The sequence below is a fragment of the Euwallacea similis genome, chromosome 26, assembly GCF_039881205.1.
Source record: "Euwallacea similis isolate ESF13 chromosome 26, ESF131.1, whole genome shotgun sequence".
Taxonomy (NCBI): Eukaryota; Metazoa; Arthropoda; class Insecta; order Coleoptera; family Curculionidae; genus Euwallacea; species Euwallacea similis.
In genome coordinates this window covers 2,387,967-2,460,055 of record NC_089634.1, presented here as the reverse complement: position 1 = coordinate 2,460,055, position 72,089 = coordinate 2,387,967, and the positions used below count along the sequence as shown (strand labels likewise).

Genomic DNA, 72,089 nt, shown 5'->3' with positions numbered 1-72,089 from the left:
GTTTTGGACTGGATATTCCAACACCAACTAGGCTTCCTAACCCTTAAAAAAAAGTACCCGTTGTAATATATCAAATGAAAGGTAATTCAATAAAGGATATAACGGTATACTTAGAACTAAAATTGGATCTACAGTTTCATTAAAAATTAAAATTATTAGATAAAAAATAAAGTAACACATTACTACATCAAACAAAATTGAAATTGGAATGGGCTCCAGTAACAATTTGACAATGATTCAGTCGTTCCTCAAAATTTGCAATTATCTAGCGTTACTTCTGTTGTGAATTCTAATTATGTTTGAATTCTAAGACATAAATCATTTAAATTTTGTGGTCTATTTTTGTAAACAGAATTTTTTAAATGACCCGACAAAAAAAAACAAGGGACATAAGATCTGGAGATCGTGACGGCCATTCTATTGCACTTCTTCCACCGATCCATCTACGGAAAATCTCATCAAGATACTCTCTCTCAGCTATAGTATAATGCCGTGATGCATTATCTTGTTGGAACCAAATATTATTGGCTACTTGTTCCCCATTTTCTCCAGGAAAAATTGCGGCGTTTGATGAAATTATTGTATAACGTTTTGCAATAAGAATAAGTATGATATGTTGTTTAAGTTCTCCTCTGATTGATGAAATGAAAATGAATCAATGAACTGGTCGCCGATTATATTCATTCATACATCGAGTTTTTGCTGATGTTCTATATACAGCATCTGTATCCATTGAGACTTTTCTGTAGACCAGTAGCAACAATTATGTCGATAAATAGATCTATTTAAGCAAAAAGCAAACGAAAATAAAATTCTAGATAAGAACTTATTATCCTGAATGCCTTTTTTTGCATCAATTCATAAAATTCCATCCTGTGATCAAAATCTTTAGGAGTTAATTCTTGGGTAAGGGAAAATTTCTATGGATAATTTTTTTTTCGTTTTAAAAGATTGCTTACTGATTTTGCAGATATGTACATCAAATTTATCGACAAGCTTGCTGGTAGATTATATGGGGTTTCATCGTTAGATAAAAGAATGTTTAGTGCTTTATTGCTTTCAGTTGCTGTTCGAGGTTTTCCACATTTTGGAGTAACTTTCACACTTCCAATTTGTTGAATTTTTTTATTAATCCGACAAACTACATTTTCATCAATAGGTTGGTCTGGATATTTCTCGTTAAATATGAGACACACCTCTTCGTAAGTTTTTTTGTGATCTCCATATTCCAAAAAGATTACAATTTCAATTCTTTACTTCTCAGATAAACAATCCATTTTTTTGATATTGTAACTGTGGTAGGTGCTTAATAACTGAATTCAACTACTCATGAATTTTATGAAAATCAAAATATTTTGTATCTAAGAATTATTTACATTAAAGACGATTTGGAATTTCTACATCTTATTGTCATTTTTTCACTCTCTTTCAAAGTGGAATAAGAATGGGTTGTCTATATAGAGTGTTCCACGAATATAGATCTCTACCCGTATCTTGAAAACCATGACTTGAAAATGTTGAACTATGAAGATCATATTAAAGTAGAGATGATCTATTGATTAAAAATATTTTCATGAAAACACCACTTCCGGCTATACCGGAAATAAATGTTAACTCGCTTATTTTAAATGCCACACCATGTAGTATATTATATCAAATTTAAATTTTGCGGAACATTATGAACATTTTTCGTGTATAATATTCTATACCTAAATTTTGTGCTTTTCCAGATATTTAAAATTTTCCACAAAAAAAATTACAATTGCAGCCATTAATGTATTTTCTAATAATTCACAAATGGTTAAATATTTTGCAAACAAATTTTGCACTGTTGCACAAAACGCTTTACTGCCTTTGGATCAGTGAGTTAAATCATACTTTTTCATACAGGGCGTGCAAAAAGTTAGCCCAAAATTGTCATTCAAAAAATTGTAAAAAACTCTAATTTTTTAAATAGGAACTCCCTATTTTTTCAACGAATACATATTTAATACCAAAAATAAGTACTATTTGTAATTCAATTATGTATACCTAAATCTAACTGTTTCCATTTTATTTAAAAAAAAACACTTTTCAATGTTCAATATTCAATTGACTTTGATTAAATCACGTCAAAAATTATTAAGTTCACCCTGCTCCTCAAAATTTAAATATGGCGGCACCCGTAAATTCTACAAACGAAGATTTTATCAATATATTTATTATTTATCGTGAATGTAATAAAGCATTAACAAGAATATGTCATACATTTGATATTCGATATTCAGAAAAAACAAAATAATCACGAAAAGGCCTCAAACGCATAACGGGTTATTTTAAAACTAGCGAATCTGTTAATACATCTTATAGAAGAAACAAGTCTATTGTTGACGACGAAATAATTGAAACGGATAGTTAAATAAAGCTTAATTTTAGATAATTATAAGTAATAATAAGGGGGCTTCTATTTAAAACATGAAAGTTTTAACTATTTTAAGCTATCTTTTTGCAGACTCTGCATGAAAAAGCATGTTTTAACTCACTAATCCAAGGACAATAAAGCATTTTGTACAATAAAGTAAAATTTCATTGGAAAATACATTAATAGCTACAACTGTTATTTTTTTTGAAAAGTTCGAAATATTTCAAAAACCGTAAAATTTAAGTATAGAACATTATACATGAAAAATGTTTATAATGTTCCGCAGAACAAAATTTGATATAATTTACAGGGTGTTCTATTTAAAATAAGCGAGTTAACATTAATTTCCCGTATAATCGGAAGTGGTAGTTTCATAAAAATATTTTTAATCAATAGATCACTTCCGCTTTAATGGAATACCCAAATTTTCACTTTTTTCTAGTCATAATCTTCAAGATACGGATAGAGGTCCATATTTGTGGAACATCCTGTATAAGAAACAAAAATTAAAACTTTAAATCTTTTTAGGATGTGGACACTGTCCTATTTTTTTTAAGGAAGCTGTAGATCCCATTTTAGTTCCGAGTATACCGTTGAATTCCTTATTCAACTACCTTTCATTTGATATATGATACTACAATGGGTATCTTTCCACTTGAAAATAAATAGTTAGTAGGACTAGTTGGATAGGGGTGAAAAATTTTAACATGGATAAAGATGCATTAAATGTCTTTTTTTATAAAATTAAACGTATTTAAGCATGTTTTTAAAATACCAGGTTTATGAAACTTATAAATGTGTTACTATACTTTTTACAAGCGCTGTATTTAAGCAGGAATCCCGTCAATGATTTGACTGATCAGAAATATGCACTTCAAAAACATTATACATAAACAAAATTTCCGATAAAGGTATTCTCCGAGAGCCCCAACATAATGACGCATTTTGTAAGATACATTGGATAACCCGGTCTCAAACCGAGACAACGCTGTTATAAACAATATTATTGTAACCAAAACAAAACCTTCGGCATGTTTTCTGCCCATTGCCTTGCGCTCGATGACTATTAAATTATAACATAGCAAATCCTCACACATTCGATGAAAATGGTCCTGTTTAAAAAATATATCAAGAATTGCACGACTTGTGCAAGGTGTCTCTGAACATATTGCCATAAATTCAACCACATATTCTAGGTTCAAAATATGTCGAAAACTTCATATAAACATATATCGATAGGCATTTCGTTTTCGCTATACAGGGTGTAAAAGATTTGTTTCTGAGGACCTGGTTTTTTATTAACATTTTCGAAACATTGTCGAGATAAATTAATGAAATTTTGTATTATCATAACTTTTTATGCTCTTTTTGAGTCTCTATAAAGAAATTACCACATTTTTCCAGGAACAAGTAATACAGAGGACAGTGCTTAAAAAGTACCTAAACTTTTTTATATTTATCTTTATTGAATATTTTATAGGAAAAACATTAAAGTTAAAGATTTTTACATAAAAAAGGTACTATTGTCGAAAATCGAAATTTCCAAAAATTTTCAAGAAAATTAAAATTTGACAAATCAATAGATACTAAGTTTTATTAAATAAATATCATATTTAAAACTCTTTTTTATTCATTTTCTTTTAAAAAAAAATTAATCAAACACTGTTTCAGTGACAATGAAACATCACCAGACTTAATTTATGTTTATAAATAAGTCTGTCATAACGGTAATGTCAAAAATATTTTTTGTTTAATTTAAACGCCAACTGGATTTTAAATCTTACATTTATTTAATAAAACATAGTATCCACTGATTTGTCTAATCTCAATTTTCTCGAAAACTGTTGAAGATTTCTACTTTGAACAACAGTGCCTTTTTTATGTAAAAATTGTCAAATTTAATATTTTTCCTATATAATCATCAATAAAGTTAAGTACAAAAAAATTTAGGTACTTTTTAAACACTACCTTCTGTATTACCCGCCTCTGCGAAAATGTGGCAATTTCTTCATAGAAACTAAAAAAGAACACAAAAAGTTATAATAAAGTGAAAAATTTCATTAATTCATCTTGAAATGCTTTGAAAATGTTAATAAAAAACCATACTCACAAACCAACCTTTCACACCCTGTATATCGAAAACGAAGTGCCTTTTGATATATCTTTATATGAAGTTTTCGCTATATATTGAGACGTAGAATACGTGGTTGAATTTATGGCATTATGTTCAGAGATACCTTGTATATTAGATAAATCACATACAGGCCCTCGACATGAGAAACCAGGTCGCCGCATTACATCGTCATCTGGCCAATCATGCTGGCCCATTAAAGAAGTCAAATGGTTGCACTGATTCGAGTAATCAATGATGGATTGAAAATAATACCAATTACAGCCGATTCCAAGAAAAACGTCTAAATATTCTATGAATGGCCTGTTACCAGTTTTGGAGGAATTCAGAAAATCTATATTGTGGTATTATAACTGCTGCTTTTATTTCCATAAATTTTTTGGGGAACGAGTAGTGCTCGAGCTTCCCTTTGCTTAGACGCAAATTTAAAACTATGGGGTAAATCTTCCTATATACGATATTAGCACGGCAACATGAATATGCGAATAATTATTCAAAGTCCTATTGCTGGAGATGGAATCGAAATTGTTCATATGCAGCCAATAAATTTATTATTATGCGTTTTTTTTAATTTAATTGGTAATAAACATGAATGCAAAAAAAAGATATACCAGTTCTTTTTCAGTTTTAAAAATGTTATTTTCTTTGGTAAAACCTAATAAAGAAAGATTCTTGATGTTATGGTGAAGGAAAAATTACGTGTTAATTAGGTAAAATATAGGTTATAAATCAAAGTTAATGCTTGGGGTAATAACTGCTCATAAAGATCGATTGAGCCGATAAAGTGGATATAAGTGGCATCGTGAGGCACGTGAAATATCACAAAATTCCAGGTTCCGTTCAGGACGTTGTAGATTGATTCATGGAACGGAATTCATCCTCAAAACGAAAATTTAAAACAATATAAATGTCCATATAAAAAAGATCAAAAGATGCTTTATAAGCATACAACTCACCAATATGTCTAAAACGCTCTAGAGAGCTTTTTAACCAGATCTTCAAAATTGAGCGTTCGGCGAGCAGAGACCAAAGCCGGATTGACCCTAGTCCGCCATATTTAATAAAAAATGTTTACGTGGCTGAACGTTGCTACAGCGACGAGAGGCCATCCAAACACAGAAGAAAAATTATTTGAATTTATTGAAACTGGACTTGGGGACAACACAGAATGGGCAGTTAAATATGTTAAAGTAGCCTAAAAGTTCCATCCTTTATTTTCTAAAAAAAGATATCTCGTAATACAATTTAGATAGTGTTTTTACAGTGTTTAACAAATATTTAGCTTCTGAAAGAGGTAAGTAATATAACGTTAACTTTACAGTTAATATTACAAAAAGTAGTAAGGGATTTATTTTCCCCTATCTATGCAGTGGCACTTACCACTTACTTATCACAAACAAGTTCGTGCCACAAGCTCATAATGTGAAGCACAACATGTGATATATCAACTTTTCATAATTGAGTTATTCACTTCAAATTTTATTGTAAACTCCCGTGCTGAACATCTATCAGTGCAAACTCAGCAAGTGCATAAAACCTCACAGTACACAGGCTAACTTCTTACATCTTATAAGCAACACAATTTAATCTGATAATCAAGAAACTAAAAGGTTTCAGTACATATTACAGAAATATTAACATGCACGAAATATATATATTACTTTTTTCTACACTCAATTCAAATAAGTATATATAAGCAAACATTTTTTCGTCATCCTAAAGGTCTTCTTAATTTTAGGGTTATTTTTAGTAGCATTAGAAAACTTGATATTATGTTGAATTTTGTGGAGAAAATTTGACAAATAAAAATATTGTAATATGTAAAGGAGAACCCTACCCATGTTAACTGTCTCAATTTTTCTTAAACTAATGCCATATTGATCATTTTTATTCATGTTTATTCCTATTTATCTATCTACATAGTTTCTGATTTTATAATGTGATGATTGAATTGAAATTTTTCACTATGTAGTAAATACCCAAGCAAGTTGCATCTTCAAATAAACATTTAAAATTTCAGTTTAGCCCTTTTCAAAATCTACCATCAAGATGGCACATGGTCCCGATTGGTCAGATAGTGAAGATAGCCTTCTTGCTGATGATGAAGATTATATGAATTTTAAGATGAAAGTAAGTTGTTCATTAAGGTGTAAATATAAAGGTGTGTGCCAAGCTGTCTTTTATATCTGCAAAAGATCTGATAAAAGTTTTGCCACAAAGCAATGGCAGACACCAGTGTCTGTTTTGAAATAATATGTTAAATTTACTGTATTTTTGAATCTGTTGTCACTTGAATTTAATCATGTTCAGTCTGGCAATCAAATAAATAAGGCCTTCTCACAAACTGTCATTTTATCTTACTTTTGTTACAGATCAAATATAGCCAAAATCATGCTTGTATTAATGACACCACAATCTCAAATCAACTGGAAAAAGAGAATGAGAAGATCAGTTTTCTTAATGCTATAACTGCTGGTGACATCGAGAATGTTAAAGAGTTAATATCGAAAGGTAAATAAGACAAAATGAGGAGAGGTTTTTGAAAGATTAAAAAAGTAAAGGATATTTTTTTAATCGTTGGTTTGGATACTTCTCCGATAGGTATTGACCTCCACATGGTTATACGGGAAAATTGGACCGCCATCATGTTATCAGTCTCGTTAGGTAATCCACTAATCACTAAATTGCTTCTTGAGAACGGCGCGAACGTACACCAGGACAGGGGTTTGCACAAATTTCATCAGTTACATTTGGATTTATAATATGTTGAATCCTTTGAATCCACAGATGGTATAACTCCTTTAATGATGGCATGCACTTGCCCAAGTTACACAGCTCCTAATAAAAACTCGTTAGAAGTTGTGAAATTATTAGTTGAAAAGGGAGCAGTTGTAACGGTGGTCAATAGGAAGAAGATGGATGCGTTGATGTATGCTGCCAGCAATGGTAATAGAACGGAGCTTTACTTAAGAAATTACGTATATTTTTAAAATTTGTTCAGTTTAGTATGTTTTTTTTTATATTATATTATTCTTATTTAGGCAATTTGCTGGTGGTAGAGTACCTGTTACCTAAAGCTAATAAAGAAGCTGTTGATAACCAACGTTGGAATGTAAGTACTTATTTCAGTCTTGGCTTTAAATGTTTTTAATTTTAAGATATCTAAAGCATTATTCAATAATTGAATAATTGAACTCGTATCCTATTTGAATGAAGGTTGTTGTTAGAAATTGAAATCTAATAAATCGTATGAAAATTGAAGTATTTCCTCTCCTGGTTGATGTATTTTTCACCATGCAAATTTTAGGCGTTAACATGGGCAGTAAGCAACAATCAATCAGAAGTAGTAAAATTTCTCTATGACAATGGATTTTCTTATAATTTGTTGGACGTCCGAGGTAACACTGCGTTAGACATAGCCAAGGATAATTGTCTAGATGATATCGTTAATATATTTCCAAAGAAAGAAACTGATTTGGTAGAGGAGATATTAAGTCGATGCCATTTAAATTTTGAGAAGAACTTTACAGGATTAAAACAAGGCGAAAAGTGCGTATTTTCGAATAATGACTGCCACGTTTCCATCTGTGGTGTTTGGTTTCCAGTTGATTTGATATTGAAATATTACATGCACTTTATTTGCTGATTATGAAAATGTGAACATTTAACGGAAATTTTGAAGTAATTTAAACAATTACAAGTCAGATGGGAACTTATAGTACTTAGTAAAAATAAGGTTTCCAAGACCTTTGCTGTGTCCTAATTTCATTAAAGTGTCGAAATCCCGGGACTGGAAATCTTAATTCAAGTATTTGATAAATTACACCTGCCCTCTAAATTTTTGGAAAAAGGTACATGACTTCTGTATATCTTTTTTTCTTTTTCCGAAAAATTACGGGTTTTTTATTTCAGAAAAAATTCGCAAGTTTTATGATTTTAGGCCAATATTTTTCGAGGACTTATGTAACTTTTTATTCTCCGTAAAGTGCAGCCACCTTATACCCCTCTTTTTGGATAAAAAACTAACTTTAGACCAGTTCCTATCGTCTGACGAATACGATTTAAAAAATCTAGGTGTTCTCATGCCCTACCAAAGGAATAGGATCCTATCTGGATTGCATCGATTTCACAAACAACCTTATCTTCCTAAGTCTCTGCACATCCGTCTAAAAAGTAAATCATACAGGTACTGTCACAAATTATTCTCATTTTATACGTAAATTTGAAATAATAAATATTACATATTATTTTAGTAATGTGGATATTGCTACCCAAGTATTATCAGCCATAAAACAAATTATCTCAATGGAGACTTGTCTGAAATATTTAATGAAACATTTAAGCAAAGACAAGCTGAGTAGTGAAGACCAAAAAATTATGGAAAGTTCTGTTACTGAAATCAAATTTAAAATTCATCAAATGAAACCTGTGATTAAAAAGCTGCGAGATCGGCTGCAGCAGGTAAACCAGGTTCTTATTTTATATGAAACAACCAGCAATTATAGGTGTAAAATTGTATTTTAGTGTGATAAATCAGTAGTTCCTGTAGACCTAATAAAAAAAGATTCAATTAGAGATGTCAATATCAAAAAGAATTTCGCCTTAAAGAAACTGTGCCTTGGTTTTAGCTTGGGTGTAGTGTGGGTTCTATTAATTTGTAAGTTGAAGAGTTGAACATTGTTGTTTTGTATTTTGAATAATAAAAGCAATCACAGCAAGTAGATAATGTTCTTTATTTTTTTATAAAGAGATCGTTAATGGCTAGAAGTGACAAACGTTTAGAATGTTCTTAGTTCGTTTTCACCCGTTGCCATTTATAGCGAAGTTATTTTATTTCCCAATTTCAAGAATTGATGTTTTTCAATTAAATTCGAGTTAAAGTCGACTTTTTGAGGTGGCTGATACCATTTTCTAGCAACCCATAAACATGGACTATTTAAAATTTTAGTTTAAGACAGAGACAAGTGTGTAACAACCAGAAATCCATTACGTCAAGAAAGTTTCAATTGGCAGAAAAGTAATGTTTTAATGATACAAAACAAGCTGCATAATGTTAGTTCCAATACCTAATCTGTAAAATAAGCTTATTACCATCTAGATATTAAGAAATTGTTGAACAACTGCAAATTTGATAGCTATTCTGATTCACCATAATATCAAGAACTTTTTCCAAATTTATATTTTTATTAAACTTTATTAAATTAATTTTTTTTTAATAAAAAATTAACTGACATCTCGTTTTTCTTAAAATTTTAAAGAAACCACAGAAAATAGTCCGCTAGTTACAGTATTTCGATCATCTACAAAACTTCAATGAATTGCTCCACAGTATTGTTTCATTTGATATTTATTTCCATAACAACTGTAAATTAAACAACAATGGGGATTATAACGATATTGTGGCTGATTAACCCCTAGGTAAATAATAAACAATGTATGTGTGTTTATTAACCTGTTAGAGAATGTATTTTACAATACACAAAATTTGAATTAAGTTTATTTCTCGGATTCCCGGATGAACTCACTTTCAGTTCTTCTTGAAATTCTAATTCTTCTATTTTAAATTAATTTTCAATCCTATAGGTCAACGATACATCAATGTGAACGTCTTAAATTTTCCCTTCGATGCTTCCTTTCAACTGTATTTGTGTCTACCTCTCCAGTGAAAGTAAATTTAGACTAAAACAAGTAGAAAATGAATTGTGGTTATCTGATAGTTTGTAGTACTTACTACTAATTTTTTTTAACTTAAAGGCCCTACTAGAATTTTGTCCTCATTTCAACCTCACTGTTACGTTTTCATCAAGAAGAGTTGCTGTTAGGTCTTGAAATTGTTCATCAGTCAACTCAAGACTGCCATGTTCTCCATCCGTTCCTAACTAAAATCAATAATATTGAACGGCAGGACAATTTCAAATAGCCAATAAAATTACGTCAATAGTTTCGTGTCTTAATTTCTCGAGATCTAGCTCAACCTCAGCCTTACGTATCTTCACATTTTCCAAAAGATCATCTATAAAGTCCTTAATGATATCCAAAGAGTTGATGGTGCTGGTGCTAAAAGATTTTGATATAAATCCAAGAAAGAAAAAATGATCTACTTACTCCTCATTTTCGAAAAATTTGTTTAAGGCGTCAATAAATTTCTGCAAATCCTCGTGACAAGTCTTCAGCCTCGAAACAAGAGGATTAGGTTTAGATATCGCAGATCTACATATCAAAACCAGAGTGGCGAAATAAACCAAAAAGAACTTCATAATATTTATGATGATTATCTTTGAGATAATCAATGCAACCACGTAAAGATTGTCGTACTTATTACCTCAGATAATTGCATTAAGTACTCATTGGCATACTCCAAATATCATTTTTGTCAAATACATTTGTCAGGTATATAAGAATATTACTCTATTGACTCAGAGTTTTTCTTACCTTTAGTTGCAAACATTCATTAAAAGAGGAGTTTATTTATTTTTTTTTGTATTTCTTGCTTTATTCATTAATAATCATATCTAGTGCATATTCCTAGGATGTATAGGTGAGGTAAAAATATCAGCGATGTAACAAGAGACTGTAAGGGACCTATCAAGATTAAATATCTTTGATTCTTGAAAAATCTATTGACATGTATACATGATTTTAAGCAAAAAAGTTCATATAAACGTGTGCCCGTAAATGTTTCGCAACTTAATTATAGTGTTTAAGTTTTAAAAATTTAGGTGTTTTTTCATATTTAGCCAGAACTTATAGAACATTTTCACGCAACTAGTTATGGAAAATATTGCTTTTCAAAACTAGTTATGAAAAGTATTATTTTTTACACCTGGTTGTAAAAAGTACAACACTTTTAATACAAGGTTTTTGTTTGATTGACAAAAATATAGTACTAAATTTTGCAAAATTTGACGGGATCATTAAACGGACAACAAACATCACAGAGAAAATCCACCATAGAGTCGCTACAAAGATATTCAGTCATCACTTTTATTATAGTCAAGAAGTTGAGACAATGCGACAAAGGTAAAATGATTAGAACTTAGAGTTCGACGTTGGTTCTCAATAAAAATTGAATTCCCCTTTTAGGTACAAAAGAAAGTCGGCACATAGTCGCGCCCACGTTGCTTTCCGACATCAACTTGGCTGAAGCAAGGTCGGCCTCACGTTGAAATACTGTTTGAGGTAAGTAGAGTAATTTTTAAATTTATAGTGCAAACATAGTCGATGGAAAAATTTTGCAACTAACACATGCATTAATAAACTATTAATAAATTCAATTTAACACCTTTGCCACGTTCAAATGTTAAACAATCTCGGTTATTAGTCGCCGTTATTAACAGACTTGTTTGTGAAATAACAATTTTACTATTAGAAGCAAAGTATTTTAAGTTTTAGAGAAAATGTTAGCGGTTTAGGTGATTAGAACCATTTTCTCTTGCTAATATGGTGTGAAATGGTTTAGAAAGATTGGAATTAAGAAAAAGACAGAAAAAAAAACTTATTCTTATCATATTAAATCGAGCAACTTTGACTTAATTTAACTGACTTCGTGTCTCTTAATAATATCTAATAATATCTTATAATAATTAACCGATATCCCAATTGTGGGGCTCGAAACATGGGCATTCTGTATACCTGGATAATTCTCTATTACTTGCATTTCCGTACCTTTTTACGTGACAGTATGCTGAAGGAGTTGATTCCAATACGGTCAAATAGTTATGTAAGTTCGATTGCATGTTGATTTTCTACTTGAATTAATCTCAAAGTCTCGAGATATCATCACACAATGAAAAAATATTTATTTGAATATTTAAAACTGCTATGTCATTTGTGATTCTTCAAATATGAGGTAATATGCTAACTCACAGTGATACGCACAAAAATTGCTGGTTTGTGAACAAAAGATAAACCAATGGCAAAATAACTATAATATTTGTACAGGATTGCTCATTAGTGTGTCAAAATCCGATATCTCAGTAAATATGTGTTTAGAAAGAAATGTTTCGTACAAAATTTTTGATCATTAAGAGATGCGTATTTTAAAATTATTTTAAAATTTACAAGGTCTGTCATAAAAGTGTAGTAAAAGCGAAAAAAAAAATTAATGGAACTCCCCAATTTTTTTGCATTTTCGATCTGTCGCCAAATTTTAAGATAAATTTAAGTATAAGGTCTTATGTCAAAAATTTACCGTTTTCGAGTTATTCAGAAAAATCCAAAAATTTTTATAGTTGCAAGGTTTCACAGAAATCGGTGCTGTACCCTAACTGCTGCGAATTTTGAAATCGGCCTTATTATACATATAAGAGGACCTAATAAGCTACATGTTTTAATAAAAAAAAAAACATTTCCATAACTTTCGAAATAGGTCTCCTAGGTTGCATGACTTCAAACTTTAATAACTTACTTATTTCAAATGGAATGCCCCAATTTTTTCGACGGTATTGTGTTTAAAATCCAAAAATGCGTAAAACTACGGAAAATGATTTCATATTTATGTAATTGAGGTATTTACAAGATCGTAAATTGTCCTCCATTTCGATCACAACACGGTTGCAGTCTTGCCAGAAAAGACCTATTCACTTATTAATTAAAAAAATAATATCAACAAAAAATACATTAGAATTAATGTGCGATTTCGAAAATACAATAATAATACAGCTATCGATAATCATGAAAAATGTCAAAATACCACTGGACGTCACCGGACATCGCGTAACATTTGCCTATGGTGACGTCAGCAATGAATTTTTAAAACATTTAGAAGCCAAAAAGGGGTACTTTTCGGGAACTTAAAAACAACTGTGTTTAGGGATAGGGTAATGTTAACAAAAGTTGTAGATTTTTAAATTCTGGACACTATGCCGTCGAAAAAACTGGGGTATTCTATTTGAAACAAGCAAGTTATTGAGTTTGAATTCATATGAATTCGGAGGTCTATTTAAGGGCTATGAAAAACTTTTTTTTAATAAAAACGCGTTAAAATGTAGCTTATTAGGATCTCTTGAAGTCTAACAAGACCGACTCCGAAATTCGCGACAGTTAGGCTACAATACCTATTTCCGTGAGACTTTGCAACTAGCAAAATTTTTAGATTTTCCTAAATAACTCGGAAACGGTAAATTTTTGACCTAAGGCCTTGAACATAAATTGACCTTAAAATTTGACGATAAATCCGAATGGGGGAAAAAAATTGTACGATTCCATTTAAAAAACATAATTTGATCCTACGACACTTTTATAACGGATCCTGTGCATTTGAAAATAATTTTAAAATACGCACCTCTTAATGACCAAAAACTTTGATAAAAAAACATTTCCTTTTAAAACTCATATTTACTGAGATTTCGTGCTTCGACGAACTAATGAGGAACCCTGTATAAGCCCATGCCCTATGACCACATGATATAAATATAAATATTCGATTTTCCTGTCATGTGTCACGCCATCTATTGCATCACCGACAAAATCATGATAATCTGCAGCGCTCTCTGCAGGTCGTTCGATTGAAGTCGTTGGTCTTTCTATGTTCGTCAGCAGATGATGGCATAGCATTTTCTGTTTATGATTGGATGCTGTTATCAGGGTGAGATATCAGAAATTTTAAAACTGAATTTGTTAGGGTTTTTCAGACTAGATCTTCAATCCAGATAATATCTTCTTGTGTCTGTTAGTGACTTAGTGAACGACAAAACAAAAGCATCGAGTGTCCTTCTGGAAAAGAGAGTTTCCCAATAGACTTGATTTCTTTCCGACCTATAATTAAATACTATTTAATACTATGACACATCCCTAGGTTCTGAAAAGTTGAATTTGCGAACTTTAACGAAAGGCCGGCATCTGTTAAGGACCCTTTGCGGCCGCCGTCCGCTAAGAAACATTATACGTGCCACATGTCCAGTAGGTGGCTTATTACAATATGAGTTTTTTGCGGACGAGGCGACGTCAAAAGCTGAGTCTCAAAAGTATCAACGAATATTGTAACAATACCTAATTTACTGAGGATTTATGTTCTTGAGCAAATAATATTGCTTGAAAATATAGTCATCGTAACATCTTACATTTGTCACCCAGTCACATTCAACCGCAATCACGGATTTATTTGAACTTACCAGTATCAAATGCATTTGCTTTTTATTTTATGAAGATTTGGCTACTGACATGCAAAAAATAACAATATTACATTGTTTCTTATTATCTTATGAATTAATTAGTGTCCCGAATGGTCATAGTAGACAAAAATATGTAATTTGAGTGATGTAGTAGTTGTGTAAACAACTACAATTTTTCTTATAACAGATTTTTAATAAGATTTCGATAAGTTTACTCAGCAGCAACATTACAATATCAAGTACTGCAATGTGCAATTTACCGGTCACTGATCAGGACTGTGTACCACAGGATAAGCAAGTCTGCCCAGACAATATGAAATGTTTTTTTTTGGAATTTACCAGTTTTACATGAAAAATTTCATTAGCTGAGTACTTTTATTTAAAAAAAATCAGCAAATTCGTTGTCTCTTCCTTCACAGTGCATCACACTAAAATTCTCTAAAAGTAATAATCAACGCGCGAGCTCTGATTTCGAATCTTTGATGTCACGAGCAAAGATTCGAAATTAGCCCAAGCAAGGATTTTGCATTAGTAACAAGAACAAACTTACCATTCTCTAGGAAATTACGGTACTTTTTTATTATCCAAATGTAAGACCTCAATAAATTTAACAGCATCCTCTCGTCCATAACCCTGAAAGCTTATTTTTAGCTTTTTAGGTTTCAAATATAGGAAATTTATTTCTTTAAGGGATTGCGATACATTGAAAGTAGCTAATGTGTACAAATGTTTTTGCTATAGATGAAAATTCGAAAGCCTGACATTTTGGTTCGTTAAGAGCTTTATGTAAACAATATAAAGATATGTACATCTAATCCTGTACTAACATTATAAAGATTTAAAAAAGGAACACAACAATGTCTCTTCGCAACTTCCAAAAATATGTCAAGAATCGCTTGGCAGATGATAGAGTGAAACAAATCGAAAAAAATGAACAAACTGCCTGACTATTTTGAAAATATAAATGAAGAGTAAGGAAAATATTTACAATTTACATGATGTAGCACAAGCATTTAACGAAACCTTTTTAGATTCCACTAAAAACTTGCAAACTAACAACCAGCCCCTTAAAATGTTCAACTATTAAGAAGGAAAATAATTTAGGAAGTTTCTAAGAAAAACTCCGCCGAGATAACATGCTCTCTTTTAAAACATATTATGGATTACATTGCAGAACCTCTACTTCATTTAATTAATTTAATCTTTATGGAAGGTGCATTTACCTGCAAACACAATTATTATTCTAATTAATAAAAGTGATAATAGGCAAGATGATTTTGAATCATAGAGGAACAGCTTTACTTTTGGTTTTCGCAAAAGTTTTTTAAAGGGCACTTTATAAACGATTAATTACAAATCTGAAAGGCATAAGCTTTTTCAGTCCAAGTCAGTTTGGCTGTAGAAGTAGTATTTTGACCTAAGGAAAGCATTTGAACTGGTTGATCATGGACTATTATTGGATAAGTTGATTGTTTATGGTATTCGTGGCCTACACTTCATTGGGTGAAGAATTTCTATCTAGTAGAACTCGAAAAGTCCTTTTAGGACATAATGGTTGCTAGGTCCTTTGCTCTTTATTATTTTTACCAATAACCTTTATCTTGATACTTCAATCAATTCGTGTATTTCTTTGTATGCTGATAATGTTGCAGTGGCCTGATTGTTCATGATTTCAATTGTCCTGGAGAAAGTGTAGATGCATCGGTGTGTAGGATTGAGCATTTCTACTGCATCTCAGATAATGTTGTTAAATTGAGCAAAGACTAGCCTAGTTGATTTCAGTTTTAGAGATCCCAATAAATGTTTATTGATAAGTTTTAACAGAAAAATCTTGGACCAAAAACCTGTGCCTAAGTTTCTTGGAGTCCGTATCGACTTATCTGGTCGGATCACGTTGATGGGGATTTAAAGAGATTAAGTCTTTCACAATGGGTTAAGGCAGCTGCTGACTCCAGTAGATATCACTCTTCTGAGGCTGTATTATTTTTCTTATGCTCAGTCATGTCTAGAATATGCGGACTTGGCTTGGGGTAATAGTTCGAGAGTATTTGAAGTTTTCTTATAACAGGAAAAAATTATAAGAACCGTTCTTGTATTTCTGCTGTCAACTATTTTCTAATTTGAATATTCCAACTTTTTCCCTCGATATATATACAGGGTATTTCAAATTCCATTCTCACCATTGGGATCTCGGAAACTAAAGGAGATACGAAGAAGTTTAAATAGGGGTAAAGTTGCGCAATCTAGCCCTTGATTGAATACCATTTTCAAAATTTTAATTTTCCGAGTACTTTCGAAGATACCCGAGAAAAACTAAAAATTGGAGAATCCATTTTTATTTTTTTTTAGTGTTATTTGAAAAGGAAGATTAAATCCGTGAGCACATTTTCATTACCACTTTTTCTCAGCTATACAATAACATAATCAGATTTGCCATCCGACGTTTCGTCTTTCGGCTACCATTATCAATTTTATTTTTCCTTATGGGCGCCATATTGGATTTTTCCACAGAAAAATAGTGCGTTTCATTCTGATTTCATTGATATGCAACTTCTTATATTTTACTTTTTAAAAATATTACATAGTTGACCTTGACTCCATCGAAAGACTTTCTTTTGTTCGCGCTATATGATAGAACTCCTCAAACGAGTTTAGAGCGTGTGCAGATTTCCAATGGAAATAAGCTTTAGAAATGAAGAGAAACTAGATATGTTAAGACTTTATTACAAATTTGATAGAAACAGTACGAAAACAGCTTAAATGTATTTTGAGTTATATCTGGAAAGATAACAGCCACATAAAACATTATTTAATTAATTAAAAACAATAATTAATTATTTATTTATTATTTTTATTTAAATAATCTGCGGTATCATTTTGGCCACGCAATTCGAAGACACCCTGTATATTTTTTCTCGATATTATCAGTATTTGTCAATATCATTTTCGTGAACTGTGTAATGATGAAGCATACTAATAAAATTCACTCAGAGATCTCACTTTTTGTTTCATACAATGGCAAAAACCAGACCGTCTGACCTCGTTCCCCTACTAATTGAGCTATTCCGAAACATATGTTCAACACTATATAATAAATAGCAAAATGTATACATATAAAAAATTGTTTGGAAAGTAAATATATACATCTTAAACGGTTCCTTCTAACAGCTTTTCATTAATTATTAGTCATTCCGACTAATTAACACGACAAAAAACTAATTCCTCGATACTGAATCTATATACCTAAATTGGGCTTCGAGCGTGACTTGTGTCTCTTTCAAGCCACAATCGTCTTTACCTGCTCAACTCAACAATAATCAATTAAATTTAATACTTGAACTTAATTCCCCGATTATTGAATCAGGCAGCTGTCAAAAAGAAGCTCAAATACCATTCCGGACGATCCCATTATAAGTTGCCGCCCACAATTCTGGATGTATTTAAATAATTAGCGACGTTTTGACACTAATGCGCAACAAAAGAACAGCTTAAATCTGATAAGCAACCACCATAAACCCATTAACAATATCTCTGTTTAAAATCTTAAAAGGGGTACTCAAGTGGTATAATAGGGAACCACTAAAAGCTAACCCGAAATTCTAAAGAAGTGAATATTAAAATGCAACCCATTTTTATATAAGTCTTTGAAAAGAATGCAGTTCAACAAAATTTAAGTGGTGTTAATTTACTTTATACAGGGTTTCCTTAAATGGTCTGCCTAATACTCTAGCACAGATTTGTGAGGACGAAATACAGTGATTTAGCCCACCGTGATTTAATTTAAAACATGACGTTTTTCGAAAGTTCATTTTCATTCCAAATTGTTTTCATATTATTTCTGACGGTATTTGAACCAAATTTCGTTTTTGGTCGTTTTTTGGGGAGACATCGGCAATTTGCTGATATTTTATATGTAAATTGTGAAGGATGCCGTCGCCTCGTCGCCATATCGGCTCCTAAAGATGCGTAGCTTCTCTTACTAGGATGTGCAAAATAATAGCAGCGCTAAGAGCAGTTTTATTAAGTTTATTAACTTACATTTTAGTAGTTTATTAACTTAGGTAATGCTTTTTGGGAATCATAGATGTCAGGCCTTTTCACGATACTGTATCAGGTCTTGAGTGAGAACAATTACAGACGCTTTATATTGAAACTTTTTTGGGATTCTCCTATTTATGCGAATTTCATATTTATAGACCTGTGCAAAAAATAGCAGTGTCGACTTTAGTACGCTTTGAAATACTACATAATTTCAATCTATAGTTAATTAAACGTTGTAGAATTTTCATTTAAGGTAAATATAACTTCAGTAGTAAGGTTGAACTGTACATTGGTTTTTAGTCAAAATACTATGGATAGAAAAGCTCATTGTATGCCAGAAATGCGAAATAGGATTTTAGCACTTAGGAATAAAGGGAAAAGTTATAAAGTTATTCAAAATGTATTGAAATGTTCCGCTAAAATGATCAGCAATGTCATAAAATTTGTAAAAAAACTGGAAACGCGTGGTAGAAAAAAAAATCCACGTCAATAGATGATAGAACGAATGCAGAGAGTATCTTCTTTCTTAATATTTAAACAAACAAAAACGCAAATTGGAGTTAACATGAGCACTTCTACAGTACGAAGGCGATTGACTGAAGCAAATTTACATGGGAGATGCCCAAGGAAAGTTCCTAAACTAACTGACAGACAGATCTCCAATTGCTTAAAATTTGCTAGAGAGCATGCCCTTTGGCCCCCGCCTAGATGTAAGAATATTCTTTGATCAGACGAATAAAAAATTGTTCTTTTTGGTTCTTCTGGACAGAGACAATATTTTAGAAAACCGCTACAATCTGAATAAAACCCAAAATATACCCCGAAAACTATAAAACATGGTACAGTCCTCCATAATGGCATGGTGTTGTTTTTCATATTACGGTATACACCGTATTGAGCGGATCATGAACTAAGTTGTTTGTGTTGATATCCTGGAAAATGTAATGCGTCCTTATGCCGACGACAATATACGCATTAGATGAATATTTGTGTAGGATAATGATCCTAAACACAAGGGCACACAAGGGCAAGGGCATATTTTGTCGACAATTGGGTTCAGGTTTTGAAGTGGCTTACTCAATCTCCGGACTTCAGTGCTATTGATCATTTATGGATAGATGTTAAAAAAGGAGTTTCTGTAGCAAAAAACCAACCAATAATGAAGATTTGTGAAAAATTGTCCAGGATACTTGAAATGCAACTCCAATTGATTGGCGACGACACTTAGTCGACTCAATGTCGCAGAGATGTCTGGCTGTTATTATCCAAAAGCGGTACAATACAAAATATTAATACTGGTTTACTTAAGTAAGTTGTTTTTTCTTTATTTTAATACTTTTCTTTTTATTCTTTCTAACTTTTAAGAAAGAATGCTACTTTTTGCAACATTTATATTTGACAGAAGAATGAAAATATTTTTTTTATTTGATTAAGGTTTTTTTATAAGTTGTTTTGCTTTTTCTTACGTAATTAGTGAAGTTTTATGTTTGTTAGGAAAAACAATAAATTGTTGAAATTTGTTCAAAACTAAAGGATTTTTCTAAAAAGTACCTACACACTGTTACTATTTTGAACACGTATGTATATACACGTTAGAATTGAGCACTTTTTTATTCTCTTCATGAAAATAGTTTTTTATGATTTTTGACGTTCAGTTTTAAATATACTCACACCAACTTATTTTTTTCTAAATACGGACCTAGATTTTTTTATTTGTGAATAGCCAAAATTGTTTTTGCCGTTGCCACAACATAAAAAAAAGTAGGCAGACTCGCGAAAACTGCATTCTCCTATCGTCATTAATAAGTAAGATGCAAAATGGGATACCCTGTACAATTATGAGGACTCCAAAACTTCACTATTTTCTAATTACTTTGAAACAATTAATCCCCCAGTTCTACTCTGTATACATTTTTCCGTCGATCCCCGGTCATAAACTTAATGTCACCTATATTTATGAGTATTTATATTACTACAACGAGGCAGATCCCCATTATCGTCAAACACGCTATGGAAAAACCAGTGCAGAGTTATTAATTATAAATGGACATCCGTTTTAATTTTTTTATTGGCCAAGATAGAAAAAATGTAAGAAATACAAGTTGTAGATAATTATATACATTTTTACAAAAGCTTAATAAGAAATCATTGAGCTTCCACTTTTCGACTTAACTAAAATTAGGTTTTTTTTAAGTTGGGCACCCTGTATATTCTTATTTTTATAGCTGATCTTTTCTATTCCGATTTTAAAATGATGAAGTTTAATGATATTTTTTGTAATAGTTTTCACGCTAACGAATAAATTTTATTCTATAAGAATAATGTGAACCCGAGACTGAATGTAACAACTGCGGATTGGTACTGATAATATCAACTTGATTGTATACCATTCCGGTAGGACATCATCCTATATAATAATCCCTGTCAATCTGGGTGTTTTCACAAACATCGCCAATTTACAAGGATTAACCTGCTTCTGTTAAAGAAATTAACGGCATCCTTGTTAACTTAAATAAATTCTTCATCGTCAACATGTCCATCCAATCTCAAATAAGTCGACAAACTGCAATCACCACGTTAATGGCCCCGCTTTATCGAATTTGTCACTTCAAAAAGAATAATCTTTCAAAATTATTTGTATACGAAGTAACTTTATTACGTTAAACGAGTTTCATTCATATCTCTCCGCTAAAAAGTAAAAGGGCTTTTTAAACGATGTGTCGCTTGAATGGAAATCCCCTCAGTTGGGGCCCTAATAGTGCTTGCGTTACATATTATATATAATAGACGTTCGAAACATTTGTGCCCCCGGCAACTTCATAATGACTTTTTGAACACAATTAGGTTTGTTTTATGCTCTTTATTGAATTCGACATGGCAACATTTGTTGTGGGACGCAAAATGATTTTTATTAAGTTATGTGAGACTTTAGGGTTTATTATTCTGTGAGTAAGCGGAAAAATGGCATTTGTTTTTCGAGGACAGACTTTATTCACCATAAACGGGGACACGTTTTATTGTTTAGTGTTTGTGACGGTACTCACATTGTGTTCTAATTTGTTCATTATGCTGGCATAGTAAAGGAACATTTCTGACACCACAAAATATTATTTTTCATTTCAATCTTGGCATGTTTTAAATTCTCCTTGATGGGACAGATTTGCTTTCAGCCGCATATTAATTCCAACCTGTCAACCATACATATATCACAAATACTGTATTATGCATACTGCAGCGTGCATAAAACGTCGATTATGATGCATGCGCAATAAAAACCAATTTTATCTTTTGGACTTTTGGACTTGATTGGGGCCCGTAGCGAAACTGTGATATGGCATCGTCGGCTAATGAAATGGGTTTTTAACGGCAAGAGGTCATGTTTTGATTTTTGAAAAAATGTCAATCATAAATTGCGGAATTATACTTTGTGGCTAAATTCAAGTTAGGAAGTGGAAATTCTCGGAATCAAGCCGTGCAAAGAGAGAAAGAGAAAGGGAAGGGTTTAGAAATTTATAACCGAACAAAAGAGAGATACATACAAATCAGGCTAATTCGGGGGATTTCTAGGTCTCACATATGAATGACCCAACTTAGCCTGCAACACAACGCCGAATCCAACTTGAAGATTATAAATTGATCTGTCAGGCTGTGCTACGAATACAGCATCGACGTTCGCAGCTAGCACCGAAGCCAAATCCAATGTCAAGTTTGTAAATCCAGCTAACTCGTTACCTATATTTCACAACTGTTCCGCCGGAGAGCGCATTGATTTTGGATCGGTTAGGCTCATATAATACGTTATAAAATCTTTAGACCTTAACTTAATTTTTCTTAAGAATCGATATAGTGTTAATTTTAATTATATTTAGTCGCGCTTAAAAAGTATTAATCTAAAGCCTCTAAGATCTAAAGTATCAAAAGGTTCCTGCGTCTACTAAGGCTAAAATTATATTGAATTGATTTTCCCATATACGATTATTAGAGGCAACCACACTCCCAATTCCTGTTCTATTGTTACATTTTCATACACCGGTCTCTTTGAAAAGACACTCGTACTACTACGTATAGAAGAGATGTTTCCTCGATGAAACTGTAGCAAAAACGTTCAACAGAAGAGCGGATTTTAAATGGCCCCCCGTGGCCAACAAACGACTCAATCCGATTGTTTACGCCTTGTAACGACGCTGTTTAAACCATTATTATAGAGTAGGTAACAATGCCTTTTTTACTCTTGTGTATGTGACAGCATCGAGTAACCGCAAAGCTAGTTAATCCGACTAATGATGTCTCTTATAACGCCTTTAGACATAGGCGTAGGGAAGTAATTTTTTACTACACAACACTGAAATTGGGCGTTTCTCATTTCATTAACTGTAAGGGCTCTGGAAAATACACTTGTCCCGTCAGCGTATGAAAAACTATTGCCTCAACGTTCGAGAGAAATATATGGAAACAAAGAAAATGAGTACTAGCGGTTTGCATGACAAAATCAAAGTGAACTACAATATTGTATGAATGATATCCTGTCTATCCATCTGAGAGGAAATTTTCTGCTTTATAGAGTGAACTTCTACTAGAAATATTACCATATTTTTAAAACTGCAGGATTTTATTCCAAAGTTGTTTCGCATATCAAAAAAATTAACTTCTGCAAGGAGCAAGAAACTCAATTCTCTGGATTGCTGATAATTTCCAGAGTCTATTCATAGGAATAGCAGCCAATCATTTACCTATGAGCTAAAAATGTTGAATTAAAAAAACAAAATTTAGGAATTAGGGCACTTTGTCCAGACTGGGTATTTTCCTATAATTTCTAAATACACACAGCACTTCGTTTGGTAACTCGAGTTTTTAACTTTTTACTCTAATTTCCAAGTTAACTAACTCGCACGTGCGGTAACCGGTAGATGACCCTGCATTTCTTCTCTCTTCTATATATTTGCTGACAACCGAAGGGCACACTCAGTAGGTTTTATAGTGTGAAGTCTTTGTTTCGCACTACCTAAATCACATTTTAGCTAATTGAATAAAATATTCCAAAGGCACGTCACTGACCCACCATCTAATTTACTTGATCCAGACCCCATATTTATGAGGTTCAAGATTATTAACAACTCGACGCCTCTACCACAAAGAATACCCGTAGCCCCATGGGGGGCTCATGCACGAAGAAGAAGTTTAGCCGCTTTCAATGATGGTGTGTTCAAAAAAGTATCAAAAATACTTTACGGTAAATAAAGAACGGCACACAATGGCGGCTTGTCAAAGACATAGATATTTGTTGTCGATTTTTGGTGGAGCCACTCATGAATCTGTGAAAGCGGAAGGCATTTTTTGTGGGTACTTCCCGTGTTAAGTTGTTGAGAAGAATTTTTTTTTAGATAGATTGTCGAGGAGTCCTTAAGATAAAATAATTTCGATTCAATTCAGTTTTATTAAGATCAGAATCATTAAGATAAAAAAATTATAGGAGAATGATTTTCTGTGGAATCAGTTTAGTCGCTTTTATTATGCTTAATTAGCTCAACTTCACCTAATTAGCATACATTATGCTCTGTGATAGCCCCTCAAAATAGGTACAGGACGATATTACAAAATACCAAATATATTATAAACATCACAAATGCATTATTGATGGATTAACCCGTAAATCATCCGTAGTTAAGTAAAATAGAAAAAATCCAGTAGCCCAAATGGCATGAAGACCTCCAAATCGTGTCAACCAACAACAATAAATAATAGGAATAATCCTAAAATCCATTTCAAAATTCTCAAGAATACAAAACACATAATCTCCTGTTTAGTAAACATATACATTCATAAAGATACATTATGCCCATGAGGACAGATCAAGCAGACAATAGTCGACTCACCTTTGTAATACCATTTTCTCTTGTCCTTAACTTTAAAAGAGCACCAGTCTAATACTTAACAACTGCTTCTGGGTCTATTATGTTTTGTCGGTATATTGCGTTACAAGAATCCGTATTTAGATACTTTACCTCTAAGATCAAAGACTGCCTTATCAACTAGCTTATCTTTCGTGAAACTTTGCAAAAGGAGATTATCTTGCACACTTTTCAAGAGAATAATATTATTGTGACCAGTAGGAATTTGTTATAGATGGAGGCAAACTTGCGGTATCTCAGTTCTTTGATTTTAAGAGGCTCATGCCAACAATGAGTGGGTTCTTAACTCGATTTTGCACTCGAGATGGTAATCTGTGGTGGTACTAATCACTAATACATTTTCTGTTCGATCAGAGAGGAATATCCTTATTTTATTTTGTCGGAAGGAAATGTATTGTTTTCTATAAATCCTTGCGACAGAACAATAATAGACAGGTAAGTGAGATATTGAAATTTGCCAGGGTATGGTAAGTGATACTTTACCGCACGCTACATAATGTAATTATATTGCTTAACAGTGCTCAGGGGACACGCCGTTAAGATAACCATGAGAACCACGCCACGAGGTTTGTGTTATATGTGTTCATTTAGGATTTCGGAGTAAAAACAAAACAAATGTGATCTCTAGAGATTGGCGTATTTATTAGGATGTGAATATGTTTATGATTTAAAGGCTAGTACAGTTTTTACTGTCTTAATGTTTCCAAACTAAATAAGTCGTAGAAAAAGCACCGTGCATTATACGAAACCAGGGCATGTTGCTTTTCTCGATGAATTTACTGTCCGCTTTTGCAGTTCCGTCGCAGACTTTCGTCTTGCTTGTAACATGTCGCGTATTATTCTCGTAACGTAATGTACTAGTACTGTACTTTTACTCTATCGTTGGTCAAAAAAAAGTTACTGCAACACTCGAATTGTGCGCGAACATTTTTCGAGAGGGACGAAATTTTGTGCTCAAATTACATACCTGATGTTTTTTACAACATTTCCGACAAATACTATAAAGAAATTGATGAAGAAAAAGTTGAATACATATAGAAACCTTAAATATAAAATTTTTGTGAGATATACAAAGAATACTTTCAATCATGGTGTGTATATTATTTTATTTGCAACTGCATTTCCATGACAATTTCACTAACTTTTGAAAAACCGTCCTAGCTTACGGTATTTCCCGAAAACGCGCGATTCGACTCAACTATTTATGAACTCCCTCGTAAGTTTACTCGGTCATAAACTGATAGGTCTCATAAAGTCTTGCATCACTTACTTATTATTTTAATAACTATTTCGTATCATATCTAACCTAAAAAAAACAGTTTACAGAACTCGGACTTAAATCGGTCTTTCTTGGACAACATATATTAGTTGAGATTGAAGAAGCTATAAGAAATCGAAGAAGATCCTCAGTAGTAGATGATGCGTGGTGGTGCACCATGGTACCCCACCGCACTCTAGTTTAGATGAGCGTGAATTTCTTAAAAATTACCTTCACCGTTGAGTCACCGTGGAGAGGAAAAGCAGGACTACGGGCATGGCCTCTAGATCACCCGGTATAAATCCATTAGATTATTTTTTGTGGGGTTACTTAAAGTCATTAGTTCATAAAACGATAGTTCGTAATGAAGAAGATCTAATAAACAGGATGTTTGGGTCGTCTATCAGGATTAAATATAATATACGCCAGATCTAATCGAAAGAGTTCGCCAACTAATGATAAGACGAATTATTATAAATATTGTTATTTTCTTATTAGTAATACTATGTAATTTTATTATTTTGATGGATCAGTTGATTGAAAATTGTCATTTTTAGTATAAAACTCAAACTTCAAACCTCTTTTCTCCCAGAACGACTGCTTTTAGCGAGAAATTCTAAGAGGACCATTTATGGGTATGTCTAAATTCCTTACGGGTTTGTCAAAGGGGGTATCTATCTAATATTGGATTGCCTGGTTTCACCGAACTGTTAACTGACGTAACACATCTATTACGTATCCAAGAATTTTATTGACTATGATCGCTTAAGCGACTACCTATTTATATCGCTGCTACAATTTATAAAATGCGCTGTTTTAGTAAATTAGAGATTCTGATCTCGCAGGTAAATTTCAACCTAATTTGAATTTCTAATAAGCTGAAATATCCCCTGAAACTAATTAATCCGTCTTATCTCCACTTACTTCCTTATATCCTTTTAATAAACGTGATATTTTTCTAATTTCATTCAACTCATAATCAAAGAAGTGGGTAGCGATAGCAGTTTATTCAGCCTAATTTCTTTAGTGTTGACACCAATTTAAAGCTTTTTTACACCATGAAATTTTCGACGTCAGGCTTATTACAGTTGGCGGGCCTTTGCGTTGATTTCTCATTACCATCTATCTCCCTAGTTTTCGGAGTCCATGTTGGATAGAGCTGAGTCGCCATTGGGTGGAGCGGGGACGACTCCACCCTCGAGAACGCCCATCACTAGCAAAAAGGCAGCCCATTTAGATTAGTTGGTTCAAAACGGGCGATGGAGTCAGATCGGTGTGACGACACTTCTAGTCTTCTGAATTACGGGTTGGAGGTTAAACCATTGAAAATGGTCGTTGGAACTAATTCCGGGCCCAGGCATACCATTGACAATATTTTGGGACTACCTAGAAAAGACGATTCGCACCCGGACAAAGGTTTACTGAATAACGACGAAAGTGCAGGTAAGTAAGTGCGCAAAATCGATGGGGGACCATCGTTTTGTTTCTTTACGCCTCGCGGGATTCTGGATAGGGAAGATGTGCCATTGATCTCTGGATTTATCCCAATAGATTACTAACGCTTTTAAGATTTAGCAATTTGTTAGTAACTAGCTTTTAACTCTTTAAGTTCCTGCAGTATAGTGAAGTATCTAAGTGGGTTTCGAATTTAATCCAAAATCACAGTTAATAATACAATTGACTTCTTGAATCATCCCAATAGACTACTAGCGGTTTTGAGCTTTAACAATTTGTTATTATCTAGCCTTCAACCCTTTAAGTTCCTGCAGTATAGGGAAGTATCTATATAGGTTTCAAATTGAATCCACAATCAAAGTTAGGTTCATTTAAGCGTCTCTATATTAAGAGAAATATTTGTGTTTCCACTTCAAAGACTAAGCATCGATTACGCAATAGTGTAGCATAGAAGAGAGATCATGTCACGTTTCCAGATATTCAGGGATGGTACTCTCTAGGCGTATTTAGACTTTTTAGACCCAGACAGAAGGAAAGGAGTACCTACTTATTATTATATGACCATGTGAAGTAAACAGCTATGTATTATAACAAATCTTAGATTTTCTAAACGATCTTAAAGTACAACGTAGATCTGCAGCCTAGCATTCCTAGTTTCAGCCATGATTGTGATTACAACAAATTGCCAGACAAAACCAAATGGGTTAATTTGCTCTTGTCTTTTGCCAGTCCGCTCCAACGAAAGTTTAACGTTTCCGTGATAACGGTAACGGTAATTATGAGTTTCCGGACACACATATATAACTTAAAAGTCTGTAATATGTATTCAAAAGTATCTCGTATAGATATATTATATCATTAACGCACTGCAAAGCCTTTTTTCCTGTTGGTTTGGCTAAAGAGCACTGACACTGGACGGTGGTTTCCCCAATATCGTGAAAATGGATAGATGATTATCCAATTGAAAGAGGTTGATCAACTTCATATTGTTTGAGATACAGGATGCGAAAGTCACAGAAATACTTACTTTTTTTAATCTGTTATTCTTTACACAATTTAGACTTTTACACAATATAATATTCTAATGGGGAAATATCTGGCGATCGTGACTGTTAAGGTATATCTCAATTATATGAAATGGCTCTACCGGGAAATAGGTTTCAAACTTAGGTAATATGAATTTTAAACAGACGATATTTATGTTTTTTTCAGAACTGTCCACACTGTCTGATGAGATACGTTGATTTCTTGAGATATAATCCTTGTTAAAGTAAAAGGATTATCTTGAATCTGATGGAGAATTAAATTCATTGCAATTTATTATTTTTGACGACACTTTAACACATTTGGTCTATAAATTCATCTTTTAGGCTTGGAAAATGGACCAAACTCGTTTAAATTTTTTTGAGGACAGAGAAAATAATTTTGGCCTTGTTTTTGTCTGCCTGGGTACCGCTGTAGGTATGTTTCCGAAGTAACTTGCTCATTTCAATGCGAAGGAAATTAAGATTTGTGTTTATATGAGCAACTTTCCTTAAAATGCGCTTTTCTAACCATTTCTGAAGTCCTGATGACAAAACCTGGGGTTACCTGTATAGTCTGCGCAGTTCACAACGGACATCTTGAAGATCCAACCTTTTTACCACTAGTGAGTGTTTGCTACTAAAGCGATAAAGATTTATTATCTATACAAAGATACACACAAAAAAGTATCTTCATTACGTCGATGAATTTAAATTTCTCCATTTCTGGCCTGTACTCACGTTGGGTGGTGTATGGTTTTAGATAAAGTGAGATTCATTGTTTATACGAAAAATATGGAATATTACCAGAATAATCGATTGAAAGGCTATTGAATTTTAGTGGCAACGTGTAAAACTTAATGAGAATTAACCAGAATAATATTTATTGTACGCTGACCCGACCGATGTCTGGCGACATTGATTTTGAGTTAATTATCGGGTTTGATGTGGGCAAAGCGTCCAATCGCCCCGTTGCGAGCGGGGATGTTGGTACACAGGGAGGGATTTTGCGTCAACCAATAAACGTCAACTGTGTCTACACAATAAGCCCTAAATTAACTTTGTTTGGACATTTCGTATTGTATTATTCGAATCTGCTAAACATACCCTCAAATTGAGAGTTTCGAGACGATTTAACTTCAGGTTGCATAGACAGCTTTAATTAACATGCTTATGAAGATTTTGAGCCAACTTACTTGCTCAAGATTAAGGCAAGCTCGAAACTTGCATCTCCCATTTTCCTTCAAGACAATTTAATACTAAACATCGTTCTAATTCAGGGATAAAAAGCTCCGATCGTGGAAAACATTTCTATAATAGATATAATTTTGGAGGAAACGGTGCTAAAGTGATTACTTTGAAACCTCAATTTTAAGAAATAATAAGGAATGTTCTCCTAACTGATTCTAATTCAAGCAGAAGATCATCCTAAGGCGGCAAATTTTAAGAATTTTGGGCGTTCATTTCTCGAGAATTTTGAACTTATTTAGTGCTTTTGATTATGATTTATCAAGCAAAATTGAAACTAAAATTACATCTCGTTCTAATTCCGAGGAGTGAAAACGGTAATGCTTAAAAGGTCGATCACACATCAGAGATACATGAGATAAAATTATTAATTGCTGTCTGTCGAACTGTGTGTTTGTTGTTCAAATCACTAAAGCTCATTGCAGACTAGAATTAATTCGATTTTGATTTAAACAAAATTATTAAAAGTTTTCCTTATTTTCATAAAAAAATCGAATTTAGGAGGGTAAACGTATTTAACCAAATCTGCGAATCCAATAGCGTGGATAATTTAAAAAAAGAAAATGTTTGTAATTCAGTTAGGATTGAGTTTAGGGCATATGTTCATTAGATGTTTTTGACTTAAAATTGCTTTGGCGACTCACTCTTAAGCTATGCCAGATACACCAGGGACCATCCTGTATAGTAAAACTTACTAGTTTCCAGAATCAAATGTTATAGAATTCGTTTTTTTATCGCAATATGTTCAAAACTAAATAAAACTTTGTATAAAATTCGTGACTTAAACCTGTTTATTCACTTGAAGAGTTTAAGCAACTCCCTACGCTCAGAGACCTAATAGTTCTTCTCGTGAATAAGCAGTAGTTTAATTCACTTGTATACGTAATTGTTATGAAATTAGGGGCTATGGAAATTTTATTTCATGGGAATTGTAATTTTAGGTAGAGCCTAGAAAAAGCCAGAAATATGGAAAATTAATCGTCCGGGTGAAACAAGGAACAATGGAGAATTTGGTAAATTTTCGTGGATTCTAATTTAAGTAGATATCAGAAGTAATTTACACGAACTGAATTTGGTTTATTAGAGTTCCAAATGCCGTCTTCTATCTCGAAATCTTAATAATTAAGCGACTTTAATCGGTAAACCTCATCTTGAGCCAAAAGAACCTTGATACGTCAGTTAAAATTAACATGTAAAAGCCACGCAATTGTGCTTATAGAACTTACTAATTGAGATATAATAGTGTTTATGTATTGAAGTGTCCCTTTGGACAGACACTTTGAACATAAAATTGTAATAGTAACTTAAAAAAGGATTCTATTCCATGCTTTCCTATATTTCAATATGTTCTCTGACGGTTGTTTTGTGTTTATATAATTTTCTAAAAGAAAAAATGGCTAGTTAATGATTCATTTAGAAGCTATTGACTCTATTAATACCTCACCCATTTCAACACTTTAAATATTTAGAGGAAACCCCCTTTTAATAAATTAGAAATATTGATCCTTTCGCCCCGCACATACTTTCGTGAGCCCTAATTGCTTCGCATTAATAATAAACAAAGCAGATTTCTGATAAGGTCGGTAATTGTTAATAGCATTTTTGCATGCGGCCATTTATTCATAATTACTGCTTAAATATCCATTTGCCAGTTACCGTTACATAATATAGCGATTTAAATGAAATTTTTGGGAATGTTATCACCATAAGCCATAGGAGCTGTAAATTACACGGCCGTTCATTGATTATTTAATTATGTCGTGCCTTGGCTTCTGTGTTATTAACTTAGAAAAATAACATAATGATAGTGTCTTAATTGCTTTTTCAATCTTGATTGGGACTCAAGGTAAGTTCGTGAGAATAAGAATTCTGATGGATTGCTTCTGCAGCTGTTATGAACGTGAATGCTATAGGACTAAAAGCTTTGGGAAATGGAGCTTCCTGTCTCTTTTGCCCTTAGATCTATTTGCGGATGAGTTTTTATAGCACTCATCACTGTGCGAAAGTTAGTGAATACTAAGAACTTCACTTCCCCTATTTTTACCTAAGGAGACAGTAAAAACAATATTGTTCAAAGTAAAAATATTGGTATTACTGTATTGTATTTTTACTTTTAAGACGGGAATTTTACTGTAACTTCACTCTTTAGCCAGAAATAACACAATTTTCTTTCTCGAATGGCCTGAAATCCTAATGAAGCCCAAAACGCCTACAAATCGCTTAGATTTAAGATTGTGTCACAAATCCCTTTGAACACATTGAACCGGAGTAGGTATATTTCCTCCCCAAGAAAACAGACGTAACATGGCTTTTAAATTTCTATTATTACTACCCTTAGCTAATTCCAATAACTGCTGTGTTTATCGTGCAGGTAATCTTGATTATATCACTTCTAAAGCCCTGCACGGGGCGGCCCATTAGGGCTTGCTTTGTTGTCGGTTGATACGTTCAATTCGTAATTCTTCTAGCGTAAGCCCTCGAATTTAATGCTTAACAGTTACGTTTTCAATGCTATGTGTGAAGGACAGAAATTTAAGGGAGTTAGTCGAAAAATCAGTTGACTGCAATGCATCCTGTCGTAGATCTCTTGGTTTTTGAGTTACAGGGCGTCTAAGTTTTAAATTTTTTTTGTATGTTAGATACAAGTCCTACAGTTTTTGAGACATTTGACTAAATTTTGGACATCGGGTTCTATCTGATCCTTCAAACATTTCTAAATCTGATAGTTTCCATATACATATGTATGTATGTATACAGGGTGTTTCAGAGTTATGAGATCAAACTTCTAAGGATTGTTCATTGCAACAATAAGACATCTGAGTATAAAAACCCGTGTCCGCAAATGTCTCTTTAAAGCGCTATGACCTTATAATGCTTTAAAACAGTTAGGTGCAAAAATATGTTTTATCGAGTTTTAATACGCTTTATTTTAATGTGTTTGCACAAAATAATGCTATAGTAGTTGTTCAAAACTTCGTCAACAATATTACATCAACAAAGGTGGTCCAGTTTCGTGGCCTCCTAGGTCACCCGATCTAACGCCGTTAAATTTCTTTCTGTGGAAATACGTAAAATTTCTGGTTTATAAAACGCCAGTGGAAACACAGCAATTGCATGAATTATTGCGGCATTTGAAATCGTTCAAAGTGATTATCAAATTTTTAGCCAAGTTCGTAGAAACCATGTACGTCACTTATATACAGCTTAAGCAGGTGCTATGAAATTGAACGACGACATTTTAAACAATTACTGTAATGTTATTTTCTATAAATATTTTAAAATTAAACGTAGTAAAACTTAATAAAACACATTTTTGCATATAACTGTCTTAAAGCATCATAAGACCGTAGCGCCTTATGGAAACATTTGCAGACACGGGTTCTTATACTCAATTGTTGTTGCACTGAGCAATCTCATAATTCTGAAACACACTGTATAATCTTTATTTCCAGAAAAAAAACTATCCATCATTTGGCCTTACTGTCTTTGTGTCAAAAACACTCACTTACATCTATACATAAATAATCATTCACAAAATACAAAGAAAAGAAAAAGAAATATATTTGGAAACACTTAATTTTCCCTACAACCACTCTATTGAAGTAAGATTGGGGACCAAGGGTCTTGTAAGGCAAAGAGGGGTTAGAATGGTTCAGTTGTGTCAATCGTCTTTCATATTTTCTGAATTCGTCGCGCTTCTTTCAGTTTTTGTGGTCATATGTGTATTTATGTATAATAAGTGGTTGGAGTGGTTTAGATTTTTTTAATAAGCTCGGATTAGTCATGAATGTAGTTTTGCTGGTAGAATTGCAGACATACTATTATTCATAAATCACATGGATCTAAGTCCTATGCAAACAGGCCCTAGAGAGGGTCGCATTATTACCTTCTTTTTGCACCTTTCGGAAATATTTTGGTAGGTATCTCTATTCATTCCATTCCTTAGGTCTCACAGAAATCGTCACAAGAAGAAAATTGCTTGTCTTATGCTATTATGATCCTTATTAATTATGTCTAGCTTATTACTCTCATTGATGCGAACTCAAAACCCGCAATATAGCGTCAGTCTTGATTAAATGATCTGATAAACTTGACACTTAGATATACAAGAAACAGTGAAGAGGTAATGTGGTGGCATCAATCAAATAAAGCAACAGCCAGATCAGATATAAACATGCCCTAGGCTTTTCTGAACGTTACTCGAGTTACTCACCCGAGTAACTGTAAATGTTAGTAACCTCAGCTAACTCTGCGCTGCTCTAGAGTTCCCATGATGACTGAGTTATTGAGATTATAATTTATTTGAAAACCTTTAATGTTAATTAACCTCTTCTAATGATTTGATTTTACATCAAAAAATAGATTCATAAGTAGAGTTAAAACATTTATAAAAACTGCATATTTAGCATATTCCACATTTTCGCGCAAGTTTTTAAATATTTGCACATTCGCATAATGATTTGCATAACATGCATATAGAGACCTTTCCCGTGGTACTTCTCAGCCTTTCCGTATCCTGTTCCAGATGTCCCAAAGAATACAAAAGGCGTTTTTAGGTTGTAATGAATTGACATATGGGTCCTGAATGTTCTATTCATTCAGAAAGTTATTACTGAATTGGATGTACCGAGACGAAAGTGGGAAGGTCTCAAGAAGTATATTCAAACATGATTCATTGTGGGATAAAAATACAGAAACATGTGTTTATTTGGAAAAGTTAGCTTTCTACCTATTTTTTAAGATTCACATTTCATAAAAGGTTTTGGTGAGGGGATGGTACTACCAAATTTAATATACTGGGGTTCAAAATGAACCGAACTCTTATATTGTTCTAAAAAACAAGCATTAAAAAAATATTTACAGTTGCCAGTTGAAATTTCAATAATTTTGAACATTGGGAAGTCAAAATTTATCATACAGTAAGAAAAACTAAAAAGAAGAAAAAAGAAAACAACATTACAAAAAAAAGAACAAAGTCTAGAAATCTGCTAACAAAAAAAGATATTTTTTAAAAGTTTTATAAATGAAAAATAACACATTTAGTAACATATATTGCTTTCGCGAACTCTAATCACGGCGTTCATGCGATTGGGCATGCTACGAATCAACGTGACAAATTTTCCCTGAGGGATTTGCTTTCATTCTAAGTCATTTATGGATTGAATCTTAGCAACATTATGATGAACACGTCGGCTCAGAATATCCCATGCATGTTCTATCGGGTTCATGTCTGGATTTTTCGGAGGCCACGGTAATAAAGGAATATTAACTTCATCAAAATACGGTTCGCATTGTCCTTGAAATGTGTGGACAAGCATTATCATGCATTAAACAAAAATTTTTACCGACAAATGGCGCAAACGACACTACATGTTCTTCCAAACATTGTTCAATGTATCGTTTAGCATTTAAATTACTACCACGAATTGTAACAAGTTCTGTATGTGCCCCTAAGGAAATGCTTGCTCACACCATTACATCCCTACTGTCAAATTGAACTCTAGGGGAAAAACAACATTCTGCAAAACGTTCACTAGCTCTTCTCCAAACTCTATTCAGCGATGAGATGAGTATCTGATTAATCTGGATTCATTCGTGAAGAGTATTGCACCCCATTCCTCGACCTCTCCCCAATGAATATGTTTTCTGTAAACGCTTTTGCCGGTGATCTACAATCTATAGAGGTCCTGTGGCAGAACTCCTAGAATTTATTCCAGGTTCAATTAAACGCCTATGAACTATATAAATAGAAACGTGGATGTTTCTATGGACTTCATTTAATCACTGGACCAGTGCTGGAGCTGACAATGTGCGGTCGCCTACCCCCTGAATTCTGATAAAACGATCTTTAATTAAACTTGTGGTTTTTGATTTACCTTGGCTTTCTGGTGAACTGTCCTGTTTCCCGGAATCGTTGTAATACATCTAATACAGTACTTCGAGGAACTAAGACACTTGCGATTTAACAAATACTACGTCCATCATCTTGTAAGACCACAGCTTGCGCTATTTGTTCAGGTATTATAATTTTTTTGTTGCCAAAATAAGAAATTAAAATCTATATTTTCACTAGAAGTAAACTTATTGCAACTGAAAATGGCACAAGAACTTGGAATCATGCTGCTTAATTTGAGACGCTTATTTGACTCTGATATTCAACGAACTATAATACCCCGAGTTTTTTAGAATTTATACGCAAAAGTCATCGAAACAAGTTGAAACAAGAAAAAATGTTGTAGCTAGTAAAACATAAACAAGATTTCAGAAAATTTTCCAAAGCTTTTTTCTATGGTAAAAAATGTATTCAAATTTAAATGTCAGGTTAATTTTACATTTCAATGTATTTTACTATGGCTGTCACTACCTTTATTAGTCATAATAGACTTGAAAGGACTCATTACGCCTACGAACTAACCTGAACTAACCTGAACTAATCGGTGAACACGGATAAGTTAAATTAGTTTATTGCCTGATTTGTTCGCGAATTAATGTTAAATCAGCAGGGCACTCTACGAGTAGTTCAGGTGGCACCGATTGTTACAAAATACAATTCAGTCCGATGTGAGCTTAGTTTCCCCGTCACCACTCAATACAACAGGGTTCGTATTATGAATTTATGTTATTTAAAGTGCAAAAAGTGTCATTTTCGTGCAAAACTTATTTCATTCCTATTTATTCCAAAAAAATCTGCATGTACATGCATATATTTTTAAAGGTCATTGCGTGCATATTTGCCTACGTCTATTCATAAGGCTGAAAGGACTACATTAATAGTGTAGGAATTAACTGCTGTTATTTTACTTTAAATTACTATACAATTTGCTATCACGATTACATAAAATCAGCGAACCTTTATTTCAGATCATAAACCTAGATTTAGGCCCTATTGAATATAATCAAAAGTAATGTGACAAGGGTATCGAAAATTCTAAATAATTTTAGACCAATTACCCTAAAAAAATCGATATTTTTTCAGTGCAATTATACATGGTTCGCCTTGGGGAAGTGACATAATCCGTATATGGAAAATTACAAGTTTAATGTATTCGTGAAGTTTGTATTTTTGTTTTGTGGAAAAAGGTCGTGATTGTAAAAATATTTTCAACCTGATGTAATTTCCTATTAAATCAAAAACTCACCCTTACTTCATTTTTTTAAATGGACCATAATAGTTTTTTCTAATGAAAATGAGTTTTTTGTCGAAAATAAAATAAGTTTCATAATACAACACAGTACAGATTCTCAACTGTTTATGATTTATTTTGATTTTTACGACTTTTTTTGACATTTGTAGAGCTTTACTAAAACTCAATTATCTGTAAAACTATTTGACATAAATGGATGAAATAAATTTTAAATTACGGGAAAATTAATAAATTTTTATAAATAAATAAAGAATTAAGTAAAATATTTCAAAAAGTTTTTGAAAAAATTATTGAAATTTAGAATTTTTAAATTCAAAAAAGCCATTTTTTTTAAATAGCACCCTACAATTATTTTTTAGTGCAATTAGATTAGAAGAATAGACAATTAGAATAGAATTTCGTTGTTTGTTTTGTCAATTTTTCCACAAAACAGAGATACGAACTTCAAAAATACATTAAAGTTGGAATTTTCCACATACGGATTGTGTCAGTTCCCAAAGGCAACCCTGTATTCGGAGGGGAATTACATCAACCAAATGTGCGTCTCTACATATTTGTGACTTGGTTGAAGAGTTTTTGGCTCGTAGACTTTATCTTATTTTATCTGAATAAAATTTCTGTCAGTGTCTATTACTGTAATTACCGTTGCCACTTGATAATAAAATACCTGATTTTTAATGTAGAACAGGTGGTTAATAAAATTTTCAGTAAAATATTCATAATATTCTTACCTTGTAAAATTTCAACTGACTTAATTGACAAAATCCAATTTGTTTCCTTAATTTTATGGAAATAGAAGCAAAATAAAATGTCGAATATTTAGAACTTCAAAACGTAAACAAATCGATTTTGGAAGAAAAACGACGGCACCGGTAGAAAACGAGATTCACATTACGACCAAATTTTCCTTTTAGTCATTCTACAGGCGGAAATATAGCACCTATTAAATTTTTTTTGCGATTCAATAGAGATCATCAAGGGAATATTTCACAATTTCCAACACTAACATTGTCGACATAATTTTTTTCTAATTATTGCAAGTAGGTACCTACCTCCTTAATATTATCTGCATATAAAAACATATTGGACAGGGTGTTTGCGCAGCCTCGTCCGGAAATTTTTTTTATGCGAATCGCTGCTCATTGTTATAGATGAGAGGAGTCTCTATAGCAATTGAATTGAAAATATTATTAGCTATATATGCCAAAATCTGTGAAATTTATTTCCAATTTACAAAATTAAGAAACATTATTTTGATACCCTGTAGAATAAAAACAAAAAGGTTTTGTATAAGGTAAGTTTAGCCGAATCGCTCTACATATTAGTTTCCCCTAGCATGCCACACTCATTTGTACCAATATTTCTGGGACACTCTGCATATGTTATTACTCTTTGGAAGATGTATTTTCAAAATCTCATGACATACCTGCGCATAATCCTACGGATAATATAACACGTTCATTGGTTTTAATTAGAATTTACAGTCGACTACTTGTATATCTAATTATTTCTAGAATATTTCAGCATCGATACTGTGAATTACAGTGATCGCCAAAAGTAGAGAATCTTATCATTTCTTAAGCTATATGACAACAATGCGATTATTTTAAATATTTCTCTATTAAAACGTCATATGTTGTAGATAAATAAACTATTTCTTGAAAATATTTACTTGACGTTAACTATTTAGGTTTTTTGAAGATAAGACTTAAATTCAGCTAAAAGTATGAAAACTAAAATCAAAATGGGTTGTATTTTATTTTACTTTGACTTCAATTAATCTGTTTGAGACGAATATCTTCAAGTGCTATGGGCAATTAAAAATATCTTTCATCGGACTTAAAATATAAAATAATAGAACTACACAAGGCAGAATTTACACAAATTGCCATAAATCGAAATTTAAATATTTTAAAAGGAACTGTTTCAAAAGTAATTCAAAAGTTACAATCAAAGAGGCACAACTGCAATTGCTTTAAAATCAGGAAGACCTACAATGTTGAGCAAAAGAACAGAAAAAATTATGAAACGAATTTCATTGGCAAATTCAAGAAAATCTTCTACTGAAATCGCTAAAGAAATTAGCGATATGGGTATTTTAGTATCATCACGAATTGCCAGACGATGTCCAAATGCTCAAGGATTATTTGGAAGAGTTGCAGTAAAAAAATCTTTAATTAAAAAAAACGATAGGCGCAACTTCCATTTGTACGTGAACATATATCCTGGTCACCAACCAAATGGAATATTGTCATTTTTAGTGATGTAAGTTCCAGTTATTTGGAAGTGATGGACAAAAATATGTCAGAAGACCAAAAGGGAAAAAATATGATTATAAATATCAATTACTTACTGTGAAACACGGAGGAGCAGTGTAATAGTGTGAGGCTATTTTTCTAGATCTGGTACTGGGCCGTTAATTCAAACTAAAGGTATTAAGGATCGTTTTTTTCTATGGAGATATGTTCAAAAATAATATGTTCTCTCATACTGAAGAAGAAATGCCGTTAGGATGGGTTTTTAGCAAGATTATGGCCCTAAGCACAAATCGCATTTAGTTCAAAATTGGTTAAATGAAAATAATGTCCATCTAACGGATTGGCTGCCTCAGTCACCAGATTTGAACCCCATAGAAAATCTCTGGGGCATTTAGACCGACAAGTTCATCAAAACAAGATTACCAACGTTAATGAACTATTCAATTTATTAAATGAAAAATGGAAAAAGATTTCTACGCAATATTGTGCTTCTCTGGTGGATTCTATTTCATGACGATGTGCAGTAGTCATTAAGGCAAAGGTTAGGCAACAAAATACTGAACGATTCACGAGTGTTATTAAAAAAGAAATGTAACTATTTTAGTATCCATACTTTTAACCAGCATTTTTTCATGAAAGTGTAATAAAGTGAATGTAGATTGTTTTTTATTTCCATTTCCGTTTTTATTTAGTGTTATTTGGTATTATCTTTTCCATTAAATACGTATTACCTTCTTTCGATGATGGTACAAAACTATAGAATTTTAAAATAAATAAACTTTCCATACATTTGGCCACCACTGTACATAACCTGAATTAACCTGATAGATACCTCGCTCACATTTGAGATGAACTTTATGCAATTTTGAATCTCCCAGTCGCAAGGAAATTTGAATCCTACTCAAATCTGTAGCAACTAAATTATTCTCCTTATTGGCAAACATCGGATTGTTACGAGAGGCTGAATAGAGTGAATACGCCGATTTCTGTGTCGAATAGCACAGCACGAAACCGGGGGATGTTAATCCCCGAGCACCCCGTCACATTTCCACCACCTAACAAGGGATACTTATTGATAATATGTTTATTCGCAGGCGAGGGAAGCTGTAACTCGAACGACGGCGTGTCGGATTTGCGATTCGGAAAGATTGGAGGAAGCGGTTCTGAAGACGAGGGCTCGGCCAATAATTCCGGTTTGTCGGAGAGTGATGGCTGTAAAAAGAAACATCGACGAAACAGAACTACGTTTACGACCTATCAGCTGCACGAGCTGGAGCGCGCCTTTGAGAAGAGCCACTACCCAGACGTTTACAGCCGAGAGGAGCTGGCCATGAAAGTTAATTTGCCAGAAGTTCGGGTGCAGGTAGGTTTCTTTTCCAGAATTTTACTAAAATTTCAACGTGACATCTCAAATGAATCGTATTTGTATTTCGCCGCATTAGCATGACACCAAAACTGTATCGAAACGAAGGACCTTTCGGCATCGCTTTGCAAACTGTCAAAGTGAACATTATATTGCATTACACAACATACATTTCCATGTTAAAAACGGCAGGAACTAATAATATTGAAATAAACTGTTCCACAAAATTTAGGAATATGGTCAAATCTTAATAAGTAAAAATTGCATGCTAGTAAATATATTTTTTCGTAAAACTCTTAAAGCAATAACACATAATATGGATAAAAAAATTAAATTTATTATTATTTCACATTTTTTTCTTTAAATCTAACGAAAATATTGATATCGGATGTCATACCATTTGGATGGTTCTTGTTACTTTACTTGGTTGTACAAAGGTGTTCGAACATTTTTATAATGGTTCGGAGAAAGTTGTGTTCAGGAGAACAAAACAGGACTATAGGTATGCTGCAGGTTGAACCAAAACAAAAGGATGTTGCCCAATTGTTCCACGTTTCTGAAAGTGTGATATCCAGGCTGTTAACAAGGTTTCAACAAACTGGAAATGTTGCAGAATGGGGCAACCCAAGAAAACTACGGCTGCGCAAGACCGACTTATTACACTATTTGCGCAGAGAACCCCTGTCGACATATAGGCATTTGGCCGGTAGCTTATCGAACGTTACAGGAGTCCAAGTTTTCGTTGAAACAAATCGAAGGAGAATTAAAGCAGTAAACATAGTCTCGAGGCGCTTTTTAAGAATAGTTTCCCTTCCCTAAGAAAATAAAGTTGCAAGACTAGCGTGGGCAAGAGAGCAAATCAATTGGGGTGAAGGGTGGCGTTCTGTACTTTTCACAGACGAATCCGGATTTCGCCGTTACTCTGATAGTTGGCGTGTTCGTATCTGGACAAACCCTAAAGTACGCAGAAACTTAAGAATTGTACAAGAAGTGCATCCTTTTTAGGAGTGCACCACAATGGTCTGGAGCTGAATTTGCTATGGTGGGAAAAGTGAGTTGTACATATGTGAAAACAACATGGGTGCATAAAGCTATGAAGAGGACATCATTAACAATATTCTGCCAAATTTTCTAGTCGTTGTAGGAGGAAATTTTGAACGAAAATGCCCGACCACATTGTGCAGCAATCGTTATAGATGCGATTGAAAAAATAAGCATCGAACATTTACCATTTCCGTCAAGATTCCTTGACCTTAATCGCATTAAACATGTGTAGAACATGTTGCAAAGAAGTGTTGAAGAATATTGACCACGCCCCCAAACAGTGCTACAGCTTCGACAACTTATGGACAAAATTTACCATAAGACAAGATAAATCTTCTTATAGAAAATATGCCAAGACAATGTGAAGCAGTTATATACGTTAGGAAAAGCCATATGACATACTGAATTTTTGAGACGTAGTTTTTATGTTATTTTCGATTTTACAAAAATTCTTTATTACTTTTTTGATTTTGTTGAATAAATAAAAAAATATCACCAACAATAATTTTTTACTTACTTTTTGACAAGGATTACAAAAAAAATAATTCCTGTTGCTAGCTCTAAGCAATATACAAAATATTCAAATTTTCTTAAGTTTTGTGGAGCAGTTTATTTTGATAACGCAATTTAATAGTACTTCGTTAGATTCTTAGGACCATTTGCATCAATTCTTCCTCAATGAAGTTAAGGTAAACCTTAAAAATCTCCATGTAAAATATTAACAATACAATGCCTCCAATATAAGGATAAAAACTCTGAGTCAGTCTTGGTACGGTCACTAAGCTTAATATTGACAAAACGGGTGATTTGAGAATCCATAAACATATGAAATTTCGTGACACAGTTATAGGGAACGACGATAACTCTTAGTTAATCTTAGATCGATCACAAAGCTGATGGTTTGTGCACTTAATGCACGCTGGCAGGCCCCATTCATGTAAACGTACAGTTAACAAATTGTTTATTTCGCAGATACGATTTTTCTCATCTAAAACACGTTACGGCCAGACAAATCTGTCAACTAATATTTTAGTAATAGCAATATACAGAGAGAGGAGATCTCGCAAATGGTAATAGATAGAGACTTGGCTCAACGGGAGTAGGTTTGGATACGTATTTAGGAACTCTCTGTATTGGGCATTTATTTCTATTTAATATTTGCAGTATTTGCTTTTGAAACGTTCTTACGTCTTTGATAAGATAGCTTCTCCCAATTTCTAACAGGTCTGGAAATCTTTATTGTACATGAATCATTGGACTTCCGGCACGATAGAGCTAATGAACACTACAAATAGACCACTTTTCAAATGCTCCATAATTTTCAGGAAAATTGTTTATAATACTTTGTGAAATAAAAACGCATTTGAAATAAAAGCAAATTCTTATACTGAACTGGGTTATTTTCGAAGGAAATACATTTCACGGTGAAAAGCGTCCGATCTCTGTGTGATTCCAACCCGAGAATTCTATTTCTAAAAATTTTCCACATCAATCGACTTGTGTCGAACTCAATATATCTATCTACGTGTTTTCGTGATAGAATTCAATAATCCAAACCGATGCGATAGGACCGAATTGAATTTTTCATGCTAACATAATAATTTAGTGGCGCAAATGTAACATCAGAGAGCTTTTAACCTAGATTTTTTTTCTATTTTAAAAAACCTATTATTCGATTTTGTTTCAGTTTGAAAAAACTTCTGTGTTAATTTTCATTTAAGACTTTGTGTTTTTATCAATTTATTCTACAGCGTTCCACTTGAGCAAGCACTTTCTCCGCTCATTTCGGTCAAATCAACATGTGAATTTTATCCATCCGTTTTATCAAAGTATAGCCAAGTGGCATAAAAATGGAAGTTAGCTCTTGAATTGTAATTTTGGTCTACAATTACTGTAAAGAGTGATCGTAAAAAAAGAACCTCAAGCGGACATTGAAATATCAGAGGCATATAGTTTGGCTGTAAAAAAAATCAATGGCTTAATCAATGCCCTACATTTACCGCCAACTGTGAGATTTTTTTAACGATCACTCGTTATACAGGGTGGAATATGGAATCACAAATAAGCTCATAAGAGTCCGAGGGACTGTTAAATGGACACCCTGTATATATTCGATTTAAGGCTGCTAACCCTAAGCCAGATTTTAAAACTTGACATTGAATTTGGCTTCAGTGGCAGCTCTGACCATTAGCACTGTATTCGTAGTACATTTTCACAGCAATTATATCCTTAAAGTGGTATTTGGTGTTGTGCTGTGTACTTAAGCACTCCTCATTTAATGTTTGACCTTTCTTTAAAAGTCAAAACATTATCACGTGCCGTCAACGACTCATTTCATTGGACGACGACGCTACGCTACGGCTGTACTACGAGCGATAGCGTCAAAAAGATACTTTACATCCGACGGCGTGCATAAAAGAGGCAATAACATTTATTGGTATTTATCTTTTACTACCAAACTCAATGCCAAATCCAACATCAAGTTTATAAATCCGGCTTTAATGGACAATTTAGTAGCATTAAGTTTAGGCTAGTTCAGGGTACTAACGTGAAAGTTTTGAGGTGAATTGAGGTGAGAGTAAAAATGAGATTAGCAACTTTTTTCTATAGCGGATTGGAGGAGCTGTTCCCAGACATGTGAGCTTGGCATAAAGCGATGTTAGATGTCTACATAGTGTCGGGTTAGTGTCCATCCAGGATTACCGACCGACTAAACTTCATCACACTCTTCCTGGTATGGCGGTGGGGCATTTCTTCAGGGAAATTTATTTTGGTCTTTCGTTCCTTGACGATCAATTTTTTTCGGCTTTTACTTTTACCTTGATTACTTTGTTTAAGTGTATTGGAGATTATTTTACAGTTTTCCATGCTATTTACTAACAGATCATAAATGTTTTCTTTCGTAAAGCTTTTTCCCCGTTTGATATTTGCTGAATGCCTTTCGGTCGGAAGCTAGTCGCTCTCGCAATTATGGCCAGCTCATCGGAATAAACCATGAGAACTACTCCTTCCATTTTCAGCCGCAGCACCTTATCATAGTAGGGATTCCATGGTGTTAGGTTCAATAATGTGAGCTCCTAGTGCGTCATCGCTGTCTTATGAGGTCATGAGTGTAACTACACTATTGTGGGTATTGTATACTTTTTTTGGCGAGTTGGCGAGTTTTAAAAGTCAATCGTTGCCATTTTAGCTGAGTAAATCTATTTGTCTTAAACTGGAGTGATAATGGAACGCAGTTATCTGGAAACCCATGGAAACGAGCCTCAAAGAAATATCATTATTAAGCAAATTAAATAGGGGGAAAGTTCCACGAAATAATAGTCGCGCGCCTGGTTCATGTGACATTGCGTGTAAACGCCAGACAACAATCTTGAACTGCTTAGTTGGCAATAAAATTAATTTATCTTGCATTACAGAGGCCTTAACGATTTGGTAGTAAACCAACAGTATACTGAAGCATTAAATTGGTCGCGTTGGAACTATTACCAACCCGACATGCAAGGGTGGTTCGCGCATAATTAATGTGATCACGAAGGCTGGCACGGGGTAAGAAAAGGCTTACGCACGTGATTGCTAATAAATAGAAGGAAATAAGGGTCCTCGTGCATCTTACCTGCTGATAAAATAATTCGAAATGTCGTGTATAATAACGGTGTCAGGGGTAGCACGCAATCCCCGCTTAAACGCAACACTTAATCAAGGTCACGTTTTGCTAATTGATCTCATAAACATCTACTCTCCTATCTGGATCCGTATCTATCCTATACGTAAATTAACCTTAAGAATGTTCTTTTGCATTACATTCGTGACTGACCTAACTAACCACCTGCAAGCCTCTGGCAGTGTATTAAACTGATAACTTTGTAAATTAAGTAAAACATAGTTAGAGTAACTTTTTCTAAAAGTTTGAGAAAATGTTGCTTTCGGGATTGGCAATAGAGAAATTTGAAGAATTTATTATGTTCCTAGTTGTGCAAATATATGTGTATTACGTTATTCTAATTTAAGTTTAAAAAATTCATAAAAACCGTGGTGCAGAAAATAGCTACCTTTTGAACGCACTATAGTGCAGAAAGTTGTATTTTCTATACGCAAACACTTTCGACACGCATCTGCGTGTGAATAATAAAAGCGTGCTGAATAGTAAGTTGAGGGTACACCAACTTATTATTGTTTTATTCGTACACGACGGACAATTAATACAACATACCTGCAAAATAGTAAAATGATGAAATGAAGTTCGTGCTTCATTTTACGTTTTATATGCAAACATTTAATTTTTTAATAAATATAACAGACAATTAGAATATTATCAGATAACAGAACAAAAGACAAAAAAAGTTATTTTTGAAAAACAAGTTACTATATCGCTCTAGCAAAGAGTTTAAAGTATTTATAAAATGGTGCAATATAAAAAAGTCCAAAGCTTCAAAAAAGAATTTGAAGTAGAAATATTTCTTTATTCTAAGTACAAAGCCACCAATCCTATGATCAGGACATTAAGGAATCAAAAAGTGATTTGGATTTTTGACTTTCGCATACAAGGAAATATCAAAATGTATTAAGGAAGCTCCGAATGAAATATACCTAATCATAAAAGTTGCCACTATATTTGATCTAGCGAGAGCTTGTCGCCGAGAGGAACTTACGAAGTTAACAATTGAGAATATCAAAGAAAAATATCTTTTCGTAGTTTTTAAAATACCAGATATCAAGATGTAAATTGACAGAAGTTTCGTGATTTCTAAAAAGAAGTGGAAAGTGAAAAGTATTTCAACTTAAGCAAGAAATACCTAAATCCGTGGCTATCAGACGCCGCACAATTTTTTTCTCTACATTATAATATGGGAGAATACATGAAACAATTTGTTGGTATAAATATAGTTGGAAAAATTCCATCTGAAATTGCAGCATATTTAGGACTAATTAGTCCAGAATTAGATACAGAGCACCATTTCTGGAGATCAATTTTAGCCGATTGGAGAACAGTATCGCAGAATGCTAATAAATTCATTAAAAATAAGACGAATGTCCAATAATATTTGGGAGGCAGTTGGGGGTGAAAGAAACGATGGAAAAAATATCAGTGAGCCAATAATGATTATACTTTACTGTTTATTTTTGGTTCTAATTGACATTTCGATGACTTCCAAATTGATGTAGGAAGGGAATTTTTTAATTCTTAAGTGCATACAGGATATCCTTATAGTAAATTATCTGTTTTCGCTTTGCTTTTGTTATTCCCACTTGTTACCATGGTTATTATTTTTAAAACTAATTATTTTTAAACCGTTTATTCTAAGAACACACTGATAGGGATTATTCGCTCTGAAATAAGGTAGGATGACAACTATCCGATTGATAAATTCCCGCAGATATTTTTGAACAAGACAGATAAGTCATATTGAATTTGTTCGGAGATTTGTCAATTTGGCCGTCAACTTCAATAATGACACGATAAGTGACATATGTAGTATAAACGACAATAACAGTTGACACTTTTCACACATGAAATGAAATTGACCGGTGATTCACCGGGAGAAAGTAAAATACTCTATAGTTTCTTGACCAGGAATTTCAATACAAACCTGAACATAAAGTTACAGTGATTATTCATCGATTATATTATGTTGCCAGTGAAAGGTGTTATATGCGGAGCTTACATTATTACAGGTCCAGGTGGAGACATTTTATTGTTAAAAATCTTCTATAATGTTTAATGTCTGATTTAACAATTAAATATAGGTGATATATTGCTGAGATATCAAATTTGACAGAGCAATGAATTTCTCAAGTGTATTATTCTTGAGTTATCGCTTTACTTCTTTGTTTAATCCGTTTTCTTCTTTATCCTTTGTTTAATCTCTGTCACTCTGGGCCACCGCACTATGCGTCACCTTAATGTCATCTGCGGTGACTAAGTATTACGTAAATCTGGACTGCTAAGTAGTGAGATAATAATATGCATCATTTAGTACTTAAAGAAATAGCTGCATGTCCATCAGAACTGAAACAATCGGATTAGTCGCTATACCTGAAAATCCTCGATAGTTTCGTTTAACACATTTTCATTAACATCCTGTTAATTCACAACAATTATTGGGTGCTGGCAACCCTGTATTAATTATTGCCTTCTTAAACCTATAAATTTATTGAAACGTGTTTCAAACTATTATCATGGTAGCTTATGCTATATTATAATTGTGTAAATCGTCTGTAATCGCGCAACTTATGAACGCAGGAGAAATTAATTTTATTGGCAAGTAAGCAGTTTCAGATTGTTATCCAAAGTTAACACGCAAGCCTCACGAACGGTTAGGCGCCGAACAGTTGCTATTTTCATCAAAACTTGCCCTTTGTTTTAATGTGGCTAATAATCATATTAACCTCAACTTTACTGCAACTTTCTAATTAATTTACATTTAAACCGCAGTTTTCAAAAAGATTGTAGTGAATAATTGAAGCACTAAATAATGTGGCTGATTACATGATGATTGGTTCTTGGGTTGTCGGCCCTTGCGTAGCTAGACTCAAAATCCTCAGTTCTTGTGAAATGTATTTGGCTCCTGATTGATTTGATCTGGACAACCCACTATAGTCCCAATACAGGATATCTCAGATTTTACGTGAGCAATTGTCTCAAAACATCGTAGACATAGAAGTACATTTTAAATGTAGAAGTTATAAGATGGACGTCGAAGTATGAGCTGAACATAATTTTTAACACACAGGGTGGCTTAAAAAAGTGCATTAAGATTAATATTTTTTATACAGGGTGAGTCGTAACTGAACTGATACAGAGCAAGTGTGTATAGGAGACCTCAAAATATGACAATGTGTACAATTTTTTCTACGGTTGATATTTGAGGAGATATTAACTTCCAAAGTAGGCTTGTAAATTTCTGAAAAAAAGACATATTTCAGTAGTGCGTCATCACAACGCAATCAAATTTAGAACGTGTTTTATTCTTATTAATATCTTAAATTGGTTGCAATGTGAAATCGATAAATGCTCAATAAGGCTTGGATTAGAGGTGAGGTAAGGTCTAAAAGAAATGGGATTTTTTTATCTATCAAGCAACTCACAAATGAACAATACCATTTAGAGGCAAATTTAATTCTAAACCTTTTATTCCCCTTCAAAATTTCATTTTAAAATAAAATCGCAGTTTAGTGAGATAGAACCAAATCAAATTTAAAGGAATTTAAAGGGATTACCAATCAAATGTAATGTAATATAATATAATTTAATGATGTAATACCACATTTAGGATAACTGTCACTTGCATGACTTTGGCAAATTACAATAGCTAGTAATCTCTTTAAATCCCTTTAAATTTGGTTTGGCTCTATATCACAAGACTGCGATTTTATCAAAAATGATGAGGTTTTCCACAAATTTTAAAGGGGAATAAAAGTTTTAGAATTTGCTATTTAATAATATTGTTATTTAATAATAATGTTGTATTTGTTATTAATAATAATAATGTGTTAATGATATTGTCCGTTTATTAGTTACTTTACCGATAAAAAAATTCCAACTCTTTTAGGCTTTACCTTATCCCTAATTCAAACTTTATTGAGCATCTATCGATTTCATATTTCTAACAATTAAAGATGTTGATAGGAATAAAACATGTTTCAAATTTGGTTGCGTTGTGATGACGCATTACTGAAATATGCTGTTTTTTAGAAATTTACAAGCCAATTTCGGAGGTCAATATCTCTTCAACTATCAACCATAGAAAACAATTCAACAAATCGTCATAGTTCCAGGTCTCTTACACATACCTGCTCTGTTTCGGTTCCGTTACTACTCACTCAGTATTATAGGGAATATTCTGCATATTTGTACATATTTGAATTTGTTTCCGAATCCTATTAACAATTTTAAATTCTAATAACATTTTCTAATCCGAATTTCAATCTATTCCAATCAATTATTTGAAATATGACACTTTTGTCTTTTTGCTCTAGCCCCCCCCCCCCCCCTGCACCCTTAGAAAGAAATTTTCATAGCATGAGAAGCTGAGAATTAAGTGAATGAATTATATTTATATCTAAATTCGAGTATTTTTCAGTTCCTCAGTAATCTTGAAACTAAATTAATTAGTATAATATTAGTAGAAACAGAAAGACTCTGTTTTGCTGATGATGGCCGTGAAGTACTATTTCTTACCTTTCTTTTACAATAGTTAAATAACGGTTTAATAAAGACACATATATGACTCATTATTTACCTATCAACATAATCGGACACAATTGTCATTGTCCTGAATGTTGTATTTATGGTTGCCAATTAAAACGTTATCGTTGGTGCATAAAGCATCACCGTTGATTCGAACTGCGTTGTCTTTTTATGTTGGATTTGGTTTATAAATAATTTAAGCAAGTTTATTGTAATTTTATTAAATGTGGTTATATTTAGTAATGGAAATAGACGCATACTCACCGCGGTTGTGACAAACTTAGGATCCTCACTCTTAGATCCCTCAGCGCTTTGAGCTTCAGGATTCAGTTTCGACGTTCAAGCCATAATAATATACTTCACAACCTTAGTATATAAAATACTTTTATAACGGGCACATTTTGAGAAACAGCAGCGTTGTAGTGCTTTATTGCGCTGCTGCATTCCACTGGAATGCTGACTTCGAGAGGTAAAACACATTAGGCTAAAAAGCTGAAATTTGTAAATTCCAATTTTCGCAAATCAAACTAGCAGATCTTTGTCAAACTAAATTAGCAAAGAAAAAGCAGTCAGCGAATTGAAGCCTCAATTCCCAAAATACGCACAATGTTTAGCGTTTAACAATGGTGGTAGCCAAACTTAAAAACTATCACTTTTCCTGCTTTTTATAATATCAAAACACAATTTTGCAAACCCGGCAGAAAGTTGTGATAACGAATTTATTCAGAACGGTCGCAGAATGACGGAAGAGCGCCATTAAAATTGACTTCGTTAAAAAAGCTATTTTGCCTTAATAATTAAAAATGCAGAGCGGATTATTGCCTTAACGACATTCTTGGAGCCTTTTCTAATGAGTGAAAATCAAATTTCGTTGGATATGAAGGCACCAATAATGTTTCGCTTTTAATATTTTTCTAAGCGGCGGCGATTGCGTCGCCCCTCCTAATCGTGTTTGTGCTTGCTAAAGTGCTTTCCGTCCTCAAATGCAAATTTTAACCTCGTTAAGCCACGGACTAGCGAGTTTAAATTATCAATGGTTAATTAATCTTCAATTTATTCACTTTGTGTAATGAATTTAACACTCAATTTAGTGGTTATTAATCAAGATTTTAATAAGACTGTTACGAGCATACAATTTATTTTGGTCGGAACGGTACAGCGTACATAATGGAACGTTTATGAGATGATTACGTTGCGGATGAGTAATTATTTTCTCAGCCCTAGTGGGCTAAAGGGATTATCTTCTAATTATTATTCTTTCAATAAGGCAATTACTTTATACTTGAGCTCTCGAATGCGTCTGTATTAACGCTCTTTTTTGAAACGAGTTCCTAAGCAGAACCAAGAACAAGTTTGTTTATTTCCGACAGTAACACTTAATTATTCCTTTTTGGAACGGAAATTTCGACTGAACGATTGTCTAACATCAAAAAATAACTTTCATAGTGTCACAGCATGTTGCAATGATTGGAGTGACGGGCCACGTTATTCATTCTTTAGTTTGTATTTGATTTTTAGATTGTATTAGTGGAAAGTGTGCGTCAAAATTCTATTAGTATAAAACCAATAAACGTTTTTGTTGTGCAGTTAAAAATAAACTGCAACCAATGAAATTTGTTTGCAACAATACTAAACTCGTGAACTCACATAAGCGTGGAGCGTGAATGATGAGCTCATCATTCACGCTCAATAGCATTTTTTACACTGCAGGAATTAATATGCCTTGTCATATGTTGACAAACAGATATAACATTACTAGATTCTTATAGGGCTGTGAACCAATGTTATTGAAACTTTCTTTCCCAGATTCTTCTATTTCCGAGGATCTTATAACAGTCGTGCAATTTTATTATCACTTTTAAGAGTTTCTAGTTGGAGATTTCCTTTGCGATCGAAATAACTTCGAAGTGGGATTAGAGTCAAATTGTTACATCCTGCATGTGAAAATGTATTCTACAAACATCAGCCACATTAATTCCTTTGATAAAATTGTTTTCTCCCTGTAAGTTAACTCTCCTAATTTCACCCCCACAATAAAACTAAATGGCCTAATCGAGTATAAAAGTGTGGCAAAAACACCCCGAGCGCCATAAACGATGGCTAATTGTTTACAGCCCAATAAGTCTGCGTAAATGGCAAAAGCAAGAGGGGCATATTAGTATGGATACACATCACCCCACATCATTTGTCTTACAAAAACCGGGGTCTATTTTCTCCGACAAACGAATTTTCTGGACGGTTGCTTTCCATGTGTCTCGGTTCTCACACTTACATGTTCATTTAGTAATGCGATCCGTGTCAAATTTTACCATTTATATTGGGTGTGTTGATCCCTAATCTCACAACGACGGGGGTTTTTCCTTAAGAGTAATTGTAGGTTTCTTGTTGTCGTTTTTTATTTTGATAAATTAAATAGTCGTGATGAATCTTGTGTCTAGATGAAACAAACATTTCTTTTTCTGGTTACCCTTCCTAGATTATTTCCTCATAGTTTTATAATTGGCTCACGTTGTCTTTAGAACAACCGTAAAATTAATAAATTGCCTTGTTTGATTTTCAATGAAAGTGCCTGATTTACTTTCATTAGAGGTTGGCACAAAGAGTGCGTGTATTTAAAAATTTGATATTAATTGAAGAGATTGATAAATATCTTTTATTTTCACCCATGGATGTAATGAAGTTAATTTCTGATGTTTTTCTCAAATAGAAAAGGTTTTATTTGCAACTGTTCCAACTATCTACTTGGCTGGCTATTAACCGCATCGTTAAAGGTATTAGTCCAGCTCTATTTCCACAAAAATTTTCTCTAACTTTGGAGATGAATGAAGAATGCCCACGGCACAAGTGGCCTAAGACGTGCCCATTCGTTAAACACACCTAGAAAATACCATACAATGTGCCAATTTGAAAACTTTGGAATATAACTTATAATTCCAAAGATTGAAATTTTTTTATAACATTGAATAACTATTGCGGCAGAATGAAGGTGGAACCAGTTTAATAAGAGTTATAAGTTTCTACGTGTACCCGAAAAAGGTGTACCCCAACTTTATTGATAATGACCTGTAATTAAATGAAAACCTTTTACATTTTCGATTAGATGGTGCTCCACCGCATTACGCCCCACAAATAAGTTCAATTATTCAGGAAGATGGATTGGTTGCAGAGGAAAAATAAGGTGGCCATCACGATAATCGGATTTAACACCCTTCGATTTTTTTGAGGTCATATCATTTCACTTGTTTACAAAACCAAACCAGCCAATTTGCAAAATTTACAGTTTCGATTTAGTATGGTAACCCCCCCAATTACCCCTGAGACATTTGAAAATGTAAGAGAAGTTAAGTTCTGACTATTTTTTTGTTTAAAAATAAACAGTGAACATTTTAAACTATTTTTGTTGATATTTTTTAAATATGATATTTCTTTATTAAATATGCTGTAACTTCTCAAAAATTATTTTTTTTAAATTGAAACTAGTTTTTTTATACGCAGTTTATAAAAACCTTTAAAATGAAGTATCATATGATAGGTATTGTAATTCAAAATTTGAGAGCTGGGGTAGCTACCGCTCTTAGGGGTACACGTAGGAACGTGCAACCACTATTAAACTGGTTCCCTCTCCATTCTGCCAAAATGGTTTGTGAAAGTTCTAAAAAAAATTTCAATCTTCAGACTTATAGGCAATCCAAAGTTTTGAAATTGACACACTAATATGAGAATTCTTTTTTCGCACCACAGTTTTTACAGAGCAGGCTGTCTTCCCTTCTCAGGAGGTACACCTGTGAACACTCCCACCAGGTCCCAGATGCATTTTCCCTTTGGTAACCATGATGTCTCGATGTGTCTGGAACCTGCAAAATATCCTTGGCTTTTCCACACTCTGTTCACTGTGTCGAGGCTGTTCTTCTTTTCCACACCCATGTGTTAAGCATGTGGGAGACGTACCATCTGCTAAGACCTAGACATGGTTCAGATGTATTGAAGCGCGATTGGGAACCCCTTCTGGTCAACTCATCAACCCGTTTGTTTTCCTCGACGTCTCTGTGACCCGAGGTCTGAACAAAGGCGATTCCCTTTGTGCCGACAAGTTCTCTGCATTTCTGATTTCTTTCTGATGGTTTCCCAGGAATTACATCGCGATCCCGAGGCGCCGATTTAACCTATTTCACCAGTTTGTGTGGGATGCGCCGAGCCATAAGACCATCGCAAATATTGTCGGTCCGTACCTTACCGAATGCTCATGCTGAAGAATCTTAAGGTTTAAAACGAATTTAAAGATCTAATTTGATGTACTTCAAAAAAGTCAGAAATTTTGACAAAAATAACATTAATCAGGTGCAAGCACCCAGGGGTGCCAAGCGGCACCCCTTCTTTTCAGTTGCCTCGCATTTAGTTTAAAAAATTTAAATATAGCTACTTTGAGCATTGATAAGTGTAAAATTACCACAAAGACTTATAATGGTATTATAGAAGACATGCAAAAGCTACCTTAATTTCCACAGGTGTGAAAACAAGGAACGATTAGGAAAAGTAAGAATTAGACCTTGGTCATGCACGAAATGCTGAAGTTCGATCATTTTACATGAAAACATACAATCAACACGTTAAATTATATTGAAGCAAATAGAATTTTCTCTCGAACAAAAAAGAGTGCTCTCGAAATGCTGGCACCTTTTTAAACTCGAATCAGCTAGCCAAATCACGCTATTAAGAGCTTTCATACACACAATGGTCTCTTTGTTAGGGTCTATTATGCAACAATCGAGCAAATGAGTTTGTATCAGGCCGTCGCATATTTGGGGTGTCCGCTTAGTCGAGCACGAAAGAAGGGTTGGGGGCCCTTTTATGAGCACATAACCTATCTTCAATCCGACAATATATTGGAGAATGCGTATAAGCGACCCTTCTTTTAAAGTTTTCTTATTCCTCTCTGTTAGGCCTTTCTAGGTGTTATTTTCTTGGCAGAGGTGTTTGAATTTAAATTTCAATTTCCCGATCTCTTGTTACCGAGACGCTGACGGTTCAAACGTAAGTCGTTCAATCATATTGCATTGCGATACTAATTGAGATAAAAGTGCTATGCAACCTAAGTCCAATTATATTGTGTGCGGCATTTTAAACCCCCACAGGGTTCAACCCCTGCTCTCAAGATTAATTCATCGATAAATAGTTTGCATGCAAGCATCGATTTTCCTGAAGCTTGTTAGGAAACAAATCACAAGAGTTGCAGCCGAACGTCATGTGTAAGATTATTCGTAACAACACAGCGGCAGTTAAATTGGCTTCAGTATTAAAGATTTGACAAAGAACACAAAAATCTGTTCTTGACATCTTATTGAGGGTAGCTCAGCTGCGCAGCGTGACGTATAAACCTCCGAATACTTATCGGTTGGTTTGTTATAAGGTGTTGTGTTGCTATCGAGCGAGAATATACGTTCTTTTCGTCGAAGTAGAATTGATTTCTGGGATTCGGTAAATGGCCTTATATTGCTAAGGTTATTTGTTAGATTAAGATGACGGTAAACTAACAAGAGCAGTTGATTCTTAACACGTGCACTGATACTAAATAGTGCTGATTCCTGTTAGTAAATGACCTGGCTCGATAGACGCCACATCACCAGTTATGTAAAGAACCTTCTGTTGGGAAATTTTCTGGAAAATTTTGAACCTCGTGAAATAATGTGTATGCTTCTAATCAACAGATATGAATCTTATAATGACTCTGGATACCTCCACTGAGGCTCTAAAGTCTTAAAAAGCAACTTGAGTACCTGAGAAGATCGGTATTAAAGATACGAGGATAGTTTCAGAAGAACCTGACGAAATAGTTAAAAAAAAAAAAAAATGGAAAATATTACATTATTTCTCAACTTAGTCTTCTTTGAGATCGACACACTTTTCCCAGCAATGTTTTATGGTTCAAATACTCTGTTTATAGTAAGAAACTTCGAATGTTTCAAAATAGGCATCAACCTCGGACTTCACCTCTTCATTATTGACAAATTTCTTTCCACCGACTAATTTTTTTAAATTTGAAAATAAAAAATAATCTGAGGGAGTTAAATCTGGCGAATTGGATGGATGAGGAAAAAATTCGAAACCAAATTGGTTCATTTTAGCCATCGCTATGACATAAGCATGGACTGGTACATTACCTTGATACATGTGAAACAAGACTTTCTTTTTCGCCAAATACTGTCGCTTTTCCTAATTTCTTCGCTGCAATAAATTTATGTAATATTCCCTGTTTAATGTTTTCCTTTAGGGAGATAGTCAGTAAAAATTATCTTAAATGCATCCCAAAATCTGATCCCATCACCTTTCTTGCAGATGGAACGGTTTTCGCCTTGTTTGGAGCCGAGTGTCCCCTTTAAATCTATTGTTTTAACTCCTTTTTTGTTTCAGATGTGAAATGATAAACCCATGTTTCATCACTCCCCTGAAACATCTTCACAGTGCTGTTTTTAGTCAATTGTGGGTAATTACAGCATCTATCTTGTGCACACTTTTCTTATATCCAATTTTTCGGTCAAAATGTGATGTACAGTACTTTTTGAAATGCCTATCATGTCTACTAATTCGTACAGTTTTAGCCGACGACATTCCAGGACAGTTTTGTGGATTTTGACCACAATTTCTGGAGTGATTACTTCACTGGGTCAACCATTGTGGAGTTAGTCTTGGCAGCTCATACGAGCGCGTTTAAACTCTGCCACCTAATATTTTACAGTTGTTAACGAAGAACCAGTTTCTCTCAGAATAGAATCTAACTCCACTTTGATGTTAAGTGGACTAAAATCTTTTAAATGAAAGTATTGAATTACGAATTTTTTCCATGTTCACAAAATCTCTAAAAACAGCTTCAACACAAACATAAATCAGCATAACACCTCCAAACGTTAGATAAAACCTTTTTAAGGTTAGGTCTTTGCAATATAGATAAATTTTTAACAAAAAAACGTCATCTATATATTAGGTCGGGTACTTCTGGGACTATCCTCGTAGTTTATATCTTAAGAACTGAAAGAAAGAAGCGGCGCAGGCTAATAGAGCGCATCAAGTCAGTCATATGACCAATAAATGTGTTTAACTTTTGCGGTTTTCAGTTAAAGAGACTGTTCCAAAAAAAGCTCTTAAGGGTATTTTGGTTGAAACCGTTTATAAGAAGCGATTGCCAATTTCCAAGCAAAATAAGAAAAAACAAATTTAAGTTTTTCTCAATTATTTAGGGAAATATTAGCAGGTGTTGATGTTAAATTGGATTCTTATTAAGCCATCAAGGATTTGCTTTGCCACTTGGCAACGCTGAAATTGTATCGGGGAATTCCCCATCATCACCTAAAGATTATATTTACGTCTGAAAAAGTAGTTTTGGAATACGTGTTACGCGTTATTCTTCTAGTTACCAGTTTTTGAATGATATTTTTCCGACGTTTTCTAGAACATTTATAATGCTTTTCATGTGATAAAAATGAATGTGAATTTTGTGTAAGTATTCGCAAATATAACAATTAAAATACAATTTTATGCCTTGCTCACATTATTTTATTGAGTCAAATACACTGCTTTTGAAGGAAATCATGGCAATGAAAATTATTTTTACTTACTTTTTTTAAGCCTAAATTGAGGGTTATCCTATGGCAACTTCAGTCCTCCAAGGCGCCAGTATTTTTTTGTTATAGTGGTGGTCCCTTGAAGAAGCGCTTGAAATAGCCTTTGAAGAAGATTTAAATGTTGCTGCTAAACTTAAAGCCTCCCGATGCAGGCGAGAATCCAGATAAAGACTCGGGAGATGAAAATGGTAGGGTCAAGTGGATAATTTATCGAAATTCGATATATATTCGATATCGAGAGAACGTTTGGCATGTGCTTCACTTCAAGTTTTGCTAGAATCTTGCGCTAGCAACAAAGAAGATCCAATATGAAAGTCAACAACACTAACAAGAAGATCAATGACTCACTTCAGCAAAAAAGACTGATTACGCGAATATTGATTGGATAATTGGAGATCTTCAAGCAACAGGTTTTGACTTTCCTCACACTGATTACGAAATGTATCCAACACTGACGCGTGTTGAAATGTTTGAGTTGTTTTTTGATAATAACGTTATTTCATATGTTCAGTAGAATCAAAAAGTATGCACTTTTTAAAAATTCGTCAGGCCCGCAAATAACAACCGATGCGATTCGTTGTTTTTTAGGCATTCTTATACTAACAGGATACCATTACCTACCTGGAAAAACGTTTTAGTGAGACTCAAGCGAAGACATGCATTGCAAAATCTCTCAACAGATCATTTTACAGAGTGTTTGGTGTTATCGGATTCGACGGCCAAAGTCACTTATTGGTGCCTTTTCCTCAGAACAAAAAAATTCGGTGTGTCGGTGAAAATTGTAGCTCCATAATGTGTACGAAATGTGTACAATGTGATGTTTGATTGTGAAAATATATGTGTATTTAAAAGAGTATGTTTAGTATACTACAAAATTATATACAGTTCCGTTAAAAAATCTGTTCAATTTTCTCATATTCTGATTTCAATTTTTGACGCTGTAACTAAGTACTAGCGTTGCCATATGACAACACGCAATTACTAAGAAAATATTAAATTTTAAAAATTTATACAATTTCATACATATACGAATTTTATACGTATAAGATGGTCCAATAACAGCGGCTCGAACGATTACGACTTTATTGATGGTTTTGATTAAAAATTGTTATACATTGTAGATGCAGGACCTCATAGGGTATATTTTAAAAATATTCTCATTTATACAGGGTACGCAAAAAAAAGATACAATGAAAACTTACGTTTTTTTAACGGAATATCCTATATTTTTTACATATGTGAAATTAGAAGAAAATAGTAGGAGTTTGTATAACACTCAATAGGTCTAAAACTCTCTAAAAAATACTCCTTGAGAAATGTAATGAAATGTATAAATGCAAAGGTCAAGAAAAATTTTTTTTTCTAGGTGAAATGAGCTACTTAATTACCGTTTTTTGACTGGTACATTTAAACAACAAACTATTCTTCACATTGAAGATAGTTCTTCAATAATTTGATATACAGGGTAAGCAAAAACATTGATTACATCTTGCTACTTATGATTTAGTATATCTTCCTTATTTTAAATGGAATGTATACATTTTTATGTATTTGTTAGCATTACTAATTGATGACCTTTCCAGTGATACTAAGGTGTTCTATACCTATCTTTAACCATTTCCCGTAAAATGAAGTTTTATTTCATTTTAAATAACAACATTACATAAAACAAAGTGCTGTCAGGGTATGCCTTGGATTGGTTTCCATGGTTACAAAAACATCAGGCTAGGAATTCTTGTTATAATCAGTATCTGTTTGATGTTAATTTATGAATAAAAAATGACAAATTATTCTTTACAAGAGAAAATTGATTTGATACTTATAATTGGAAAATGTCAAGAAAATTATTTCTTAGCTTCAAGAGTTTATGCTCAAAAGTTCCCGGACAGAAGATATCCTAATAATAAATTTATAATACATAGTATATAATATATTATATATAGTATTATGTAGTATTATATATTTATTATGTATAATATATTATATATTACAGTAGACACTCGATACCGTGAACAAAATAAAACAACGCACGTTCACGTCAGCGATTTATTTATGTAATCGGGGGTTAATCTAAATAGAGTGGAAAACAGATTATTGGGTGACAAAAAAGTCTGAAATTTTAGTTTGCTTCTTAGGATTTGTAATTTTTTGCACAAGGGCTGTTTCTCTTAGTCTTTTTAAAGCTATGAGGTCTGTGAAGTCCACACCACTATATTCTGCCCACTGGATTGCAGTATTTAATGCAGTTATAGCGCTGTCCAGTGACACTTTACTTGACATTTCTTGAAAATTCTCGACTACATGAACTTCACATTCTTCGTCAGCATCATTCCATTCCAATACATCAGTTTCCTTGAATGTGGCCTACAAATATACCTAAATTACATATGTAATAACAGATTTAAATTGTAAAGATAAATCCCTTACTTGTGGTGCTAGTGTATTGAGAAGATCACAGGATTTGGAGATTAAGCCTGCCTTATCATCGTCCCATCGACGTTTTAAAACAGAAAGAGGAAATTCATCATCGTCATCCTCGGACATTTCAGTGTTCTCTAAAATATTTCTCCAACATTTTGCAATAATTTGTGAATCGAGTCGATTCCATGCAGCCGTTAAGTTGACAACAGCTTCCTTAACAGTCAAGTTTTTCAATGTATCAGTTATGTTTGAATTACTTGCTATAACATCGGCAAGAAGGCTATTCCTGTAATAACATTTTGATCCATAGGTTGGATAAGCGGCGTAATGTGAGGTGGAAGAAACATTGTTACTGTTTGTCCATCTTCGCTCTTTAATTCTTCTTCGTTTGAATGAGATGGCGCGTTATCTAGCAGAAGTAAGACTTTTATCGGGAGCTCTTTATTTGACAAAAAACGTGTATCCCGTAAAGGAATACATAAATTTATGCTACGATTTCATGAAAAATATACAACAAAATTTACCTGAGGTACAAAAGAATGATGGAACCATTTTTTAAAAAACCACACACAGCAGTCATCCACGCTGTCTTGGAATGTTCATAGTCAAGAGGGCAAGTAAAGTTTCTAAATGACCTTGGATTGGCAGCCTTACCGATAATTAATGGTTTTACTTTATGTCTTCCAGTAGCATTTGTGCAATCTGTTGTTATTCGTTGTTTTTCAGTCTTTCAATGTTTTGTCCGGTAGAAGTTTCCAGTATAAGCCCGTTTCGTCAGCATTATAAAATTGATCTAATGTAATTCCAAGTTTCTGCATTTTATTTTTTAACTGCGTTTTGAAAGGGTCAATAAGTTCCGGTTGGGAAGAAAGTTTTTCCCCGGAAATTTTTAAAAACCGAATTCAAAATCTTTTTTTAAACCTCTGTAGCCATCCCTCACTAGCCGTAAATTCCTTATCAGGAATTACATCCTTTATTTCAGAATGTATGGATTTGGCTTTTTGCTTTATCATTTCTCCGCTTACGACAACATTTTTACCACATTTCGTTGATTTAGAAACCATTTGTATAGCTGTTTTTCCATTTGTGGTAATCCAGACCCAGTGACAAAGTGTTTTTCTTTTACTTCATCCAACATATGTATCTGTTATTACTCTTAAAATGGTTTCTTTTCTTTGCAAATCGTAGATTTAGCTATATTGTATTTTCTGGATAAATTTGCACTTGCACACTTGCACCTTTACTTAGCTCCTGAATTACAAGAGATTTTTCATGGAGAGTTAAACACTTTGGTTTTTTCAGCGACATTACATATAACAACACGTATTCACTAAACCTTTCGACAACCGTTCAAAAGCAACAGGCAAATGTTGCAATGCAAAAAATTAAACAATAGGGGAAAGTAAAACTGGGGAAATACCGGGCACGACAGCCAGGGAATCCCCAGAAGTAGTTCCCCCGGTAACGGAAATCATTTGTTCACGTTATACGGTGGTTAATGAGATAAAAAGATGATTCACATTATCCGGAGGTTTACGTTATCCGATGTTCACAGTATCGAGTGTTTACTGTATATATAATATAAATAATAAATTTTCAAAACCTCTTTCCATATTTTATTCATTCTGAATATATAAACAATCTTTATTTCCTCGGAAAAAGGTTATCGACCAAACTAATCTTTCTGGCCATGGTACATATTCTTAACTTAGACTAAATATTATTACAAACTAAACTTATGATCTAGATCTGGAAGTGTTCCAACAAGGTAATCGGCAGGAGAGGAAGCAGGATTGTCTTGTCCGTCTTTGTTAAGCTAAGTGGTTTCAATATGGTTCAGTTATGGGAATTGTTCTTCCACTTCTTCTGAAGTTATAGGGGTCTTTTGACTATTTTTGTCATGTATGTACGTCCCTATAGTAATTGGTGGGTTGTGTAACGGATTATCAGGATGTCTTATTTTTGTGATCAATTTTAGATTACAAAAATAAGACGAATAAAGAAAATAAGAGATTATAACTTATCAACTTTTGCAATCTGTTCTGTTGTCTGTATGTGTCGTTTTTTCTGTTGCATTTACCCGTAATATGTGTCCTTAATTTAACAGTGTTCTGCAAATGGATTTGTGTATTTGTGTAGCAGTGTTAGTGCTGACCCCTTGTCCTTGTATGTTAATGTTCACGTCATTCTTTGGTCCAATTGTGTATCCGTCTGTTATTATTGTTGGTGAGACGGCTTTGATTTGGTGGTTGGAGAGTAGTTGGTTTTTGGTAGCATTTGGTGACATCTTCCATTTATAAAACCATGCCATTATTTTGTCCGTTAGCGTTTGTAGTCTTGCTATGGCTTTCTCCATACTTTTGTCATGCACAATAACTACGATGTCATCAGAGTATTGTAATATGTATGATGTTTCGTCCGTATATTTTTTGTCTTGTAGATCATAATTGTATATATCATAAATAAATATTATGAAGCAAAGCTGAGAGTGGCGAACCCTGTGGGAGTCGTTGTTCAGGAGAGAAAGGAAAAGAGAGTGCTATCAATCCGTACTTCAAGTTATCGGGTTTCAAATAGATTTTAATTAGGTGGAGTAAGTATTTTGGTGTATGAAGTTCATGTAGTTTGTACAGTAGACTGCTGTGCCAGACGCTGTCAAAGGCCTTATTAATATCCATAAATAGGATTGCCGTTCTTCTAGTTGTGTTATTTGTATGTTTTTCATTAGGATAAAGAGTGGGTGTACAGTCGAGTGTTTTGGTTTAAAACCAAATTAATACATAGTTCGGTATATGTTTCCCGATCAGTTATTAAAGTCTGTTTTTAATTATGTGTTCGAAAATTTTACTTAGCATCAGGAATAATGTAACAGATCTATAGTTTTGAGTGTATGTGTTATCTAGTCCATTTTTCAGGATGGGTATTATTACGCCAGTTTTCCAGGAATCTGGAATTTTTTTGGTTATAGTGAAGTTGTTTATTTGTCTTAAAATGAGTTTGTGTGTTTCTGGGATTAAGCTTTTTATAACTTTGCTTTTTATTTCGTCTTTTCCCGATGCTGCACCTTTGATATGCGTAAAATCTTAAACATTTATTTACTTATTTAGTTGTAGTTTAATCATAATGATACCAATAACTGATACCCAAAAATTCGTTTTTTTGATTAATCAAAAAGTCCGTATTTGCTGGATTAAGGCTGAAATTGCGCAGCTTTACCCTAATTTATCCAACTGAGTATCTCTTGCATTTTTTTTAATACCATTTATTTACTTGTGAAGTCGCAAAAAATTCGAATGAAAAATAGTCAAAATAAGAACGTATCAAGCTTCTTGGTTCGTCTGATGGCAAGATAAGTTCCGGAGATGGTTTCTTTAAAAATATCCATTAACAGTCAATTTTATAGGCTAAAGTGAACCAGTCTTATAAACTCTCCTCAGCTGAGTTCATAGCTTAATTTTGAGTTTACCTAAGGTAATCGGCTATCAAATACCTTTAGCTTTAAAATAGAGGACAAAAATTCCTGTTAAGAGAAAACCTTGAGGCAGGAAAATTGTAAAACATATGAGGACGCAATATTTCATAAATTCAGGGCAAGTTATAATTTTTTTGCAAATTTTCATAAAATCTTGAAGGTCATCGACTAATAAAAATATAAATAAAACTATGTAAAGAATTTTGTTCAGGGCTATACCGTGTCACTTAAAAAGAATCAAAGCTGTTACTATCAAGCAGTAATAGCAAAAGATTGGAGGCAAAGAAGATTGTATCATCACTCATCAAGTCACCATTAGGGCAGAACTAACCTTTTTTTACTAAGTTTAGGGGAATCTGTTTTTCCAGACTTCGTAGGCTTGGCACATAGCGATCTTATTTGCCTTTTAGTGCTGGATTGACCTTGGTATCCTAAAATCATCAACCAACTAAATCCTCTGTCCTCAGAAAAAGATTCGGAACCGCCAACATAAATTATTTCAGATCTAGTGATTACTGCATGTTTAAAAATTCATAGATTTGATTCATAGCCTTCTATAATTTTCAAAATTGAACGGAACATCTGGATTATACTGTTCCAATGATTTTTCGATACCAAAAATAAATTTGAAATATGTTCTTGAGTTAGTGTTTGGTCCATTTGGAATTCTGTAAAAGATCTCTGGTTTGTCCATTTATTACAAATAAAAATAGTATTTTCTGGAGTATTCACTTCTTCGCCATAAAACCACCATTTTGCGCTATTTTGTTTACCAATTCTGTATAATATTTCCCAAATATGTCATGCCCCGTCAACACTTGCGTTATATAGTAATCAATGTTATCCCATTTTCTGCAGGTTCATACCTTTACGTCTTTAATTAGGTTTTTGGTCCGTCCGGTATAATTATTCCACTGAGTTTGCCATTTGTCGTTCGTAGCCTGTTTGAATAAATTGCGTGTTATATTATTTCTGTAGCATGAATGTAAATTTATTAATTCTTCGATTTTTAATTTTATTAGAGTAATTTGCTATTAACAAAACACTCTGTAAAAACCGTCCTATAAGCTGAAATAATTCTTATTCTGGTACTTCAAACCAAATAGGTGTTGCATATGTCAGAATGGCGTTAACGGCTGAAGAGATGACTTTTCTTTTTTTACTATTAGGGCGATGACGTTTCTCATCAATCTCGAAAGACCTTTTATTAGTAAAAGTGCTTTTTTATGATAAATTAATCAAAACAAATTAAGGACCGCTTCTCTAAATGCTCATAAAAATAGTTCTACGATTTAAAAAAAATAGTTTTAACAAATGTTGGATTACTTAGGGAACCATCAGACTTAAACATCTAGTTTAAGTCTGATAAACATCACACAAAATAACATCTAGTTTTTAAAAATTGTGCAAAAAATGATAAAGTTATTAAAGAATTACTGCAACTATTTAATTTTTCACCAAATTGTATTGTTAAAATAAACTTAACAAATGCAATAAACAAAGAAAATTAATAATGGTTGTGTTTGTCTCGGGCTAATCGAACATCTTGACACCGTCTGGGTATAGAGTTGATTAGATTTTCTATCATTTTTCTTGGAATATTGTTCCATTTTTCCTGGAGCATTTCTGCTAGGTCATCTAAATTTTCGGCAGTTGGACGATCTCTCAACCTCTGAAGAATATCCCAAAGATGTTCTATGGGGTTCAAGTCTGGGGAATTGGTTAGCCACTCCAAAACTTCGATATTGTACTCCTGAAGGTATTGCGTTACTAATCGGGCGGTGTGGGATCTCACATATTTGTTAACGAACAAAGTTTGCTTGCTTTTTTTGCTGTAAATGGGATGACGTAAAGTTCTACAATATTCTGTAAGTACCTACGGCTATTCACAATTTCATCTCGAAAAATATGCAAAGTGGTGCTCCTTGTTAAAGAAATTCCTCTCCAGACTATAATGAAGTCCCCTCCGAAATGAACAGTTTCTCTCACATTTGACGGGAAATATCGCTCACCTGTACGTCTCCATGCTCGAATACGTTTATCGTTGGGGCTAATCTAAAAAAAAATAATATATTGACTCATCTGTAAAGAGAACATGTCTTCATTGGTTCATGTCCCAATCGATATGGTTTGTGGAAACATTTAATCGCACCCTCCGATGTTCATGGGTTAACTGGGGTCTTACAGCTCTGACCCTGGATCGTATGTTGACGTCGTGAAGCCTGTTTCTTACAGTCTGATTGGATACTCGCCTTCCCGCAGCGCCGAAATGAATATCAACACTGTTTCTTGCTGTATTTTGGAGTGCTGATCTTACCAAATTGCCGTATTCATGAGATGTTATTATCCTTTCTTCAGCAGGATAACGCCTTCTGGTGACTGTACCAAATTCCTTATGTCGGCTAAGAAGTCTAGAAATTACCGAACGGCTTCTTTGCAGTCTTCGGCCAATGCTCGAAACGGAGTAACCTTTTCACAACACAGTAACTGCTCTGACCATTTCGATTTAAAACTGTCCTTCGGGCAATAGTCTTTCTTATAGCGTCAAAATTCATTGTGAGTTACAAAAAACGCAATTCATTGCACTGCACTGCAATGAACAGTGCAAAGCAAACTAAATGTTATTTTCAATATTTCATGATAGAAGACTTTATCGCCTTTTTAGAAAAACATGCGAATAAAAAATGATCATTCTTGACATTTTTGAAATTTAGTATTGAGAAGGCACCAATAAATAGAATTATACGGAACCTGCTTAAAAAGGCACTAAATTGGAAGCATAATAAAAAGTGGTCCTTAATTCATGACTAGTTTATTATTCATGGGGCATGTAAATCGCATGTTTGTTCCAAAGTAAACCCCCATGTATTTAATATTGTCAGAATTATGTATGATAGCTCCATGAACGTTTATCTCGATATTGTTTTTAATTTCCTTCCTTCTTGTAAAATCAGCCTATCGGCCTTCTATTCAATAATTGACTTAAACTTACCTAAGATAACCAGAACTGACTCTTGGTCGTGCATTGGCACCACTTCCAGTAACTGTTTTTACGAAAGTATTGTTGCGTGCAACGGTCGGAAAAAACGTCCAATCAGCGCCCGCACATAAACGAAACCCGAAACCCAGATTTGACAAATCCTCAGCCAATTAACAGTCATATTAATTCTCAGCTCCACGCATGTTATTTAATAACTGTTTCAACGCACAATTACTCAACCCCTGTCGTATTTAACAACGGCAGCGGTTGAAGCAATGTTCCCCCTGTTAAAATAAATTGGCAGCTACACATATCAACGTCACTGCTTCTTTCTTTGTTACTACCAAGTAATCAGGCCTATAATATGTAATTTGCAACGCCACGTGATCGTCACGTGACCCCAGACGGCGGTCACGATTGTTTAAAGCTAGTTACATTGTTTGTTGTGTGACATGGACCAGAAGGCATTTCCAGTTATTACCGAGATATTAACTTCTAATTGTGTTTAGTCCATACAAATACTTCGCCTTTATTAACTGAGTTGTTGGGAAATTAGGTTAGAGACCAGCTTTTCTGGCTCCTCTCTTCGTCTTCTTCGTGGATGTTAGTTTGCTGGAATTCAGGACCTTTGCTTTGAGGCAGAGAGAGGGTAGTGTTAAGACTAGGGTCCTATTAGATCGATGTATGAATTGTTAGTTGTTTAGCTTATAGATTTAAGCCTAAACCCTATGTTACGCTCATGTATGTCGCCATCTGTTTTAGAAATATTCCCGGCATGACTATATTGCAGTACCATTCTACTCCCATAAGGAGGGGGTTATTGGGCACCACCACTTCTTTTTAACGGGAGGACGATTTGGGTGCAAGCACGTTTCGTAAAGTCGACATGACTGCAATAAACCAGTAAAGGGCCAACCTAGCTTTTAACCTAAACATTACGCTTTAAAACGATAGGTAGCAAGTTACCGACAAGGGGTTCCGAGTAGAGGTACGCCACTGCCTGGTTTGCTCAGTTTTTGGTATTCAAGAACTGAGCGAAGCGGCCAAGGCGTTTTTTCTCATTACTCGAGAGTCGATCGCATTTTGGCCTATGGCATTTCCTGATTTTGTCATTTTGATTAAATCGTTTTTTTCTCGAATTATTTCCCACGGAGACTTGGTTGAACCGCTAATATCGTGTAGTGGCTCGATGTCAACTTTGTCTTAATTGTACTTGTATATATCGATACTTTTCAAGTCAGTCGGAAGTGTAATCAATAAACTTTATTATTGTTAAACGTGTTGTTGATTAATTTTGACCAGAAAAGTGCCCCTGAGAGTGCGACTTAAGGGTGGTCCGGTCCGGACGTGAGTATCTAGTTCCTAATTGTCTTGAGCCCACAAGTGGATACAACAAGTAGGATCAACCAAACCATTTTTAAGCCTTCATTCTGGACCAGTATGAGGACCAGTCTGGAACAGGTAGAGAGTTTAAAAACTCGCAAGTTCCCTGGTAACGCAACGTTATAGACATTAGAATCGAATCAATGATTACACTTAGAGGATAAAGTGTATACGACTATAATTAGATGAATTGAAAAGTAATTACTAAAACACAGACGATAGATACACAAACAGGTGGTTATAAATTATATTTGCTTACTTTGTCAGCATGTCAAAAAGCTATATATTTAATAGTAAATGTAAGTCCAATTTTATATCCATTTACTAGATAAACACCTGGGTTATTTGATAATGGACGTAGTCTGTTTTATTAGCCGTATTTCCATCCCTTGTTTCATAAATATTATCATCAATTGTAATTTTGATGGCAAAGGACTATGAAGTGTGATGGTATCTATACTTTTATTTAATATTCCTCTGTCATAGTTTATGATGAATTTTATTTGGACGATTTACGTATTGTAATAAGGTAATCGATGTAATTGTTTTTCCAATTGCCCAAAGTACTCGGACGGTATTAAAAATTCGAATGGTTTATGACATTAGCAATGCAAATAATAACTACTAATGTTCTTTGGCCATTCATCAAAATGCAGATGAGAAAATATTAAAACACAATTCCGTGTAATCGCTATAATATCTATAATGAATAGTTAGAACATACAAGAAGTCCCAACAGCGTAAAAGAGTTTAAAACCGCATTAAGGTTATCGGCATTAAAGTTATAAATATGTTCTGTACATTTGAGGGGACTATTCAGACTTTTTTCGATTTTTTTGAAATGATACCTCACCCCCTGAAAATTACGCACTATTTTCAGTTAAAACTAACTGAGAATAACATTCACCATTTACCGAGGGCTCGAACAAACGCCCTTGTTAACATTTCTTTTTTTTTTTTCAAGAAAGGTTAACAAGGGTATTTGCCCGATCCCTGCGTAAAGGGTAAATATTATTCTCGGTTACTTTGAACTCAGAATAGTGTGCAATTCCATCGCTTCAACAATCCTTACTTGTGTATGAGGCGTTATCCCGAAAAAATAAAAAAAGACTAAAAAGTGTGTTGATCTTAACTCACATTTTTTTTATGGAACGTGGAACACCAGTAGAAATTTTTAATCTCTCTAATGTATCTCTCTAAGCATCTCTTCTTATTATATTTTTGTCTAACAGATTATGCTTATGGAAAAGTAATTTTTCAACGTATGGAGCTATGAAAAAAACACCCCGTAATAATTTTAATTCCAAATCAGTATCCGTTATGCCCTAGACAAAATTAAAAGGAATTATTAAAAAACTCAAGTAGACCGACTGTCCAGATTTCGTTGATACCTAAAAAGGTAGTGACAGTTTTTTCTATGACCGTCCTAGAAAATAAAACTCCCTTTCTTGATTTAGAGGAAAAGCAACAATTTTTCTCCCTAGCGAGAAATATACTGTTACTCCCTAGAAATCAACAGTATTTGCCTCTCTACGCATCATAAATATACAATTATTGTCACAAGGAGAGAGGAAAATGCTGTTGCTACTCCCACTGGTCTTTGACATTACTGATTGCGTTTTATTTGCTCAAATAACACCTGCCTTTTTTTCTGGTCAAATAGAACATATGTCGTGAAAAAACTCACCTGCAGAGATACACACCTCTGCAGAAAAGTGCCTTTCGCTCCCTCGAATGTGGATGCCCTACGCTTCATGCCGGGACTCCAATTATTGATGGCAGTAAAAGCGGCACTTGCCTTTCTTTTTGTGCATATAACTATTTCATTTCCCTCTTTTCAGGTCTGGTTTCAAAATCGTCGGGCCAAATGGAGAAGGCAAGAGAAAATGGAAGCTGCAAGACTGGGATTGAGTGATTACCACGCCGCTGCCTCCCTCTCCAGGGTGGGAGGTTCCAGCCTCACTCTCCCTATGGATCCTTGGCTTTCTCCACCTTTACTTTCGGCACTCCCCGGGTTCTTGAGCCACCCTCAGACAGGGTATCCCAGTTACCTCACTTCGCCCATCGCGACGGATCCTGCACGGCCCCCTCCGGTAGCACACTCCCATTCACCAAGTGCCCCTCCGCCAGAACTTCAAAGAAACTCCATAGTGGCGTTACGCCTAAAAGCAAAGGAGCATGTAGAAAGCATTACAAAAGGCTTGCAGACTGTGTAATTGTGTATAGGTCGAATGTGACGATTGTGTAAATATAGCGGCTCACTTCTTGTAAATAGTAGAATAATGGACTCGTTGATGTGGCTCTTGTGTGAACTGGACACTTCCTTCTCACGTGTAGTACAGGTTAATGACAGAAATGAAATTCGAGAGAATCATTATAATGGCTGCAATCTAATCAAAGCGGGTCAAATCTGGTGTTAACCTGTTCATGTAGATAAACTTTCTTATGTTCCTTTTTTGATAATTATTGTACCAACCAGTGATTGTATGTGTATATTGTTTCATTCAAAATTTGAGATGTCCGAAATAACTTACATGTTATTATGTTTCCTCTGGGAGGAGGCAGTTTTACTTTAATAATAAATATCAGTCAAGTATTACTTATATTTAAATGTTGTCTTTTTATTTTTTCCCTCAGTCTGATGGTTTAGTTAAGCTAGGTCAGTTTAACCAAGTACATCTTGAATTTCTGCAGAGCATCCCATACCTTGCTTCTTGCATTTTTTGCTTCTTGATGTTAAGAATTAAATATGCAGCGACATCCTCTGGCAACAGTTTACTACACTTATTTCGTTCGCTTTTGTCTGAAATCGCTGTAATTTCACTGACAAATTAAAGCGATAATCTACACTAGTGCAATTATCAAGCACCATAGTAACGCACTATTACACTCATGATATTTTAATTTTGCGACTATTCCATTCTCCAAGATTTAATTTATCACATTCTCACATTAAATAAATTTCATGCAACAAATTTGTATATATTCAAACAACATAAATTAAATCTAACAGCCACAGAATATGCATGAAAAAGAGCACAAAAAGCTCATTTCCGAGAAACATGCAACAAACATGTGTTAAAATAAATCATTTTTCCTCTCTTCGAATATTTTTCAAATAACTGTGAACTATTGCTTGTGGTATTAGGCAATTACTCAACGTTGATTTACATGCTTTAGTTCACAGTTCTGTTTTTATCACTCAACGCGTTTATGAACTCTTAGAAATCTCTTTCCATGTTTGGATTCTGGCATTCTGGATGATCTGGTATTTATAGTGCACAATGTAACTTTGCCTTTGCTACTGCATTGAACAACCAAATGAACAAACTGGACCAACGGCCTTCATTCTCCCATTCATCCAAACTGGCTTTCCTTTTATAAATATTTTAAATCAGCAATATATTGATCTCTCTATAAGTTACTGGTTTTATTGCTTAAAACATATAAAAGTACAAATTTCTTTTCCGGTCGTAAATGGTGGAAAATGAACGAACTTTACCAATTAAAAATTCGGATAGGCACACCATTTAACTGGCAAAAGGGAATACCAAGATCATGCAAAATATTGATGAGAAAAATTCCTAAAATAATTCCCGTCTCAAAATATATTTTGAGGATTATTTTCTTAAAAAAATGCGAAAATGGTTCATTCCCGAAACGCAGGATTTTGGGCTATTGGTGATATAGGTTACGTCTTGGTTACGCCTCATTTTTACGAATATATTTTGCCCCAAACGTTCAAAGCAATTATCGACTTGTAGGTCCAACTCAGATACATGTCTGTACCACCTAGAAAATTACTCATTCCAAATTTGAATTCAATATCTCTTTTAATCTAAGAATTGTAAAGAAACTGCTGAGAACCGCTTTCAAACGTGAACACATTAGGTTTCAGCAGGGAATCTCTGGACATATATTTATGGAAAATTTTTTGGTATTTTTAGATATGCTATATAAAATCGGCCTACAAAGAAATGTGAATGAGAAACATTTTGGAACGCCTGTAGAGATGATGAATGAGGTGAATTCCGGAAGTAGGTTCATGTTATACAGAAATTGACCAGATTTTTCGTACACGTTATGAGGACAAACCTACTGCTATTGTGGAAATTTTGGTCAGTTAGCGAGAGCGTTGCCTTACAGAAAATAAATCGAAGAAAGTGATTAATGAAAATTAATCTCAAATGAGATTTCGTGTCAAATATAAGCGGAGACTTGCTTTCATACATTTGTATTTTGTTCAACAAGTGTCATATCCATTTTTAGAGTTTCTATTATGTAATATTTTCCTGTTTCACTTTCAATCTATCCAAAATCGTACCTCAAAAAAAAAGAAAATATTAAATTTATCTAAAAATGTCCAATATAAGCTTAAAAGATAATATAAGCATATAACTTGAAAAAAAGCATTTAATTATAAAACATTAAGGCTATTTTGGCAAATTCCTATAAGAAAATTTATTGCCGCATACGAATCTACCGCATAAGAGTATAAACTAGGAATTCGACCTCTACAATGGGTCAATATGTCTTTTAGTTTTAGAGCGAGCGAAAAAATGCTATACGAGACTTATACCACAAGAACTGAGCATATTTTAAAGGTGTTTAAAAATATGCAAGATGTTTGAAAGAACTGTAT

The 72,089-nt window shown here is 33.7% G+C and overlaps 3 protein-coding genes across 5 annotated transcripts; 2 read left to right on the top strand and 1 right to left on the bottom strand.

The window, feature by feature from the left end:
- The first annotated feature begins 5,689 nt into the window (after window positions 1-5,689).
- On the top strand, window positions 5,690-9,258 carry LOC136417002 (ankyrin repeat, SAM and basic leucine zipper domain-containing protein 1-like). Of its 3 annotated transcripts, none has more exons than XM_066402478.1 (10): window positions 5,690-5,826; window positions 6,553-6,662; window positions 6,905-7,043; window positions 7,134-7,256; window positions 7,320-7,478; window positions 7,574-7,644; window positions 7,840-8,081; window positions 8,473-8,718; window positions 8,786-8,993; window positions 9,057-9,258. In XM_066402478.1, the coding sequence occupies exons 2-10, from the start codon at window positions 6,582-6,584 to the stop codon at window positions 9,204-9,206; spliced, it is 1,419 nt and encodes a 472-aa protein (XP_066258575.1). In that variant the 5' UTR covers window positions 5,690-5,826; window positions 6,553-6,581; the 3' UTR covers window positions 9,207-9,258. The 3 variants fall into 3 exon arrangements, with proteins under 3 accessions (XP_066258575.1, XP_066258574.1, XP_066258576.1); XM_066402477.1 differs by having other exon boundaries at window positions 5,787-5,932; XM_066402479.1 differs by having other exon boundaries at window positions 5,813-5,830.
- An 828-nt stretch (window positions 9,259-10,086) lies between these two features.
- LOC136417126 (uncharacterized) lies at window positions 10,087-12,303 on the bottom strand. Its single transcript, XM_066402660.1, has 5 exons — window positions 12,198-12,303; window positions 10,638-10,706; window positions 10,466-10,589; window positions 10,264-10,411; window positions 10,087-10,211 (listed from the first exon to the last, which is right to left on the bottom strand). Exons 1-4 carry the CDS (start codon window positions 12,266-12,268, stop codon window positions 10,307-10,309), a joined length of 369 nt encoding a protein of 122 aa, XP_066258757.1. The 5' UTR covers window positions 12,269-12,303; the 3' UTR covers window positions 10,087-10,211; window positions 10,264-10,306.
- A 14,805-nt stretch (window positions 12,304-27,108) lies between these two features.
- On the top strand, window positions 27,109-70,031 carry LOC136417008 (retinal homeobox protein Rx1-like). The gene is made up of 3 exons (XM_066402487.1): window positions 27,109-27,295; window positions 40,075-40,343; window positions 69,289-70,031. The coding sequence occupies exons 1-3, from the start codon at window positions 27,112-27,114 to the stop codon at window positions 69,661-69,663; spliced, it is 828 nt and encodes a 275-aa protein (XP_066258584.1). The 5' UTR covers window positions 27,109-27,111; the 3' UTR covers window positions 69,664-70,031.
- Window positions 70,032-72,089: the final 2,058 nt, after the last annotated feature.

Coding starts and splice junctions, on each gene's coding strand:
- LOC136417002 (XM_066402478.1), top strand. CDS start 6,582: ATGGCACATGGTCCCGATTGGTCAGATAGTGAAGATAGCCTTCTTGCT. Junction 7,044..7,133: donor TAAAGAGTTAATATCGAAAG/GTAAATAAGACA, acceptor CTTCTCCGATAG/GTATTGACCTCCACATGGTT. Junction 8,719..8,785: donor CTAAAAAGTAAATCATACAG/GTACTGTCACAA, acceptor ATATTATTTTAG/TAATGTGGATATTGCTACCC.
- LOC136417126 (XM_066402660.1), bottom strand. CDS start 12,268: ATGCAATCGAACTTACATAACTATTTGACCGTATTGGAATCAACTCCT. Junction 10,590..10,637: donor AAATTTTTCGAAAATGAGGA/GTAAGTAGATCA, acceptor AAAATCTTTTAG/CACCAGCACCATCAACTCTT. Junction 10,412..10,465: donor TAAGACACGAAACTATTGAC/GTAATTTTATTG, acceptor TATTGATTTTAG/TTAGGAACGGATGGAGAACA.
- LOC136417008 (XM_066402487.1), top strand. CDS start 27,112: ATGGAGTCAGATCGGTGTGACGACACTTCTAGTCTTCTGAATTACGGG. Junction 27,296..40,074: donor GAATAACGACGAAAGTGCAG/GTAAGTAAGTGC, acceptor GTTTATTCGCAG/GCGAGGGAAGCTGTAACTCG. Junction 40,344..69,288: donor TGCCAGAAGTTCGGGTGCAG/GTAGGTTTCTTT, acceptor CCCTCTTTTCAG/GTCTGGTTTCAAAATCGTCG.